At 48.0% G+C, this 70,974-nt stretch overlaps 1 protein-coding gene and 1 long non-coding RNA gene across 4 annotated transcripts; both read left to right on the top strand.

Annotated features, from left to right (window-relative positions):
• The first annotated feature begins 20,484 nt into the window (after positions 1 to 20,484).
• LOC119088209 lies at positions 20,485 to 35,089 on the top strand. Its single transcript, XR_005091827.1, has 3 exons — positions 20,485 to 20,669; positions 32,742 to 32,863; positions 33,942 to 35,089. It is a non-coding gene; the product is annotated as an uncharacterized LOC119088209 (long non-coding RNA).
• A 1,831-nt stretch (positions 35,090 to 36,920) lies between these two features.
• On the top strand, positions 36,921 to 56,045 carry Csf1 (colony stimulating factor 1). Of its 3 annotated transcripts, none has more exons than XM_028879418.2 (9): positions 36,921 to 37,649; positions 40,939 to 41,061; positions 42,221 to 42,283; positions 43,757 to 43,927; positions 47,099 to 47,246; positions 49,272 to 49,402; positions 50,020 to 50,072; positions 50,385 to 50,443; positions 53,959 to 56,045. In XM_028879418.2, exons 1-8 carry the CDS (start codon positions 37,611 to 37,613, stop codon positions 50,428 to 50,430), a joined length of 774 nt encoding a protein of 257 aa, XP_028735251.1. In that variant the 5' UTR covers positions 36,921 to 37,610; the 3' UTR covers positions 50,431 to 50,443; positions 53,959 to 56,045. The 3 variants fall into 3 exon arrangements, with proteins under 3 accessions (XP_028735251.1, XP_028735250.1, XP_028735249.1); XM_028879417.2 differs by lacking the exon at positions 53,959 to 56,045 and adding an exon at positions 51,268 to 51,885 and having other exon boundaries at positions 36,937 to 37,649; positions 48,387 to 49,402; XM_028879416.2 differs by having other exon boundaries at positions 36,938 to 37,649; positions 48,387 to 49,402.
• Positions 56,046 to 70,974: the final 14,929 nt, after the last annotated feature.

Here is a 70,974-nt window from a genome sequence, read left to right as displayed (position 1 = left end):
CAGGGTCTGAACAGATGGGAAGGCTAAGGACAGGACACAGTTGAACAAATAATTAGAGCTTTGGAAAATGGAACTGGGGAATTTTCCCAGAGCATAGCACAAGAGGTTAAAAATAATTATGAAACTAATCACATGAGTTACATATAGGCTCCGTTCTCCTAAATTCTGTCTCCAGAGCCTTTATATTAATACTGGCTAAAAGAAAGCCACCCTTGACTGATCTACAGTGAACAATCTTCACAGCTCACCCTCAGGCAACAGCTGATTGATTGAGTTCAATTACAGTCCTTCCCTGAGATTTCTGAGGTTAAGTACAAAAACAGGTTTTGGTCAACTTGACAAAAGCTAGAGTCATTTTCGAAGGAGAATCTCAATTAAGAAAATGCCCCCAGCAGATTGGCCTGTTGGAAAGAAAGCCTGTGGTGCGTTTCCTTGATCCATGATTAACGTGAGAGAGCCTAGCTCTGCCGCTGATGCCACTCCTGGGCTGGTGGCCCTGGACGCTGGAAACAAGCAAGCTGAGCAGGCCATGGGGAGCCAGCCAATAAGCAACACTCTTCTGTGGTTTGTGCTCCAGCTCCTGCCTCCGGGTTCCTGCCTTGGCTTCCTTTGATGATGGACTGTGATATGGAACCAGAAGCCAAAATAACCCCCTTTCTCCCCAAGTTTCTTTGGGTCATGATGTTTTATCACAGCAATAGAAACCCTGACTGAGACACTAACCCTGTGGAGAGGTGACTGAGTCGTAGCTCTGCACCCCCACCCCTACCCCCCATCCCCATTTCCTCCCATATGACAATACCATGGAATAGTGACTTGTAGAGAGAAAGAGTTGAGAGTGTTATCAGCCTGTAAGGCTCTTCTACACTTCTCTTCACAGGTTATATGTGACTCACTCCTAACCCCCCCCCCTTTAAAATTACAAAAATTCTGAATTACATTATTTTTCTTCTAGTAGAATGAATGAAATGCTGAAATTGATATTTTCTTTAACTATTTGCAGGTTTTCTTTGGAAAAGGAAAAAAAATTTTTTTTGGCTATTTGTCCACTGGGTTTTATGTGGGCTTTGCTTTGAATGTGCAGTATTTCCAAAGCCAGTTTCTAGCCTCCTGACCCCAATTCTCTTTCCCCCACTTGAACAACTAAAAGCTTCCATATCTTAACACACAGTTAAGCAAAGGACCTCAATATCACCAGCCCTGCCTTCTCAAGATCTAATCTCCTACTCCAAAGCAGCCACCTAACCCCATCACTGTCCACTGGCTGAGATCACAAATCCATTCACCGGTTTTAACAGCGAAGAAATGCCTCCCCAGCCCTTGACAGGGCAGCAGGCAACAGACTCTCATTAGCTGTAGAGTGCAAATTGGAACAACTTCTCTGGAGGAAATTTTGGAAATACATTTCAATAATATCAAAAACATTTTGCTCTCCCTGGATAAAGAAGAAGGAAAATCAAGGATGAGGACACTGCTTTTTTAAGCACTGATATAAAACAGGGCTTTGTGATGCACTCTTGGAATCTTAACACATGGGAGCCTGGAGCCAGAGGAGTGAGGGGTTCAGGCCAGCCTAAGCTGTACAGTGAAACCCTGATTCAAATAAATAAGTAGGTTGTTGTTTGTTTTTGCTCTTTTTCTCTTTGGGGGTCTGCCAAGTAAATCATACACAAAGGCTTGTTTTGTTTTGTTTTTGGAGACAGGATTTCTCTGTGTAGTTTTGGCACCTGTCCTGGATCTCACTCTGTAGACCAGGCTGGTCTCGAACTCACAGAGATCTGCCTGGCTCTGCCTCCCAAGTGCTGGGATTAAAGGCATGCACCACTACCCTTGCCCTGCTTGGAGGCTTATTCTTAATTATAAATGCCTGGCCTTAGCTTGGCTTGCTTCTTGCCAGCTTATCTTAAATTAGTCTGTCTATCTTTGGCCACCATTGCCCAGCCTTGTATTGTACTTTTTATGATAATATAGCCTCATACCTATACTCCAAAGGCTGTTTTTTCTTCCACAATGATATAGCCTCCACAGTTACTATAGTTTAGTATTTATCATCATACATATCACATAGTGGAGGATCTCACTATATTTCAAATCTACATAGAAAATAAGTAAACACTAAAATATTAATAGTGGATAGTATGATTTGCTAATTTAAGTATTTCTCATCTTTTTGTATTTTTGAAAATGAAATTGCCAGCTGCTGCTTAGCATTCTGGCATGTGGATCAGGAGGATGCACTCTAACTTATTTAATACCTAATTTAATCTTGTTCTTCACTATTTAGATAATTTGCCATTTTCCTCTGTTTTGAACAATGCTACAGTGAACATGTTGGAATCCAGATCTCTTGCCAACTGGACCCCGTAGGATTTTACAAACATGGACCAAAAAGGGTCCTACTTTCCCTTGGGATAGAGGGGAGACATTTCTAGAAACAGCTACAGTATGCGTCATAATGTAAGAGCCTAGAGGTGCTGACAGATGCATTTCAACCCAGGAAGGGAGCAGGCTTCCTGGAGGAGGAGTCATGTCAGTCAGTATCTGCCAGTATCAAGCAGAGCTGGGGAGAGGGAGCTCATCTGCTTGGCAACCACAGAAGGCTACGCAGGAGTGAGCTACTCCCATGGCTCTTGACAGCTATGAAAACAGGGCTTTGCATAGAGCCAGAGAGTCTGGGTTCCCAGTCTCTGACTGGCTTAGGAACATGACAGCTCCTCCATCGGGAGGGCAAGAACTTCAAATCCCTGCCCTCTTCCTCATCTCCCCCACCACCCTGGGAGAAGGGCAGAGGGGCTATTCCCCCAACTGTCCTGGCCAGTACTGCAAGGCACACCCACAGGCTCCTATTCCTCAGGCTTTCAATGGCTGCTGCCAAACTCTGCTCCTGGAGTCAAAGGAATGTTGAGCAATCTTTGGAATTTTTTTTTTTTTTTCTGCAGAGAAACAAGTACTTTGGAATTCCAAATTCCATTCAGGCCTCCTGAGCAGGCACATTGTCTGCAGGAGTCTGCAAAGCCCCAGTCTTCCTCAGCAAGCCTGGAGAGTACTGGGGGACTTTTCCCTGTTTATATTCTTTTCCTGCTGGCAGGGCTGTAAGACACCATTGCAATGAGGTCATGGGGCCCTGCCCTTCTGCATCCACGGGTGGCTGAGCTGCCAGAACCTTGCTGTCCTGTCCCAGTGGCTCAATGTATTCAAGGGTATGCTGGGGGATGGGCAGGGTCAGGAGGGTTGAAGAACAGTCCTCAGATTGCTGAAGCCTCAGCCTAGGCTGCACGCTCAGGACATCCCATCCCCATACCTGCCCCTTACTTGTGGCCCTGTGTGGCCTAGGGGCTCCAGGTCACACTGTCCAGTTTCTTGGGTACTGCATAAGGGGAATCTACTTGGTATCTGGGAAATTTTAGAATTAACCAATGCCTTGCAAGTAGTTCTCAGCTCAAATGCACCTCCTGAGAAAAGCCCTTTTTGATGCCCCTCCACTAAGACAAGTTCTCCTGATAGTGCCCTTGTCCTCCTTCTAAGCATTGCTTTGTTATTACTAACTCTCTGTGAACTTGCTTAATGTGTTTTCCTCTTTGAGCCTTACTTTCAGACGGTGTCAGCTTCCACAGTTCCTATTCACTTACAGCCGGGTAGGCAGAAGATCAATGAGTCAATGTTTAACACAGTCAGTGTAAGAATCATAAGCTGGGGCTGGAGAGATGACTCGGTAGTTAAGAGCCTATGCTGCTCTTCCAAAGGACCTAAGTTTATTCTAAGCATCTATGTCAGGTGGTTCAAAAATGCCTGTAACCCCAGTTCCAGCGTATCTGACACCTTGGCTCATGCACATGCACACGCACATGCACACGCGCGTGTGTGTGCACACACACACGCACAGAGTAGTAAAAATGAATCTTAAAAAATATAGTGCTGTCAGGTATATAAAATGCAGGTTTCTGATCCACTCTGATCCTATTGTAAGTCCCTAGCAAAAGTGACCTACCTCAAGGAAAGTGAGCTTTGTACACACACTGGTCGTATGGCCCCTTTGGTCCTCTAGTTTGGGTTTCTTTGTTATGCTGGCTCTGGATAGGCCCTGATCTCAACTGTACAGCATCCCATTGATCTTAGGTTTGAGCAAAACTTTGAAAGTTTCAAAGCCCATTTTATCAATTATTCTGTCTATACTTCAAGGCAAAAAGTACTATTTCCACAGAAGAAACTACTGTCTCGAAGAAGTGGACCCCAGGCACATGGTTTCCGGGACCAGGGCAGGAGGGAAAGGTGGGAGATAGAAATCAGGTGGAAGGTGGAGTCTTGGGGAAGGAGGACAGTAAGGCAGAGTAGAGAGCCTGGCCAGGCCTCTGATACAAGAACATAGCCTCTTTAGAAAGGCACTGGAAACAAGACAGAATGTGTATGCTCCGAGGACTGGACCAGAAACTGTACTTCATAAGCTTTATGCTTGTATCGGATAGGCTGCTTTTCCTTTTATTTTTTTCCTCTGAGAAAGTGTGTGTGTGTGTGTGTGTGTGTGTGTGTGTGTGTGTGTAGGGGGAGGTATCAGGAATGTTGCAATTGGCCTCAGCTGTGCAGAGTGGACCTAGGGGATGGGTTTGTAGCTAGGTGTGCATCTGGCTCCCAGGTGGCAAAATCTTAAAGAGGAAGACACCAAGGGACAGAAGAGCCATTGTTCACTGCCTCCCCAAGCCTGGCCAAGTACCTGCTGAGATCACACCTTTTCTGGAGAAAAGCTGGGGGGTTTTGCCATTGGGAGAAATAGGTTGCCTAAGCCACTTCCTAGACTTGTGAGATTGCCTCATCCACACAGGGATCCTGGTGAATTCTAGGAGATGCATCAGACAACACAGAGATCAAATCAGGAAGCCCTGCCGTGTGTGGGAATGTGCTAAGAACTGTGAGAAAAGCAGGGAATGGGGGTTTCTGGGTTGAGGCAGACAAAGTAGGAACCGCACTGGCAAATGCCCAGTGTGTAGGGAAGAGGAGACTGAGTCACACTGGCATTGGGAAGCGTTACCCCATACCAAGGAGACTTAAGTGGAAGAGCGAGCGGCAGCAAAGGTGGGATGGGGAGTTGGGAGATTGTCCTGGAGATGAGCAGCCGGCATGTGGGCTGTCTTTCCAGATACCGAATAGGCTTTCAAGAAGGAAGTGGGGAGCCGCCAGAGGGTTGTAGTCGCCCTGGCTTCTATAATGAGAAAGGACTGAAGGCAATGGGAAATACTACGGGAAGCTTCTATGACAGCTTGGGTGAGGGGTGACAGGTTAGGCCTGCCTGGAGGAGTAACAGCAAGCAGTGAGAAGTGGTGGGGGGTCCTGGATAGTGGAAAAGAAGGCAGGATTTTTGTTTGTTTGTTTGTTTGTTTTGTTTTAAGACCGGGTTTCTCTATGTAGCCCTAGCTGTCCTGGAACTAGCTCTGTAGAGTAGGGTGGCCTTGAACTCAGAGATCGGCTTGCCTCTGCCTCCCAAGTGCTGGAGTTAAAGGCATGTGCCACCATGTCTGAAAGGCAAGATTTGCTGATGGTTTTGATGTGGGATGTGAGGGGAAAGAGGACTCTATGGCTTTTGGGTTTTACTGCTAGAAGGATGGAGACACTATTGGCTTAGATTATGTTGTCATTACAGCTACTGACCACCAACCTTAGGGCAGGTCCCCAGTCAACACCTCTGCCTTCTCATCTCATTCAATCCTCACAAGCCCAGGAGACAGGACTTGGTCCCCTCAATCCAGGGAGGACACTGATCTGAACTATGGCCACCAGTATATGAGTGTGGAGCTCAGATGCCCTGGGTGGGTTTGACCCATGAAGCAGATGTGCACATCTGAATTCAAGGGTCCAGACATTGGTTCCTTTGCATCACATGAGTGTGCCTGGATTTTCATTTTGCATTACCCTGCCCCAACACTGCACACACTGTCCTCCCCTACAATCAATCTATCGAAAGCTACAAAGTTTTCCCAAGACCCCTTGTCTCCCTCTGTGTACTGGGACATCTCTCAGCTTATTATTTGGATATTTGAAAATGAATAGGGGAGAATCAGCACCAAAATATTTGGAGCTTGCCTCAAAGATCTTGAGCAGATGGATGAGCCTGTCATCCATGACTCAGGGGTGACAGGTGGGAGAGAATGCAGGGAGGCCCAGCAGCTGTCCAGTTTCTCCTGGCCTTTGTATGAGCACAGCTGACTCTGGGACAGGTTTCTCCAATGGCAGCAAGCTGGAGCCGCCACCGCTGCCGCCGCCGAGTCCTCAAGATCACTTTTTCCCTTCTACGTCAGCAAATCCTACTTTGAAAGCACACAACTCTGAAACTGATCTAATTAAGATAGGGGTGCAATGCTTGGTGTGTGTGTGTGTGTGTGTGTGTGTGTGTGTGTGTGTGTGTGTGTGTGTAAGGTATATAGGAAAAGTAGACATCCATAAACACAGTATGGCTTCAGGGGCTGAGTATTATCCCTCCAACCCAAAGATGTCCTGAACTTCCTTGAAGAGTGGAAAAGAAGACTGCAACCTGTAGAAGCAGATCTCTGCCCAGCCAGAGCCTGTCCCTAAGCTCAATGTTTAGCACCAGGCTGCTAAGAACTGATGTAGCAACGAGCTCAAATTAGTGAACTGTTCCTAGCCAAATGTGCAGCACAGTTGGGGACACAGTCCTGTTCCCTGCTCCAGTCTAGGGTTTAAACACTTACAAGCACTACTCTGGGCTAGGTGCTCTCAACCACTACCTGCTTCGATTTTCATAACTGTCAGGTCCAGACAAAACTGAAGTGCAGAGAGGCTGGGCCTGTCTGGACTTCCCAGTGCTGCTGATAGGCCCCAGATTTGAGATGCAGGTGGAGCTATGGAGCTGTGGAGCCTGCCAGAGGCAGGTAGGTGTGGGGACAGGGATGGGGGTGGGGTGGGGTGGGGCAGTGGTGGTTTGACACACACTCCCTGCCTGACATACTGCTGGGTGTCCCCAGAGTTGCAGGGCGCCCCCTCCCTACTCCCTCTTAGCTCATGCTGCCTTCTCTACCTGTCTGAGGGCTGAGTCTGCTCAGACTGCAGAGAGCCAGCGCAGAGAGCAGGGGACATGCATCCACCGAGCCCCGTGGAGGCCAGAGATGGAGCCTGTGACAGGGAGGAGCTGTGGTACAGACAGCCTCTGTTGGTCTGGAAGACACAAGAGCAGTGTCCCGCGAAAACCCTGCTGTTTGCAAACAAGCCCCACAAGCTGCGGAAACAGCACATCTTTGTCTGTCCTGGCTGCGGCTCATGCGGCTTCTTTGCCGCCACCACACCCCCCCCATCCCCCCATCCCCCCATCCTAGCTAGGGTCCTTTTCTTCTTTGTCATTGTAGCCTTGGAACTGAGCGAAAAGGGTGGCCCGGTGAGCTGAAGCCCAGGCTTACAGCCTCTCAGGTCTGACTCTCCAAGGCAAAGGTCATGAGGCGAAGAAGATATGTCAGCTGGCAGGGACCTTGTCAAGCCTACTGGCCTGGGCCTCTGCTGCTAGGCCAGCAAATGCTCAGAGCACTCCAGCACCAAGGCCCCACGGCTGTGTCATGTCTGCCCAGAATCCCAGGTTCTCAGAAAATCTCAGTGATCGAGAACCTGAGTCCAGACAGATTAGGTGATTTGCCCAAAGTCACCAGCTGGTGACTAGCTAAACTAGTTCCCCATGTTCTTGGAAGAACCTTCCTTCTAATTCGGCTCTCAGCTTCTTTCTCTCCCTGTGAAGGAGAGAGAGACTGGGTTGGGGGTTGAAGCTAGGGCTTGCGCATGCTAGGCAAGCACTCTACCACGGAGGCGCATGCGCAGTCCTCTTCTTCCTTATGTGGGTCCCTCCCAGACCCCAGCCCACCCAGGCGAAGCCAGACAGGGCTGGGCTGAGCTCTCTCCACACATGTGGTGCTTATCACGCAAGCACTGCCTCGGAGGGTTTCGCAATAAGCCTTGTGTTCTGGTCACCCCAATGGGCTTGGAGCTACAAGAGAGCAGGGGGCCTCTCACGCTTTTCTCAAACTGCTGCCCACCACCTCACCCATGCCCAAAGTTGAGGCTCACCAAGTCCCCTGCTCAGTGCAGGACCTGACGCCTGAAGGACTTGAGGATGGCCCAGATGTTTTGCCTCTGAAGATAGAAAGGCAAGGAGATGTTTGTAGGACCCAGCTCAGGAACGGGACTTATAAAACAGGGAGGTGGCCAAATCACTCACACTGGTCTTGGAACAGGCTCTGTTCACAGAGCCAACTGAAACTCACAGAACTGAAGGCCAACCATGCTCCCTAGAGGCTGCGGGAGCATGGCCGGGAGCATGGCCCAGTCTAGAGCTGGCAGGGGAAGGACCAGGCCAGAGAGGTAATGGGTGCCCCAGATTGGTTGCTGGCTTTCAGAAAGGCGACTCGGGCTTTCCCAGGATGCCCTTCTAGAATCAAGTTACCCCTCCGCCCCTCCATTCAGCAGCCACTTAATCAGTCCAGTCACTGCATCGTATCCAGCTTCCCATAAGCCCAGTGAGGTTTGAGGAGCCTGGTGTGGAGCAAGGGAGGCAGACCCTGGAAATGAAAATCAGAGTCTGCCTTCAGAATGCCTGTAAAATAGGAGAGGGAAGACAAGCACACACAGATCAGACCGTAGCTGAGAACGAGTGCATGGCAAGCCACCGCTGATCCGACACAATGGCAAGGGAGGCGGGCAGTTGTTCACTGGACTAAACATCAGACGTGGAGTGTGTATTTCCTGTCTTTCCTGCAACCATCCCCCACCCCACACAGAGTCCAGTGGAGACCCGGATCACAGCCAGCAGCAGCCACCAGGGAATAACCGCCTAATAAATCAGGAGTCTGAAGCTGCTGCAGCATGCAGGGACAGTCCTGGATTTACAGCTCTTAGAGGACACACTACTTTCAGGGATTCACTCTGCTCTGGGGACACTCACACTGCTGACATCAGCGCCAGGACACCAGCGACATTAGGCTGTAAGTGACTTGACAGGCTAATAACTCTCAGTGGCTGCTAGCATCCTGGTTTCAGGGAAGATGGTACACGGGCGGGAAAGGACAGTGTGGGCTGGCTAAGGGAGACGGTGTCGTGCTGCAGGAGCAGAAAGGATTCGGGCTGCTGCCCAGTGACATTTTCCAAAGCAGATTCCTTGGTTCTCACTTCTGAACCTTCACACTTTCCTAACGGCTGGAACTCCCCCGCCTCCTCTCATCAGAAGCCCCACCCTTATTTTGAAACCAGATTCTAAAGAACCGGTTGCAGGTCTTGCTGTTTGACTCAGCCTAGTGGACTCTGCCTGAAGATGGGCAGTGTGGGCGGCCCAATGGTCAGTCTGCACTAGCAGCATCTGACTCTCTGGTCTATTCTTATGTTCATAAAAGCTTTTACAGCCGGGCGGTGGTGGCGCACGCCTTTAATCCCAGCACTCGGGAGGCAGAGGCAGGCGGATCTCTGTGAGTTCGAGGCCAGCCTGGGCTACCAAGTGAGCTCCAGGAAAGGCGCAAAGCTACACAGAGAAACCCTGTCTCGAAAAAACCAAAAAAAAAAAAAAAAAAAAAAAAAAAAAAAAAGCTTTTACACCCTGCTGAGTACCCACACTGGACTCATTTCTATGATACATCATCAGGAGATGGGGTGGTGGAGTGGTTAGTTCTTTGCCACCACGCCTTCCCCACCATGGTGGACTGCTTCCCTACAGAGCCACAATAAAACCTTCCTCTCTTAAGTGGCTTCTTTCAGGGATTTTATCACTGCCATAAGAAAAGTAACTAATCACACACGGAATCACCTGGGAAGAGAGTCTCACTGAGGGATTGTTGGCCCATGGGCAGTCTGGGAGATGGTCCTGATTGTTTTCGTTGCTGTAAGAAGACCCAGTATCTTAGGGTTCCTATTGCTGTGGTTAGAAACACTATGACTTGGAGACAGGAGCTGAAGCAAAAGCCATAGACAAGTGCTGATTTCTGGCTTGCTCCCCATGCTTGCCCAGGCTGCTTTCTATAAGACCCTGGACGCGTCCCCGGTGGTGGCACCACTCTTGGTGAGCTGGGCCCTTCAACACCGATCCATTAATCAGGAAATGCCCCATAGACTTGCCTATAGGCAATCTGATTGAGGCATTTTCTCAACTGAGAAAATATCAAGCTAGAGGTTCTTCTAGCTTGTGTCAAATTGACAAAATAACAAACAAACAAACAAACAAAAACAAACAACCAGGACACCCAGGGTCCCTGAAGTAGGGACCTCATTGCCTGGTTTGGAGTCCTAGACTATGTAGAGTAGAGAAAGCTAGCTGAGCACTAAGCATGCACGCACCCACTTCTCTCTGCTCTTGGAGGTGGATGTGATGTGACGAGTTGCTTCAAGTTCGTGCACTGACTTTCCCTAGACAGTACACTGCAGTCTGGAACTGTGCACTCAAGCCAGCTCCTTCTCCCTTGTGTTGCTCTTCATCGGGGGGTGTTATCCCAGCCACAGAAAGGAAGTGCTCAGCCTCGGGCCTCACTGCTCCACTCCAAAGCTTCATCAGGAAGGGCAGCCACACACCTGCCAGGGTGAACTGAACCTCACCAGATGGCCTCCAGTCAAGTCCCAGGAGCACAGGCATCTTCTTCACATGTTTAGCTTGATTTTGATATCTTTTTGTTGAGACAAGCTGTAGTCGTAATTTCTGAAAACAGAAACCAGCAAAGCAACTAATATATGGATCATCTCATGTAGTTACTGCCCCACCCTCTGCCTTGTGACAAGAATAGCTTTAATAATGCTCCTTAACAAAAAAAAAAGTACTCCATCTTCTTCAAGAACCCAGACTTCAGAAGAATTGGGACAAGTGAAGAAAATAAAGTAAAAGAGGGAATTTCAGAAAGAGGAAATTGCTTCAGTCAAATGTGGAAGGCTCAAAGAGTGTAAGCCAACGTAAGGCACATATGACATGTCTTGTCACATGCCACAACTCTTGTCTCTTTCCCACGGCAGACTTTACTAATTGACTGTAGTACCTTTCCCCGCTCACTCAGGATGTAGGTTCCTCAATGCAGCCATTCCAGATCAATTAAAGCTAATGGTGGGGAAAAGTCATCTTGCCCCTCTGTCTAGTCTTGAGAAGGCATAAGAAAATGGATCAGGCTGGAGCAAATTTGTGCTTTGGAGGAAGGAAAAGAAAAGGCCAACTGAGAATGGGCCACAGGACCCACTTCCATCATTTTCACTTCAAGAGTGTTAAGTCCAGAGGGAAAAAAGTCTTTGCCCAAGGTCCATGGAGGTCAATGGCAGTGGTGTTGGATTCAAGCCTCCCATCCTTTAGGCAATAGGTCGAGGCCAGACATTGAGAAGCTGCAGTTTACAAATGCTTCTGTGTGACATGAGGCGGGCCACACAGGGGCGAGGCTTCACATCAGGTCTTTCAAGCTCTCTGAGTTCACTTTGCACACTAAGACTCTCTCCATCTTGCCCAGATTCCCCTGCTTCATTGATTGGAAGCCTGTGGGGGTGCTGAGTGGGGATATCAAAGAGGGGCACACCCAAGTTCATAGGGACATTGGGGAAGATATAACAGATTTCCTCCCACTTTCTCCAGGACCTAAACCAAGGGAGTAAAGCCCAATGATGGATCCTTTCTCCCCTAGCATCTGGGTACAGGATGCCACTATGAGTTTTTGGGGATGACAATGTCATGATTTAAAAAATGGTATTTATAAAACGTAAGTATGAAAGACTGGTATATCCTGAGTCCTGTCAGTAGAAAATATCTCCTTGTAGAACATCTTCGAATACATATGGAACTATGTGGAATGGGGATCTTCTTAGCCTGAGAGCCCCAGGATAGATTACCTACAAATGACAAGGACACTTGAAGGGGACCTTCTCCATGACTGAACTGAGATGAAGAAAAGGAGGAGGTTTTACCCAAAATCCAAAAAGTCAAAGGCCATGAGGCTCCTGGGGAGTGGGCAGGAACACAGACAAGGAGGTAGACACAGCTGCAAGCACCCCTGTGAGGCTTCTCGGGTCCCTGCTGGGGCGGACTCATGGCTTCTTTGGTCTTTGTTTTCCTAGAGTGGTAAAATGAAGCGGAGAACTAGGGGAGCTGTGGCCCTTTTGGAAGACAGGCCCTGGGGCTCACGGGAGGAGGAGTGGGAGGCAAACTCTGCAGAAGATCAGAGAATGGCAAGAGGGCACAGAGGGACAGCGAGATGGCTCGGGCGGCCAGGACATTTGCTGCCAAGCCTGACAACGTGGGTTCAATCTGCAGAACCCATTTGGTGGAAGGAGAAAAGGAACTCCCACAGGTTGTTCTCTGACCTACACACACAGACACACACACACACACACTGAATTAATGTAATACAAATATTTTGAAAACAGAGTACAGAGAATAATGCAGTCTTTAAGAGCTGTCTCAGGATAAGGGATCATCCCTTAGCTGACAAGGGGCCGAACTGAGCTGTAGACAGGCCAGACACTCCCACTGAATCCCTACCCTACCAAGACAGGAGCCTTATCCATATCTTCCTCAGTACATAGTTCTATGTTCTGGAGACTAGACAGATAAGCTGTGGCCTAACCCACATGGAATGGACTTTCCCCAAGTCAGAAACCAGTCTGGTAGAACATGATGGGGGTGGGGCAGAAAAAGAGGACCTGGTCACAGAGGGTCCAAAGAGTGAGAATAGTGGGGGTGAGCCCAAGAAATGAGCTAATCTTCCTCTTTGGGCTACTGCTGACATCCTTTTTTCCAACCCCAGTAGTGACTTCTCAGAGCTCCCCTTTGTGAGGCAGCTGACTGTTGCTCAACCTTTGCTTCTTAAACATTGCCCCCTGGTTTCCGGCCTTCATACCTACATGGTTCTCCTTCCACCTCCATGACACCAGTTCCTCTTCAGTTTTTTGTTTATTCACTTCTCTTCCTACAGCAAACCATGCATCAGTGTCTAACACATTCTCTCTCTCTCTTTCTTTCTTTCTTTCTTTCTTTCTTTCTTTCTTTTCTTTCTTTCTTTCTTTCTTTTTTGTTTTCTTTCTTTCTTTTAGTTTTTTGAGAAAGAGTTTCTTTGTGTAGCCTTGGCTGTCCTGGAACTAGCTCTACAGACCAGGCTTTCCACAAACTCATAGAATTGCCTGATTGTCTAACATGTTCTCATTGGTCATTTCTTGGACATCCCGTGCTCTCCAAGAACATTCTCACTCCTCACAGAGTTGTGATTACTTGCTTATGGTGGTTTCGTTTCCAAACTTAACTCCTTTGGCCCTGATCAATCCTTAATTCTAGGACACTCCCACCCCTTACAACAGTCTGCCAAGTGGGTATCCTAGACACCTTACTTAATCCCCAAATGTAACAAACACCTTGCTGAGCAGTCTTCATGGAAGGAGGTCGAGCCATGCTGGGAGGCCACACACATTGATAGGCCTGGAGACCAAGCTGCTCTGGTGGCTGATTTCTTACTTCCACTCTTGACATCATGCTGCCAGAGGCTACCAGGCTCCTCTGACTGTTCTGCCTCTTTCCTGTGGTTTTGCATGATTCAGACAACAGCAGAAAGGGGCTGAGCTATTGACGCTGGACCTGGAAGACTGAGACACTCCACTTGAAGACACATAGGTATAAAGTCTATCCATCATTTCTTTCTTTTCTTTTCTAGGCAAGAACTTTAATGCACTGGACACTGCTACTGACAGAATCAAAAGACTGGGAGAATGTACACAAAACTATCACTCTATGTTAAAAATTTTCTCATGTTGGCAACAGTATGCATTCTCAGGCAGAATTCTCAGTGGCTGTTAGAATATATCTACTGTGTGAGGACCCACTGGGAATTTGGTGAACATGTTTATGTCAGTGTAGGGCCTTTTCCCCTGAGAATCCTCAGAAGGAAAAATGATATATCAAAAGCAAAGGGGCGAGGCTGGAAACTGTTCAGGAAAGACTCCCTGGGTTCCTGCTCAGGGTTCAAAACTTCAGGGGAACAACAGGCTGCTTTCTGTCACTTTATTTGTCAATATTCACCTGCATGGCAGCCTCCACAGCAGGGATCTTGGGGGCACTGTCCTTGTGGACGCTTCATATTGGCCTGATGATTTACTGGGCCTCCCTGTTGCAGGTTCCACTGACTGGTGGAGCCAATAGTACATGTCGTGGTCTGTGTTCACACAGTCATCCGTGTACTCTGCATCCAGCTAATATGGCCACCATCACTCCTGTCTGTGCCTCTTCATCTTCTCGGAGTACTGGCAGAGCTCACTGGTAATTCCATATTGCTCTGGTCATGTTCTCCCTCGTTTGGCTTCAACTCCATCTGTTCCCCTTCAGACTGTTTGGTCTTCACTTATGAATGCCGGGGTCCTACTGCTGTCATGAAAAGGCTGCTCAGATCTTTTGAGGTATGAAGACTGTAGTGAGAATCCTTCCAAGCCATACGATGACCCAAGAACGCCCAACCTTATCGTCAGAGCACTGGGGAAGAACTTCCTGAGAGAAGTACCATGGGAAAACAAAATGGACTCTCACGGCCTTTCTGTAGGTATTCTGGAGGCTTCACAGCCAAGCCTCTGCAGGATGATAATGTTGCCAGTAACTCGCATTCACTGAATGAAAATATCAAAATGTGCTAGCTCTCCATTTTGACATTCCTGCTACTATCTCTGATGGAGAAAGTCTAAGTGGGCACTCATGGACACACAATATGCCAATCTCAGACAGTGGGCAAACAGTGGTCTGTTTTTTTAAAGCATCCATTTCTTAGGGCTACTTTATGCTAGAACTCACAAGAAGGCAAGAGGAGCCCTTTGAGGATGGATGGGGAAAAGGATCAGACTCTCATTCATTCCTGCAATATGAATTGCACTCCTCGTCTTTGTCAGGAACGATTTTAGGGGTTCAGGATGCAAAGGAGAAGGCAGACAAGGTACTATTCAAAGAGTACCAGGCATTGGCCAGATCAGTAGAAGATGACTAGTTCTCCAAGAAGGAAGTACAGGATTGAAGGGTAACAAAGGATTAAGGCCTAAAGGTCTATCCTGAGCTAAGAACAAAAAGAGAGGAAAAGATTGTTCCAGGCAAAGAAATTGCATGTGGGGAGACCCAAGGCCAGAACACACTGGGAACTCTTGTGGAATGGCAAGAAGTTGGTATGGCTGTACAGGGGAACGGTAGCTCATAAACATGAGGTGAGAGAAGGTTGGGCCGTGCAAGACATCAGGGGCCCATAACAGTTTGAGATTTGGGAATCCAAACCAGTAAGAGTCATGAGAAAATAAGAATTTAAATAATTCATGCATAATAGCCATTATGCGATCATCACACAACAAGCATCAGAAGGAACACTGTGGCAGGTAGAAGGTTGGGGTGACCTTGGTGGGATGATTACAAGGCTGGACCTTCTGAGGCCTTCTGTGGTCATCACATGACCTGGAGGATTTGCACTACAGTTCTTTGCAATTCATGTTAGGACTATACAGGAGGCTTTAGGAGCAAAGGAGACTAATGGAGTCAAGAACTCTGTTCACTCGTATAACCCAGTGGCGTGGTGGAAAATGGTCTGTAGGAAGTTCACTTATGGCTCTAACTGTGGAGAGCTACCTGTAAGGTCTCAGAGAAAGATTTCAAGTCACACAGAGTTTCCAGATCAAACAAGGATACTCAGTTAAATTTGAATTTTAGATAAACAACCAGTGAGAGCTCCTAAACAGTACATGGGGGTATACTCATGGTTTTAAAACCACTCATTGCTAATCTGAAACTCAAATTTAGCTAAACATTCTAAGTGTTTGTCATCCAAGACTGACAGCCCCACAGGCAATTGACTCCACAGCTCTGAAGGTCAGGAAAGAGGAGTACACAGGACAAGGTCAGCATGGAGGGCACTTGGAGTATCAGATATATGGGGGCAGCTGCCAGTCAATATTTGGAAGATACCTAATATTTGCCACAGTAAACATCTCATTGACTCCAGTGTTTAGTGTGTGAAAGATGAGGAAAACATCACCAAAGCTAAGGTAAGAGAAAGGAGTGACTCACCATGGGGGAGGGGGAGAATCACACATCCAAGAATTAAAGCATTCTCCACATAGAGAAGGTCATTGATGGCACTGGAGACGACAGACAGCTCACTTACATCGTGTTGGAAAGAAAACATCACAGCTAGCTATAAGGCCAATGGTGGGTTTTGAGATGTTTTTCTAAGAAAGAGGGCGTGGTGATAGGAGGAATAGGTTGGATCAAAGGAGGGCCTGATTGGATATTAGAGCTGTAAACTGGTAAATGTTAGTGGGGAGAGAGGAAGTTGTTAGAAAGTAAGGGAAATAGGGGGAAGGTCCCAAGAAACAAGAGTTAGCTACAGAAGAAAAATGGTTAAGGTCAGACAGGGCACACAGCTTCCATTAAAAAGGGTTCAGCAGGCCGGGCGTGGTGGCGCCCGCCTTTAATCCCAGCACTCGGGAGGCAGAGCCAGGCGGATCTCTGTGAGTTCGAGGCCAGCCTGGGCTACCAAGTGAGCTCCAGGAAAGGCGCAAAGCTACACAGAGAAACCCTGTCTCGAAAAAACCAAAAAAAAAAAAAAAAAAAAAAAAAAAAGGGTTCAGCAGGTTGGTTTATGGGACAATTGGAGGAGTTTCTGTCTGCAGACCCCGACTTTATTTTATTCTATCATTTGTTTTGTGGCACTGGGGATCGAATACAGATCTTTGAGCATTCCACACAAGTGCTCTGCCACTAAGCTACATTCCCACCTTTAGTTTTTTAGAAACTGGTCTCTATACATAGCCCAGGCTTGCCTGATGGTGGCATGCATCAATAAATGGGCAAGGATGGCCCATTTTATTGTTGAAAGAAGAGTCTATCACCTGCTGAGAATTCAGATGCTGAAGGCTTAAGAACAAGAAATACGATTTGCAAAGGCAATTGTTCAAGGAGTAGAACAGATGTCTCCAAGGAAAGCATAATGGACTTTCCTGAGACTCAGATCGAAGAGAGCATGATGGCCCAGACAACCTTCTCCATCAGAGAAATGGTAGCCACCACTCCACGGAAGAGAAGAGCTGTGTATCCATGTTTGGGATTGTGTCAGAGGGTGAAACAAAGAACCTGTGTTGTAGAGGAGGTTCTGAGCTACAAGAGAGGAAGTTGAATTGGGGGGGCGGGTCTTCAGACAGTGAGGAAGAAGAGGGTGAGAGCTCAGATAAAGGCAATGAGACTGAATCAGGAAGCTGAGGATCTAGAAGGATGTCCGAGATGAGTCACTTCAGAGCTGAGGTACTTCTGGGTAGTGAGGAGGTCTAGAAAGTGTAATGAGAAAGAGTAGCCAGGATGCAGTGGGACAGAGATGGAGACACCAAGTATCTAAAAGGCTAGGATGTGGGCTGGGCCACTGAGGTCATCCACGATGACAGCGGGGCCTCCCTGTGTCCTCCACACAATCCCTCCTCTCCTGACATCACCACCCTGTTGTTCAGTGTAAGAGCTGCCATGGTGGTGGGTGGAAGAGAAGAGGAGGTGGTGGCTAAACCTGGATGAGGTCTATGAGACCTTTTGACGGGCTAAAAAGATGTCATTTGCGTAAGTTTTGAGTTCCTTTGAACACTCATAGGCAGGAGGCATCCATAGCTTATTATCAAGATGCACTAGAACCAAGGATGGCTTCTAAAACTCTTTCCTCACCTCACTGTGCTGTCAGAGTCTAAGAACTACTACCCTAGAAACAACTCAGAATGCTGTGTCTCTCTTCTCCACCTTGGCACCTGCCCTTCTGTGCCCCTTTAGCTGCTCAGATTGGACAATGCAGTCTCACTTCCCATATCTAGCTACCACTAATTTTGCTTCTGTCTTTCTAGTCTCTCATCTATTTCCTGACATTATGATTCTTTCCTAACTGACTTCTCTGCTAATCCCCCACTGGTCTCTTTGTCACTCCCAAGAGGCAGAGGCAAAGGAGATAACTCCACTAATGAATCATTCCCCAAATAGAACTACCACACCACTATCAGTTTAATCTTCCTCAAATTCTGGTCTGCTTCAGCAAGTCCATTTTACAACTTCTCAGAGGAGCACTGAGTCTACGGACCAAAGAGCAGACCCTTGGCATGATATGAAGACTTCCCTTGACCTGAAGAGGGGCCTTCCTTGCCCCCATCTTCCGGTCCTTCTTCTAGGCACTATGTACCAGGTCCTGTAGTAGGCCATATTCCCAATGGCTCTGGGCCTTTGCCCTGCTGTCCCTTCACCCTGGGGTGCCCTTGTCCTATTGTTCTTTGGGACCTGGATACCCTAACAGGGCCTGCCTGCAATTGTACTTTCTCTTGCCTTTTTTGATCCTTACTATTCAGAATTAATCCAACAAAGCAAATATGCTGCCAGCATCTTTTGTATGTATTACAGTAAGATGTTTCAAAGTCATCATGTTAAACTTATTCTGAAAACGTGTTCAATTGTGTAAGACACCAAGGATACAATAGAGACCAGATGTTCCCTCTAGATACTCTAGTTCTGACTGGGATATGGAGACAGGGTGAAGGAAGGCTGAAAGGTAACAACAAAGCTTTGTAGAGTATGCAGTGGTTGAGTGAAAGACAGACACACAGACAGGGCTTCAAGAAGACTTCTTGGAAGGTAGAACACAAGCCAAGGCTGGAAGGAGGAGCCATCCGATTTTCAGGCACTTTCACCATAGACTGGAGTTACTGGTTTCAATGTCTCTCTCCCCAACTACAACCTAAGTTCTTTGAGCTTAGGGACATGTTTTACTTATCACTTAGTCCCCATATTAGAGGAGTGTCAGAGCCACAGGTCAGCTGCTCAGGTCTCTAGGTTCTTCCCAACAGCTAAAAGAGAATTGAACACCCAAGGACCAGGAAAGTAAAGACTCAGAAAAGGTAAAAACAAATGTTTGTTGAAGCTGAAATCCAAGAGTAGAAAGCATCCTGTTAGGAAGGTTGGACTCTCCAGAACTGGTAGACAGGTGTACTCAAGGCTGCTCTTTTGTAGGACCCCCGGCTTGCTGTGGGATGGTCTGTATGTCAAATTGCTCTGATTGATCAATAAATAATTGGCCAGTGGCTAGGCAAGAAGTATAGGTGGGACTAACAGAGAGGAGGAAAGAAAGAACAGGAAGGCGGAAGGAGTCACTGCCAGCTGTCGCCAGGACAAGCAGCGTGGGAAGATGCCAGTAAGCCATGAGCCACGTGGCAAGGTATAGATTTATGGAAATGGATTAATTTAAGATATAAGAACAGTTAGCAAGAAGCCTGCCACGGCCATACAGTTTGTAAGCAATACAAGTCTCTGTGTTTACTTGGTCAGGTCTGAGCGGCTGTGGGACTGGTGGGTGACAAAGATTTGTCCTGACTGTGGGCCAGGCGGGAAAACTCTAGCTACACTTGCTCCCCCTCTTAATGGCCCTTTTGATCTTTCTCAATTCTCTCCTCCCCTCTCCCATTACTTCACCTCCTTTGCCTAGATCATCCTTGGCTCAGGGAGATTATAAAGGAAGTGAGGTGGCACCCCATCTTCAAAGTGGAGGTGTTATCACTCTTCATAGTCTAGCTGCTATGTGGGAATGCTATCTTATCTTTCCTTCTAACTTCTTCCCTGACTGTCTACCCCATGCTAACTCCTCACACTCACACCCCATCCCTGAGGCTGACATGCCATAGAAGCACATTATGTCATTGTTAGAAAGAGCCTGGGAGCTACTGAATGGCAGAAGCTGTGAAGTCCTCATTCTGTTGCTCTTCCCCCATTCAGTACCTTGTTCTGAAGCCTGGCAGAGACAACATTTGCTGAAATAAATTAAGAGACTGCTCCTGAGAAGTAGCAGGTGCTCTGAGACCCATGAGTCAACAGCTGGCCTGGGACATGTCTCAGACCAGACACATACTCAAGATTCATGTGGCTCCTGTCTAGACCCCAGCCAACAGCCAGTTGACGTTTACTCCACTAGGGTCCCTGAGGCCACTGCTTAACCAAGTCTTCCCAGCCTAACTTTGGTGTCATTCCTTCTGGTGCAGGGCCAGCAGAAGAAAGAGAACACTTCGAGCAAGCAGAGGCAGCGTGAGGAACTGTGTGACTGTGGGAGTGACTCATGGGACAGACAGCAGGAGGTCCCGCTGAGATGCACGAGCAGAGTCTGAGCAAAAGCCTCCTCCCTGTCCGGAAACAGAGACCCTCGAGACTTAGGGGACCATAGGTTCAACAGTATGGGAGTGAGTGTCAGCAGTTGAGTGACTACCGTAAAAGGGGCAGTTCTCTAAGTGTGGCCTCCAAGACAGCAGCTTCTGAGGCAATGTGAGGAGAAAAATCTGCTCCAGGGTGTGTGTGTGTGTGTGTGTGTGTGTGTGTGTGTGTGTGTGTGTGTGTGTGTGTTTGGGGAGGGAGAGTCAGTATGTGAAAGGTATAGGCATTATAGTAAAAGCTGGAATGTGTCCTAAATTCCAAGACTGAGGAAAATCCCACCAAGGCTCCATTCTTCCTATCAGGAAGTGGGGAATTCCCAGAAGCTTGAGGAGCAAGCACATTGAGAAGATTCCAAGGGGAGAGTTTCATAGCAAGGGCCCTCCCCTCCTGAGGCAAGTCCCTGCTTTTCCCCTGGAAGTTGAACTTGACTGTTGGGATGCAGACTGCCCTTTGAAGGTCCAGTGCATAGTTCAAGCTTCTCAGTTCTCAGCGGTGAGTCCCAGCAACGGTGAGTCTCAGCTCCCACAAACCAGGTTTTGCTTCCTGGCTCTTCAGGGTCTTCCATCTCCCCAGCAATTTCCTCCTCTGGCTAGTTTCCTTTCACCTCCCTCACCTAAACCAGGAAGAAGTCTGAAAGGGGGGCCAGGGCCCTAGTTTGCTTTCTCAGGACTGGGTGTGTCCCCAGAGTGGCAGGAAGAGTCAGGAACAGCTGGTCCATGCTCTCTCTGCTGCTGCCGCCATGGACTCTGTCTTGGGACTAGTCTCCAAACTGTTCAAGCCCAAGCATGCTCCTCTGTACTCTGGGGATGTCCCTTCACAGCTGGTATCATCCAGGCTCTGCCAGCTTGCCATAGATGTTATTACTTATGTACTCAAACATCCCAAAGCACTCTGTTTGGAAAGACTGAAGATGTGGTGGTGAAAAAACTCCCTGCCCTCATAGAGCCTCCACCTTGATGGGGAAAACAGGAAACAAACAAGGAAGGAAGTGAGTATGTGATATATAATGAACATAATTTTCTGTCATGCAGAGAGAGTGTAACAAGGTAGGGTGCCAGGAATGAAACAGCCCTATCTTAGCAGGTTCAGGGGAAACTTAGAGGAGGTGACTTAAACAGAGACCTAAAAATGGCAATGGAGAGTGAAGGACACCACTTGGGGAGAACTTTCCCAACAGAAGGATGCTCTCAGACAAAAGTGCTGTGAGCTTGAAAGGAGCAAGAGCGAGTATAGGAAGGAGCTTGGGGAGATGAGGTCAGAGATCCCATGAGGCCTTGTTTAGCTCTCCAGAGTGCCTGTGTTTTAGTCTAAGTATCAGTCTTGAGCAGGGAAGTAACATAATCTGTTTCACACTTTTGAAAGATATCTCTGTATGGAGAATTCCCTGCCAAAGTGGAGTCAGAAGAACAGTTAGGAGGCTGTGGTTATTACTCATCATCACCAATGGCCATCATTCCAAACTCTAACATCCAAGAGCCTGGCACAAACCCCTGGCCTACATCCTCACCTCTCTTCTTCCAACCCAATCACAGACTACTCCCCTATGTGTCTAGGCTTGGTCTTTGTCCTCCAGAAAGCTGTCCTGGGGCCTGCCCTAGGGAGGGATTTCACAGTAGAGCTATGAAGCCCATGATGCTACATGTCCACTTCTCAAGAAATATGACACTGTTCTGTAATGGTCAGGGCTCCTGTGAAGGTACAAAATGCAAACTCTTGTCAAGGTGGGGGCCCAAGGACCCCTCTGAATGGTCCTCCCCTTCCATTCTTCCTCCTTTCTGAAGTGTTGGCATTATGACTCTCACACTCTGCCCCAGGTACCCTCTCCTCCCTCACTGATGTCTCTGCCATGCTTCCTCCCCCCTCCCACACAGCACACACACCCTATCAGCTAAGATGCTCTAGACAGCAGTGGACTAGGCATCCACTCAGAGCACTCCTTGGACACCTGCTCAGTGAAGGTGAGTAGACCAAAAACTTGCAGAGGGAAGATGGATTCTAGTGTAGGAGACAGAAAAGCATGTCAGAAAACTTTATGATCTGGTGTTTTGGAGTTACAAATGAATACAGGTTAAGGGAGAAAGGACCAACTCTAGCCAGGAACCTGAATTATTGTAACTCTAGATGCTCCTCAGCCTCAGCCCCCAGTGTCCACTGACCCACTGCACTCCCCCGGCTACCAATCTCTCAGATGTCACTAGGAATTTAGTGAGTTTACAACTTAACTCTTCTTGCTCTCTCTTCTTCTTCATCTTTTCTAGTACTGGTTTTGTTGTTGTTGTTTTGTTTTGTTTTGTTTTTGTGGGGGTAGTACCAGAGAATCAATATAGGGCCTTATCCATGCTAAGTAAATGCTCTACCACTGAACTGTATTCTCCCCTCATTAATCTCTAGTCTACAGTGTCGTCCATGATGGTGAGCTCTATATGGCCCTGGCTGTTCTCACTTTACCAGGCACCCGTGGTAACCGGTATCACTCATAAACACCCCTGTAAAGTGTTTTACACCTCTGCTCTTCCTGGTCAGGCCCATATCTCCATCATAATGACCATGGATGGCCAGGGTCTCTTCACTAATGAACCTCTGATAGTTCTCCGGTCGCAAACATGATCATTCAGGGAAAGTTGAGTAGCAAGAGGCAGGATGCAGTGTGCTGGGAAGAGCTGGGCACATCGATATGGGGAGGTTCTCTCCTCAGAGACCTGGACATTTGTCCTGGACTGGCCCTCAGGCAGCTTAAAAGGATACTTCCAATTTGTGCTCACCTTCTCTGTAAAGGGCCTGCTTATCAAAAACCAGGAAGCTATGCTTTGTCCCTCCTCACCACCCACCTCAGCAACCACCAGTCCTCTTCACTGGGAAGAGGGTCTTTCCTCTTTGTCTTGGCTCCCCCCACATCACTGGATTAAGCCACCATTGCCTCCTCATACATCTTCTCATTTGCCTTCTGAAGCACTTCCCAGGCCTCTTCCCATCGGTGCTCTACACTCCAGTTACTCTAGAATTTTCAAGATGTAAACGTATTCATTTCCAGTCACTGCTACCAGCTCTATATTGGCTTCTTGTGACTCTTAGGATAGCTTACTAACTACAAAGGACCCACCGGGTGACCCAGTCTCTCACCACCCAGCTTACGCCTTCACTCCAGACTGTAACAGTTCTAGGAACCGAATGCAGTTCCTAGAATGCTTTGTCTTCCTACTTTCTGTTTCCTCCAGTCCACGCCATTGCTGCCTCCTCCCACCCTAGTTCCCTTGCCTACCCAACCTCCACTCATGCCACAGCAGCTCAGCAGAGGTATTCCTTCCTCTGTCGTCTTCTTTGATCTCTCTTGGGTAGGGAAGGGATTCCTTCCACTACGGCGTCCTGAGTCACCCTGAGATACTCACTCCCTTGCAGTGTGTGCGTTGTCAGTTCCTCAGGCCTGGCAGCTCTGAGAACATTGGCCTCGCATGAATTAACCAGGAATTCCAGAGCATGATGGAGGGCTGGCACACACAAGCTCAATGGCAGCCCCCTTCCCTAGAAATAAAGCCTCAGATTTATGATCCTCCTGCGTCAACCTCCTCAGTACTGAGATGACAGGCATATTTTATTATGTCTGACCAATAAATATTTTCCCAATAGATGGATGAGTAATGTAAGAGCAGAGAAGGAGTGTGAATCCTGGGTGCATCTGGAAAGGAAGAGGCATTCCAGAGCAGAAAGCATTGCAGGGGACCTGCATGAAAGGGGACCTGATAAAGGCTCAAGCATGGGGATGGCCATGTGTCACATTCAGAGTGCAAGAGGCCAGCCTATTGGGGCAAAAGCCATAAGGGGAGTGAAGGGTGACAAGGACAGATGTTAAAGGCAAGCTAAGGTGTTAGAGTTTTATCACAGAGGCATTGCAGAGCATCGCAGCCAGGGTGTGGCACAAGAATAGCCATGTTTAAGGACACAGTTTACAGCAGCCTACAGTCTGACTTGTGTGAGGAGAGAGGAGGAACTTGGAGAGTATCCCTGCTCTGGGGGTCAGCAGAGAGCCTGTTTGAACTCCTTCAGCCAGAAGCCCTTTCTCCTGGCCACTGCAGTGGTGGGAGGAAGGCGTGTGCCTCTTGACACTTGCTTCTCCACTGGGCAGAGGTAGATTGCCCTTCCTGATGACTCACCCTGGAAGGGTCAGCTCCCAGCAGAATGTCATTGTTGACAGGAAGAGGGGTCAGACTTTCCCTTCTCCAGCCAGCTTTCTGGGTACCAAGACAGCAGCTCAGGACAACACAGTGTGTGGACTGGAGAACACACCCACACCATGCCACCCGCTTACATGCTTGGACCCACAGTGCCACGTGTCCGCTGGCCTGACACAGTTGACGGTGACTCAGGCAGCCGTAGAAACTCTCAGAAAGTATGATGCAAGGGCCCTGAAGGAGAGAGGCAGCGCCTCTTCTCCTCCGTTCTCAGACAAGGGAACGAGGCAGGCACAGCAGGCAGCAACGGTTCTCAGACCCTATTTAGAAGAGAGCCAGAACCAATAGTGAGACTTAACGGGGACAGCATCTGGTGAGGCTTCTTCAGAAGTGAGAAATGCAGAAAAGGAAAAGGGACCTATCCTCCAGAAGAGTAGGGACCAGGCCCAGGGCAAAAAAGCTGTCACTCTTATGTGGGAGCTGCAGGAATTACCCTAATTACCCTGACAGGCTGGCTACAGCTCCAACAGTCCTTGGAGTTCATAATTTGTTCTCTGTAGAAGAGCAATGTCACATGGGTGGCCTTCCTGGGCTGGGCCATCCTAGAAGTCTGTCCGAGCAGAAAAGGTAAACCCATGAGAAAAGGCTACAGACCTGAGGCACAAGGAAGAAAGGGGGCTTGGAGCATTTGCAGGGCTCAGCATCCACATGCCCACATGCGTCTCCTCAATCAAGGAAAGGTTAGGAAATGCTGAAACAAGGGACAACAGAAGAAATCTCTTCCGTGTGTGTGTGTGTGTGTGTGTGTGTGTGTGTGTGTGTGTGTGTGATTCAACCTGCCCTGCACAGGAGGCAGCAGGATCCAGGCTTTCCTCACCTGTGGAAGCCAGGAAGGGAAGGCTTTGGCTTAAGGTGGTAGTTAGCTGGCCTTTAGCAAGCCGAGGACTTAAAGAGAGAGATGAGGCATGGAAATGATTCCATATCTGCTGATGGCTGACACACTGAGAAAAAGAAAGATCCTGGGAGAAGGGCTGAGCGTCAAGAGGAAGGAAGAAGCATTTCCTCCCATAGCCTCCTCCGTGGATGCTGATGCCCAAGATCCCAAGGAACTGGCATGCCTTCCTGTCTGCTGCTCTTCCTCCTTGCTTGCCCCTTCTCCCGTGCATTCCTCCCGGCCTTTCGAGAACCACCACGGCTGCTGGTGGAGAGCTGAGCTGAGGGCACAAATGAGAAGCAGACTAGCTTGTTCCCTGCCGGGAATCCTCTTTTGGCCATGGCCTCAGAGCTGGCTTCTTCTGGTCTTAGCTTACATGTCACGCCCTCCAAGAGGCCTCGGACTTCTCCTTTGATTTAGCTGGCCCTGGTGTCACCATGGTTTTGTTTCCACGGGGCACTCGCTGCTACCTGGTATTGTTCTCTATCTGTCCTGTCAAACCTGAGAATTGTGAGCAGAAAGACCAAATCCACGACTGTTCAATTGAAGCAAGCTGTTTTGGGGTGTACCCGGGACTAGCCAGTCCAGAAAGAAAAGTCCCTGCTTGTCCTGTGAAGGTTAGGGTTTCTGTTTGTAGTTAAAGAGTAAGTTCCTGTTTGTCCTGTGTTAAGTCCTTGCAAGTTAAGCCTTCTATTTGTAATTAAGAATAAATTCCTGTCTCTTAGATCTCATGTAATCTGCAAAACATGTTTTTCAACCTCCACTAAACTTGCGACCCCCTTCACATGACGGATATCCTGACCCTTGTTCCTTCCCTTTCATTGTAGTTTTCTAACAATGTCTACCAGCCAACTCGTTTGCCCCTGTGAATACTTTATCTCTCCTATAAAAGGGACCTGAAGAAGCGGGCAGGGGCTGCTCTCTAACCCGACCTAAGGAGAGGCAGCCAGACTAGTCAGTCCCAGATGCACCCCAAAATACAGATTGCTTCAACTGGGCAGTCATGGTTTGGTCTTTCTCCTCACAGCTCTCGGGTTTAACACTTTCCTCTTTTTGTTTTGCTTGTGTCTTCATGCAGAATGGACACTCCTAGAGAGCAGGGACCTTGTCCATGTTGTACGCAGTTGTCTTCCCGGCACACAGAGCAATGCTTGGTTCCAAGCAGGCGCTCACATGTTTAGTTTATTTGTGAGTAATAACTGCTAGCATTTGTTGAGTGCTCGCTCACCACATGCCAAGCCCTTTTTTCATGTGTGACCTCAAGAGTCAGCAAACTGCGGGGTTCAAGGCCAATATTGCTCTCTGAAAGTTTTCACAAATAAATCTTAATGGAACACACCCGTTCATGCATGTGCTGTCTGCAGCTGCCTTTGTGATACAATGATAAAACTGAGTTGTTGCTACACGGGCAGTATGGCCAACAAGCTAAAGATGTTTACGGCCTGGCACCTTCCAGAGAAGGCTTACTGGCCCTGTGTTAACTCAGGTAACCCCATCAGCACCACTGCGGCCAGGCTGTTACTGATGCCATCTTACAAAAGTTGGCCGAAGCACAGAGTGTGGCACAGGATACAGAGCTATTAAGTGCACAGGCTGGGTTTGAACCTGGACAGTTTTGATCTATGCTCCTTGCTAGCTACAACGTTTCATGACTTTTCTAGGAATGAAGAGGGAAAAGGGGAATTAAGCTTATCCTAGAATTCTGGAAGTAGCATATAAAAAGGAGGAAATGGAGAATTAAAAACGTATGGCAACAGAGTTCTTAGGACTCCAAGACATCCGAATTTTTTTTATCGTCCCGGGTTTTTGTTGTTATTTAGGTATTTTATGTTTGCTTATTCTTTCATAGACAGGGCTTTGTTATGTAACCCAGGCTGGCCTCAAGCTCCCATCCCCCTGCCTCAGTCTCCTAGTGATAGAATGACCAGTGTGTTCCACATGAGTTTGGGCCACTGACTTGTTTTATTGGGAGTTTTGTTTGTTTGTTTGTTTAACGAGTACTAGGGATTGAACCCTAGGATTCACACATGTTATTCATGTGCTCTACCATTAAGTTGCATCCCTCAGCTGTTGGATTATTGTCTTTGAGGCTTGACCCTCCCTTGACACCCATACCTCTGAGAGTTTGTCTGCTGGAGCGAAAGCCCCACCCCTAAACATAAACAGAAGTGCCCTCTTCCTTCACTGTGAAGATGAAGGGCCAAATATCCTCCACTTAGGACTTGGAATGCCAATGCTTTCCTTAAATCTTCAACTCCTGGTCTGGCCTGCCTACATAAAAAACAAGGTTTGAGTGGTCTCTGATGTGCAGTTTATGTACTATTTTTAAAGCTGTTTTTGTAGCTACACACACACACACACACACACACACACACACACACACACACACACAGGCTTCTAGAAGCCTCACTGTTTGAACATGTTTGAGAACTTCTCATTCCTCCGATGTTGAAATGTGGAGGCAGTTCAACTCTGTGGTTAAAGAAACCCAGAATTAGAGAATCAGTGGATAAATTGCAGTCTTAGAAACACAGCCCCACACAGAAAACCTCCCAGAACTGCTCAAAGTTTCTCATGGCCTTAAGAAATGCAAGGAAAAGGGCTGGGAGAGGATGAGGCGAACTGGAGGGGGAGCCGAGCCTGGGGTGGCCATCTAGGAGGAGAGTTCTGGAAGGCACAGGAGAGCAGGAAGCAGGGGGAAGCACCTTCCCTGGTTTCTGCCTTTGAAGTCTGCTTTAAGATTTACCAAGCACTTTCACATTTTGTGGAACATTTCCTCATGACAAGGTCCTGAGAGGAGAATGATTTCTAGCCCTATCACCGACGTCACACAGTTGGGGGAAAGTCACACAGTTAGGGGCAGCAGACAGGGGATTGACTTCCCTCCTTTTGGACAGATTCCTTGATCCTTTGAAGCAATCTCTGAGGACGCTCTCAGAGGCCTGATCCAGGGACACCAGGTGGGAGCTTAGCTATTTCGATTCCTTTTGTCCATTTCATTGTCTGCTATATCTGAGTGCCCAAAACCTGGCCCAGAGTAGGTCCAGGCACATATGCCATCTCCTGCTCTAGAAGTGGCCCTCACCTTGTGGAGGTGATAGAGCAGGTGCAGACCCAAGCTAAAATAAGCTGAACCATAAGGAGGGCCAAGGAGAAGCTACAGAATGCCTCAGGGCTCCAACAAAGACATTGCCATAGGGGTTGGAGAAATGGAATATTCATGGAGGAAATGGCAGCTGAGAGTCTTCCGCTGGGTCGCCTCCACATGTGGGGAAGGAGGCATGGGAGCAACTGCCTGGCCAGCCTCTGTCACCTTGGTGTTTCCGCCAGCCGTCTGTCTTATGCTCAGCCACGTAGAACCTCTTCCCGCTGCCCCTCGTCTCTGTTGCTCACTCTTCCTGCCTTTTTCTTTTTCCTTGGTTTACCCAGCTCTAGAAACTTCCATTGCAAACTGTCCCTTATCCATGCCCCCTTAATGATGGAGTGCAGTAATTAACTGCTTGCTTGCCTGATTGCCTGCAGCCCCACAGGACTGTGACCTTCTTGACAGTAGACTGGCTATCATTATATTTGGGACATTCCAGCAATTAACCTTGAATAAACTTCAGCCAAGACATAGTAAACATTTAGTGAGGCTATAGCCAATGGGCAAATAGCCAACTTATGTGAGGCCTAAGGATATTGTAATAGAAGAAAAGGCTGCGGCTGAAGGTTGGGACCACCCTAAAAGTGCCAACATTGGTGAGTGTGTGGAGCTGCCAGCAGCACTAGCAAGGTGTGGTTGGTAGTGCTGACTAAGAGGGTGACTCTGCCACATGAGGGCTATCAGGGAGCAAAGGCAGACTAAGAAAGAGGGAGGATGATGGTTCCCTCTGATGATCTAGAGATCTGGTATACAAACAGATCTCTAGAGCCTTTGGAGGAGCCTGGGTATGCTACCCAGGTTCAACTTGGACACTGGGTCACAGATAGTGTGAGTTTTTAGCATGTAGATTTGGTATTCTGCCAGAATTTGTGATTTCAAACAAATGGTAGGGGGCCTGTGACAAGCATGTGACCCTACAGCCAGCCTGGGACAGGCCACAGTGAGATGGCCAGAACTCTATTTTGAAGCCAGAGAAGAGGAAAAGTCATCTCCAACATTTGGAAATGACTTGAGTTCTTGGACTCCGTTCATTCATGTACTTGACAAAACTTCATTAAGCAACAACCAAGTGAGTGAGTTATACGGGAGACAAAAAGCTGCCTTGGGGGATGGAGAGATGGCTCAGTAAAGCTGAAAGTGTCATTCCCCAGTCATTCCTCACCATATTGTTTGAGCAAGAATCTAAGGACAGTGTCGTATTCTCAAAAAATATTTGCTGAATGAATGGCTGGATCTGATCCTGCCCATGGCTTCCCAGCAGTCTGCATGTAAAGTCAAATGTCACATAGATGGTCTCTAGGGGCAATTAACAGTGTTGCTATGGCCTCTTACTCACTTTCTCTGGTCTCACTCATCAGCTCCAGTTATTCCAGGGTGCTCGCAGGACTTAGAGCCACCACCCTGCCACCATCCCCTCTGACTTCTGTGCATGCTGCTGTCTCTCTTGGGAATGCTTGCTTCCTACTTCCATACTGAGATCACATTTACTCTCCATGTACCTGCAGGATCTCCTCCTCATATAAAGCATTTCTCTCTCCCTCTCTCCACTCAAGCAACTCTCACTTTGTGAGAACAATGTATTACAAGGTGGCTTCCTCCACTACGAGCTCTCTAGAAATTAGGATGGGTCTGGATTTTTCCCCAATGTGTAGGGCCTTGCAATGGTTACTCAAGAAATACTTGTTAAGTGAATGTTGTGGATAACACAGGGAGACTGAACACCAGCAGTTCCAAAAGCTCACTTTGACAGTCACAGTTCTCTCTTGCAATAAGGGGTGTTGCCCTTTAGGGCCACAAAGTGTCCAAGTTGACATGAGTCTACAATAGAAAAGCACTCCAACTCAGCTCCGGGAAGGTCTCCTCTTTGAAGTTGGAGTTTTATGTTTTAACTTTAAAAACTAGCAAATGATCTATAATTTTATTTTTAAAACTCTAGGAAGTACAGGAATATGATTTCTATTGTTGTGTTCTAAAAATACATTTTCTAATCTTCCATTTTCTTCACAATAAACTATCTTTGGCATGACACTCTCCTTGCAAAAATGAAAACACAATTTAATGAACTGATACTTCATAAGCTTTAAGGGAAGCAGATATCTGACCTAAGCTAGGGTGAAGGGAAGCGGGCAGTCCCTCAAGAGGCCATTCCAGCTCCAGTGAAGGCCCAGAGCCAGGCAGGGCTTGGGGCCTCAAAACTACTGGAGTTTTTCAAGAAATTTGGCACCAGAGGCCAGGTGTCAACCATCCTCAGTCAATCAGGAAACATTTACTGAGTGATTGCATCATGGAGAGCTGTGGCAGAGAGGGCTACAAGACATGTGCACCGCTGTTTGTTTTGGTGGTGCACTCTTTTGGACCACACCATTGCCATGATTTCAAGGAAAGCCTGTAGCCAGCAATCATTGGGGCCCCAGTCTACAAGAAGGGCTCTGCTATACATTGTTTTGACTTTCTATCATGCTCTGAGACAAGTCGTACAGTTCCTACCTAATGAATGAGCAAATTGAAACACAAAAGGGTTTCACACATTATCCCTGGTCTCACAGCTAGGAAACAGCAGGTCTGGGATCTTAGGCTCTGATTTCAGAGAACACTGGCACATGGCTTCTGAGGTTAAAGAGCATTTTGGGGTAAATTTCCAATTTGATCTAATCACTAATTATATGAGACTCAGATTATGATGATCCTCATTTTACACATTAAAAATAAAACCAAACCAAACCTGAGGCTTGGAAGGTCCAACCCATCAAATGTCCCTAAGAGTAAGTGGATAAAGTTAAGGTTTAAGCTAAAGCCAAATCCTCAATCCCTGTTGCTACATTATAGAAGAGACTAGATTTGTCCACCCTGGGTCTCTCAGCTACTTCTAGCATAGGCTGCTATGATGGATCCTGGAAGAAATTTAATTCCAAGAATATAGCTCTTACCTAACAGTCCCATCCCAAAGGCCTACGGACTATGCAGTGGCTTCTGCCTGGACTTTGCCTCAGGCTTCTGTCCTGGGAGGAGGAGGAGAGGAGGCTGCTCGGGGTGAATGGCCTGTTGGTCTAGTGGCCAGTAGCCCAAAGCTGAATGCCAGCATGGAAGGGACAAGGAGTGAGAGCTGTTTGGGGTTCCAGCAATCAGGAGGCTTTTTGATGAATGGACAAAATGGTGGTTATGGTTTTGTGGGTCCAGTGTGGTTAGGGAAAAGGAGAAGGTTCTCAAGAAACAGAGCATTCTGCCCCTGTCAGCAACTCTACACCAATGAGTGGGGATATAAGCCATCCCCACTTCTCTTGACTGCAGGAGTAAGCCCATATCCCAGGCTCTGGGTCCCCAGATTAGGGGATATGTTGTCCCCACATGAGATCCAGAAGTGGCATTCCTGACTACACCCTGCCTTGGTCATATGTTAGTCTATTCCCTGGTGGGGCCACTCTAGAATCCTCCTTTAGGGGAGCCCAGGGTGGCCGTGCTTGGACTGCAATGTTGTACCCTTGTAGCCTCATCAGCCCGTGAGTAGTGACAGTTCTGCCTTACTGGACTTACTATAGTCCCAGAGATATTGGGACACTGTACAGATAACTCAACTGAGCCTCACAGCAGCTTCATAAGGAAGGTGCTGTCGGTAAAGGGGAAATCAGGACAGAGAAAGGACGTGCACATTCGGGGTCATACAGAGCTAGCATAGGGTGAGATTTTAACCCAGGCATGCTGACTGCAGAGCTAATGGTCTCCCCTGCCAAATTCTGCATCCGAGGAATGTTAGGACATTTCCTTTTCATCCGGGGAGAGATGCCCAGCACCAGCAAACAGAAAGAATTTTTTTCAGCTGGCTGAAGGCCCAAGGGCTGACTGGCCAGGGAAACCAGAGATGAGCAGGTTAGAATGGGGATCTCCTAGCCCTCATATGGGGCAATCCTAAGAAGGTGTCTTCTGTCTCTCACTTCCCCAGTCCCACTCAGCCCACCTTCACATGGGGAATCCTCTTCTTGATTCTCCTACTTAACAATGAGCAAACCAGCCTAGGAGAACCAAGGCAAGGAAATCATATAAACAGATAAAAAGGGAGATGTGTGCCCCTGGCTGTCTCTGGACTTGAACTCTTCCAGGTCTCAGTCTCTGCTCTGCTGCAGGTTTCTGGTTACTCTGGATAACTGTGGACACTGGGATGCTTTTTCCAGCATCATTGCCTCTTGTGAAATTGCCCCCTTGACACGTCTGTCTCTAGTAGCCTGTAAGCAGGAAGGGCATATAATTCACCTGGTCACAGACAAGCACAGGCCAGCACTCGGCAGGCACTCAGAAATGTTTATTGCATTAGTAGACAAGCTCCTTATGTCCTCATTCCAGGTAATTCTCCGCTTCGTTTGCTCTGAAGCCACCCAAGGCCAGGAATATGAAGCAAGCTTGTTGCATGGCCTCGACACCAGAAAACACGCCTTCCTCTGGGTGATTCTCTTTTTCCAAAGAAGGTTAGAAACTTTCAAGAAGGTTCTTCTGTTGGGGTTTCTGACTTTACGCTATGAGGAGGGCACTGGATAAACCCAAATTGGACTGTTAGATAAACTGTGTCTTAATTTTTGGGTTTAGATTTATCAGCTCTTAGGAGTTCTGGAGACAAATCCAGGCAGGGGCAGGAACCTGCAGCCTCGGGGAAACAGCCGGGTTGATGAATAGACAGAACTCCTAGAGGGTGCCCTCCTGGGGCAAGGCTCCTGCAGCATGAGCTGGAAGCCAGCACAGCCTTCCACAATGACAGCTGATTTTCTCCCAGTGGGGAGGGGTGAGCTAGGCAAACATCTGTAGCTTCCCCAAATATTTACTACTGACTCTTGGTAGTTTTCAAATTCAAAATCTACACTGTAGCCCTAAGCACCAGAAAGTTGGAAGCTACCATTCCCATTTAAGTGATGGAGAAACTTGGTCCCAAGGGTCCCTCCATTATAGCTGCTCTGCCCCCCTTCCAGCTAACCTCTTATGAAAATGGGAGGTGCCATTTAAAGGGCAGCTGGCAGCACTGTGGTCCATATGGGAACTTCCACTTTCCTCACCTGGTTAACCTGGTGGGAAGGGGGTTGTCTAACACACTCTGACCTTCATGCAGTACTTTGCCGAGAACACTGAGACACAGAACAGCACTGTACAACCCCAGGTTCTAATACCTACTCTGGTCCACTTCCATGGACCCATTTGTGTAGAAAGGAGGAGGGAGAAAGGATGGAAAAAAGAAGAGAAGTACAGAGATGGGGGGGGCACCCTGTATGACAGAAGTCAATTCGCTAGAAAGATTTCCAGGGGAAATTGCCCGACAAATAGTTTTAGAACAATCTACAAACGAGGTTTCCTCCCATTTCCTGCCATCCATCTCCATTTCTCTTTTCAATCAGCCTCCCTTCCCTTGGCTCATTTCTCTAGCAAGGAGGGTCTCTCCCAAACTCCCTCTGTCCTCCCCTGAGTCATCTGAGTACTGCCTCCTTAGTGATGCTGCATTTTGGAAATTACGGAACCCCAAATCTCAGATAGTGCCAAATTCCTCTCTCTCTCCCCCAGGACCTGGCTCCGGACATGACTCTACCAGTAGTCAGCAGGGAAGACGGCAGATGGTCTGATCAACCGCATGGAGCTTAGAGTCTTCTCATTCCAGACTTCACCCGCAACGTCCCCATCCCAGACTACAATAATTCTTGTGTGACTCTGGAAGAGGTAGCTTAGCTTGTCTGGGTCTCCATCTAAAACATCACAGTGATTTAAAAAAAAAAAATGGTTTCAAATTTGTGATTCTATCATTTCCCTTGCATGGATGGGCTCACATTGGCCTGTGTGGATCCACCGGACACATTCCTAAGGGTTTGACCCAGGCAATCAGGCAGAGGAGGAGGTACTAGAACCAGTAGTCCCTTTGGTGGTCAGAGGAGACTACTTGGAGCAGCCACTTCAAACACATCATCCATTAGCTCTTCCACACGTGACTTCCTTGTGCATGGAGGTAAAGCTTGTCTGGCCACCAGAAGCACAATGTCTTATTTTAAAGCAACACAAATAAGGTAGATACAAGTCCTACTGTGGATGGGTAGTTAGAGATGGTCTTGTCTTGTTCATCCCTCTACACCTCCACATGAACAGAGATCGTATCATTGCCTTTGGGCAAAGGAGCAAAAAAGAACAGAAAGGAGATGAGACTTGCCTACAGTTACACAGCAAGTGAGTGGTAGAGGTGAGAGAAAATTCTGGCATTGAGATTTCCAAGTCCACAACACCATTGTTGTGTCATTGCTAGAGAATAAAAGGAGAATAAAAAAAAATAAAATGGGAGATGGTGAGATGGTCAGTGGTTAAAGATGTCTGCTGCCAAGGCTGATGACCTTAATTCAATCCCTGGGACCTGCACACTGGAAAGAGAGCCAACTTCCACTAGTTGTCCTCTGACTTCTACACAAGTGCTATCACACACACACACACACACACACACACACACACACACACACACGAGGCACTGTCTCTTTCAGTTGTCTAATAATTTGATGAAAGGGAAATCAATGGCTCTATTTTATAGGCATTGAAGCCAAAAGATGTACAGCCACACAGCAAGGACTGGACAGAGCTGTCAAGAGCAAATAGAGTTTAAGTGGTGGGGTCAGGTTCAAACCCTAGTATTTGAAGGGTTTCAGTAGAGTGGGGAGGGGGATTCCATGCCTTGTGCTAATATGATGGATGGCTGAGCTTGTCATTGTACTGATGAAGAAGATGCATGCACTCTTCCAGAACCAGCTTAGTTCTAACTCCAAACTCCATGAGCCTGAGGCAGAACCTAGTTCATAAAGGAGGACAGAACCAGTAAAATTTGACCCTCTTCTCAACAACTCTGCAGGCTTATCATGCTTACACGACTTCCTCTAGCTTCTTGTCTTAAGAAATGCAGTTAAGTCTTTTTTTTTGGGGGGGGGGGCTGGAGGTGTTGGTTTCAGGACAGGCTTTCTCCATGTAGTTTTGGTGCCTGTCCTGGATCTAACTCTGTAGACCAGGCTGGCCTCGAACTCACAGAAATTCACCTGGCTCTGCCTCCCAAGTGCTGGGATTAAAGGCGTGCGCCACCACTGCCCAGCCAGAAATGTGGTTAAATCTTTATTGTTCTAGAACACTCAAAAGAACATTTCCCCAAGCCTTGACCATGTCTCCTATGGCTGAGTGCTGTCTCTGCATTCCTCCAGGAGGCCCTGAGTACTAGTCACTACCCCAGCCCTTCAGCTTCCAATGGCTCACAAACCCATGAGAATGAGTAGGGGCCATACCGTCATGTTCATTGTTACACCCCCAGGGTCCAGCACGTGGCCTGGCCTGTAGTAGCAGTGAACATTTGTCAGATGACTTATCCTTCATTCCATCTGCCCAGTTAACTGAATTCCTATTATGTGCTATGGCTGTCAGTTCAGAGGTAAGTGAAAAGGGGTGCCACCTAGAGGAAGTCTCAGTCTCAGGGTGCAGGCTAAATGTAACCACCAGTATCACCTGAAATACTGCAGTGGTTCTCAACCTTCCTAATACAAATCTCATTCTTCTTTACTAGTTCCTCATGTTGTGGTGACCCCAAACCATAAATTATTCCGTTGCTACTTCATAATGTAATTTTGCTACTGTTATGAATCTTAATGTAAATATCTGATATGCAAGATATCTGATATGTGACCTCCAAGGGGATATTGAGCCACAGGTTGAGAAGCACTGGTTTAAAGTGATGTAGAGAATGAATGAATGCCAACTTATGGGGAAGGAATGGGTTGAGTGCAGTGGGAACACAGGAAAAAGAACTATCCATCAGCCTGGGGCATCTCAGAAGGCTTTGCAAAAGGAGGGTGAGATGTGATTACAACTTTAAAAAAACAAGGCATTCACCTTAAGATTGATGGGGGAAAGAAGTCTTCATGTCAGAGGAACCAGCCTGAGAAAAAACCATGTGAGAGTAAAATTATTCCTCGGAGCTAGAGACATATGTGGCCAAGTGACCAAAGATGACTCTTTGAGACCAGGCCACTCCAGAGATGGGGGGAGATACGGAGGGACTGAAAGACATTGAGTCACAATGAACAGAAGAAGGAAAAAGATCCTGATGTTGGCAGTATAATTAATAGATTCCTCCTGATTCACTTAGATTCATTCTCATGTACAGACAAAATGTGATTGTCTCCATAATGCATTTCTAAAAGCTTGGAGGGAAATCTAGGGCCCAGGTACACTAGCCTTTCCACCTCAGCTGGGTTTGGCAGTCCAGGAACAGGGGACCAGCTTGCCTTTGCATCATTCATGGGTCAAGCACCTGAAGTGCCTCCTGGCACAGAGTATAGAACCACTCAGCTAGCTGTCACAGAACAGGCCCCTCCTCTCCTGGCTAGGTAGCTGGATTGCCAGGCTGTACCCTGCTTCCCACTTCTCCCCACAACCAGGGGGCAGGAAGTTTAGCAGATTCCTTGAAGCGTGCGTAGGAAGGAGCAAGCCAACCTGCAAACCTGCTGCCTTGGGCTCCGTGAGGATGTTGAATGAAGCTGCAGCAGAGAGGCCCCAGTCTTCCATGGTTGGGTCATATCCCCCTTCAGGTCATTCTCAATGCACCCTGTCCATTTCCTGCTCAGATTTAAGGATTTTCGGGACTGCAGGGAAAGTCCCTAGGGACCAGCATTAGAAAGAAGGCAATCACATGAGATTGACATGAGTGGAGAGCACAGGAGAAAAGGCTGTGTCTTGTCCAGACCTCGAGAAGGGAGGGGGAGGGCGGTGGAGCCCTGGTTACTTTGCTGAAGACTGCGGAGCTAGCGCAGCCACAGCGCGACTGGGAAGAGAGCTAGCTAGCGGGGACGACCAGGCGGCCCGCTTGGGGGAAGGGAGGCGACGGCTCAGTGGGCCTCCAGGGTGTATGTGTCAGTGCTTGTGAGTGTGAGCGTGTGTTTGTGTGTGTGTGTGTCTGGCGGAGGGCCAGGGTGATTTCCCATAAACCACATGCCCCGCCAGCCCGCCCGCGCTTAAAAGGCTGTGCCGAGAGCTGGCCAGCGAAGCTCGGCCAGAGGAAAGTGAAAGTTCGCCTCGGTGCCCTCCGTGTTGCCGCTGCTTTCTGCATCCCGGGACAGCGGCGTGGCCCTCGGCCGGGGCGCAGGCTCTCCAGCCAGCAGTGAGTGAGGGAGCGAGCGAACTAGGGCGGCCAACACGCCGGGCCAGGACCCAGCTGCCCGTATGACCGCGCGGGGCGCCGCGGGGCGCTGCCCTTCATCGGTAAGCTGCGACCGCGCTGCGGGGCCCGGGCGGGCTAGGGCGGGAGCTCTGCAACAGCAGGCAGCTCGGCGGCGCGGCCCCTCGAGCGAGCGAGCGAGCGGACAGCCCCTGCACGCCAGCAGCTCAGGCGTCTGGGCCCTGGGCTCCGGCTTCCTAACAGCTTCTGCGCTAGGGTTGAGGCCCGCTGTAGTTGAGCAGCTACTCCTGGGGCTACAGCGCTTTGCAGGGTAAAGGGAAGGCTGCTCACCCCCATTGAACGGAGGAGAAGATTGAGCCACCCACAGGCAGGAGAGAGAGGTTCGCAGCAATTGGCACAGGCCCAGTGTCTGCCAGGATGATCAACCGGTTTCCAGGTACCGAGTGACAGAGACCCGAGTGTGGCATCATCCCCAGTAGGCATCTTCCTTTGACTGTTGCACATGTTTCTAGGCCCTAGTTGGGAGTGGGCCTTCTGGGTAGGGAAAATTTAGGGTCACTCAGCTTTAGAATGTCAGGACCTGTGCTGAGCAACCTGTTGTCAGAAGAAAAGCGAAGGGCATGCTGCTACTTGCTCCAGCCTATGGGCAGGAGCTGTTAGGGACTTGGGTGGCTGTTTGAGGGGAATGGGACCCCAGGGATGGCCTGAAGCTAACCCCGAATCTTCTTTTCTTGGAGAATTTGGTTCAATGGGGATGGGCTATTCTGGGCTCAGCGGCTACCCGAGGAGAGCAGAATGGGAGTTCACAGCTGCAGAGCTGCTGCTGGGCTGCGAGTAGTTTCCCCCAAAGTGGCAGCAGATGATGCCGTGGCTCCTAGAGAGTGCAGGGTGGCACTTTCAATGAACAGCAAGTGGGTTTGCTTCTGAGGAGAATGACAGGAAAAGTCTAGAGAGCAGGAGCAGAACATTTGAGGGGCAGGAGAGAGTTACAGGTGTTTGAGAGAGAAAAGTAGATCCAGAGGGAGGGAGGGCCCAGCTGAGGGAGGTGATGGGGTTAGGAGGAGAAGGAAAGAAGAGTTATAACAGAATCAACAAGCAAAAAGAAAGGCTAACAAGTTGGGAAAACAAGAGGAAAGAAGGTCAGAATCAGACAAGGTCAGTCGGAGGGTCCAATCATACCAGGTTTCTGCTTACTGATTGGGAAATGGAACGTGATGTCTTGAAGCATTCTGAGACTGCAGCGGTTTCCTTCCAGGGCTGCTCCCATAGTCAGAGGCTGAGGCAGTGGGTGGGAAGAAGAAGCAAGCCAGGAAGAGCCTGTCCAGCCAGATGTAAGCTACAGCATTAACCCTTTGTAGCACTAGGGTTACAGATCAAGGAGAGGTCCCCTTTGGTCATCTTTGAAGTTAGCCTCTCATCTGGTAGCTGTGCATTATTTCTGTGAATGCTTGAAATGCCACCAAAAGCCAGGTATCCCTGAGGTAATGTCTTCACCTTGCTATCTTCAAACATCAATGCCTTGAAGTGCCAGGATTGAGGTCTTCCTGAACGTCTCCATGCCCAGGTCCTTTCCGGCATACCATACACACCATTAGCTGGCAGCTGAGCGACAACCAGCTTGGGCCAGTTACCTTGTGCACAGTCATTTCCTTTACCAGGTCCTAAGTGTGAAGTTCTAAAGATCTGGGATGCTATTCAGGGCTAACTTTCCAATCGCCCAACAGTACCCAGCACAGTATCATCCATGGCTGTCTGCACCTTCTTCCACACTCTCCCTCTGAGGTCAGGCCAGGACCCTGTGCACCTCTGTCTGTCACCCTTTGAGGCCTCACTGAAGTCCCTCTTCCCTCCTCACTGTCTGGCCAATGCTGCTTTCCCTCCCTGGTGTGAACTGAGGAGGCTTTGGGCTTTGAGATGTAAACCAGTGTTGTTGTGGACTGTTTCATAGCCTCCCTGTGTTTTTTTACAATGTGCTCCTATTTGCAGCATTTGTCTCATCATCTGGACTATTGGGGCAGAGCCCAGATCTAGGAAGGTGCCAGGCATCACTCCACTCTGCCAGCATTTCCCTGAATTGGGGGACAGCAGCTGCCAGGATGATCAGGAGCTCCTGGGAGGCAGTCTTAGACCAGGGAAGGGAAGCCCAAGAGCCCCCTGCCTCAGACTGGCATCTCTTCGGATGCCCTATTGGAGCTGTAGGGATGAAAGGATCTTGGGGAGGAGAAAGGAAGGACCAAGTCAGGTGTCAGGAGCCAACCCTGTGGCTCTAGGAATGAGCCCCTGCTGGGCCAGGTGGGTGTGGACAAAAAGGAGAGAGCTTTGTGGTGGCTAGGGTTTGTTGACTAGATGAACTGCCTGGTGGGTCTCAGACAGGCAGATGTCAGCAGTCAAGCACACCACTGTCTCTGATTCGTCAGTTGGACTCTTCTCGAAATGGAAGTCCAAGGCTCCAGGAGGTCTCCACTTGGGTTGAGTTCCCAGTGAAATGGAGTTTGGCCCCAGTGTTTCCCTGTCGAGCCAGACCTGTGGACCCAGGTGGGAAGGAAGGCAGGACCCAGGGACAATGTTTCTGTTTGTAGTCTGAATATTAGTGTTTGACCACAAACTTGAAGCCAGCATACAAGGGATTTGTCTCAGCGTTAAAGCTGAAAGGACAGAAAACCCTACCCTCCAGGAGTTTCCCAGTCATTTAACTTACACAGATTGGCACAGCACTAGTATTATTAGTATCATTAGACATTCTCTGTAGGCTGGAGAGATGGCTCGGCATTTAAGAGCACTGGCTACTCTTGCAGTGGACCCAGGTTCAATTCCCAGCACTCACATGGTGGCTCACAACCATTCATACCCCCAGTTCCAGGGGATTCCAAGAAGCACGCATATGGTAGGCATACATGCATGCATGTAAAACATTCAAAAACACAGAACAGAACTAAATAAGCCTTTCTAAATTGTTTTTTAAAAAATAGTTCTGTGAGCTGGACAGTGGTGGCGCATGCCTTTAATCCCAGCAGAGGCAGAGGCAGGTGGATCTCTGTGAGTTTGAAGCCAGCCTGGCCTACAGAGTGAGTTCTAGAACAGGCAAAGCTACACAGAGAAACCCTGTCTCGACACCTGCCCCCCCCCAAGGTTCTGTGTTGTTGGGCTGGCCTGGGCTAACCTGGGAAGACTTCTTGGGAAAGATGGCGTTTGGTTTATTATCAAGGGAAGAGCAAGGTGGCGCCCTGGCTGATGAGAAATCTAAGTTGGAGAGTGCTGCACCCTGAGGTGTGAGGTATTACGAGAATAGGGCTTTGTTTCCTGTCCTTTGTGGGACATGGGGGTAGCTGAGGAGAAGAAGCACTGGAGAGACATGACTCCCTTCTGTCACAGACATGGCTGGGCCCCCGGCTGCTGCTGGTCTGTCTCCTGGTGAGCAGGAGCATTGCCAAGGAGGTGTCGGAACACTGTAGCCACATGATTGGGAATGGACACCTGCAGGTCCTGCAGCAGCTGGTGAGTATGAGACCTTTCCTTCTCCTCACTGAGGAAACTGAGGTAGCAGCCGGAAGGCAGAGTCAAAGAGAAGGTTTGCAGGAAATAAAGCTATCTGGATCATCGCTATCCTGATACTTCTCTCACTGATCTTCTCAAGGTGGGGACCTTGGGTTTCCCACTAACCCTGAAGCCTTGTCTGGGTCCCCTATAGGCAGTGGGTAGGGTGGGCTTCCGATTGGTTGCCTGAGTTAATGGTAGTCCAGGAATGTCCACTGTGGATTCTAAAAAGCTCCGTAACCCTGCTCTGACTCAGAGAATGCCTCCTTTGGGAAGTCAGCCCGGTCTCCCTGCTGGGTCCAGATGGTTTATCCAGCTCCTGGATAGCCAGATCCCCTGACAGCCTGGCACTAGCGCCCCACCCAAATTTAGATGGGAGGCTCCAGCCTAACTCCCAGTCTTCTACCTTCACTTCCTGACCCTTGCCCCTGGGGTTGGGGTGCCCTGCTCATCTGGGCCATGAAAAAACCCAGCTCTGATTCTAATAGGGTCAACCGAACCACCAACAATTCTAAATGCCATCCATCCAGTCAGGATCCAGTTGTTGTCATGGCCTCTGCCCCTCTCAGTAAAGAATTTATCAACAGGGTGTGGCACCAATGGATAAGGCCAGCTCAGAGCCCTGAACTTGGCCCTGGAGCTGAAGTTTCCAACCTCCCTCCTCAATACCACTCTTTTTTAGATGCAGCTTCCATGGCAGGCCAAGGTGCATGAGTGCCATGGTGTTCTCCGAGATTTAGAACTTGCTCCAGGGAGAGGCTGAGGCTAGAGATCCAGACTCCCCAGAGCTTGCCTGGACTCCACTTGAGCTCTTTTCATGATAGGGTATTGACCCCCTCCCAGAAAAGATTCCATCCTATATTTTCCTAAAGATAATTCCTCCTTATAGCAGCCTGGATGTGTGATTTCACAGATCAAAGTATAAGGGGTTTTGTTTGTTTGTTTTAATCCCTCTGGACATTTGGAAGACACAGCTGTCCCCTAGCTGTGGCTGTCTTTCCAGCATTGTCTTAGGGAGGTAGATAAAATTAAAACCTCATTCACCCCAAACCAGGGTCCCATTCTGAAGCTGAGCTGACCTACAGGTACCATGTAATCACTGGTCTGTTCTGTCTCACAGATCGACAGCCAAATGGAAACCTCATGCCAGATTTCCTTTGAATTTGTAGACCAGGAACAGGTGGTAAGTAGCAAGTGTTTGCAAGGTCCAGGTGTGTAGTGAGTACTCACTGCCTGCCCCAGGGTGGTCGCATGGGGCAGCATGAAGGCAGCAGAAAACCTAGAGCAGGACAGGATCAGCGTGTGAGGGGCCCTGGGCACTCAAGTGCCAAGTACCAGTGGGCAGGGGCCAGAGTTTAAGTCCTTTGCTGATTCCTTCCTTTGACCTGATATCTATCAGGCGCTTGCTAAATGTTAGGCACATTCCCCAGTTAATTTAACAGTATCACTCTGAGGTCCACAAATATTTCTTATCACCCACATAGAGATTAAGGAGCATATCACTTAATCATAGTTAAGTGATAGAGGACTAATTTGAACCCAGGAATGTTATACCATGTTTTGTTTTAAAGAAGATCACTCCTCCATCCACTAACCACAGACAGGAAGGCAGTCTAGCCTAGCTTCCTACTTGACACCTGACCAACCAGCCACCTAGTGCAGCTAAAGCTGGCAGCACCTTAGGGTGCTGTCCTCCATCCTCCCCATCAGCCTTCAGGGGCTTCCTTCCCGGACTTCCCTGAGTCTAGGGCACTCTTCGTCTTACCACTAGGGGGAGCTCTCTGAAACCCCAAAGCCTTCACTTCTGTCAGGAACTCCGTGGCTCCAAGAGAGAGAGCCAGGGCAGTCTAGATCCAAATCTCCAGTCCCTACCCCCACCATATTCTCACCTCCCTTCTCTGCTTCATTCTGCTTCCCAGCTTTTGCGTAAGTTCTTCGTGATGTCTGCCATACCTTTCCATGCCCCCCACTGTCCCCTGGGCCACACCTTTCTGGAGATCTGTGTGCCTCAAGAAGAACAACCAGTCTGTCCAGAATTGCTTCCATCTCTGAGCTCGCATGCACTAGACCCATGCACCTCTGTGGAAATGCCATGGCCTGCATCGCCACAGGGCCTCAGTCATTCACTCTCTTACTCCTGCACTTGAACAATGACATCTATTTACTGGATCAGGCACTAGAGATACAGAGATAAACGGAGTTTCTGTCTTTGAACCAACTACTGTATCCTTGGAGGATACAGCCCCTTCAAGTCCTTAGTATCTCTATATTCTGGAGGACTTGAGGGGGCTGTATGGCAAAGGACTTTTGTGAAAGTAAGCTGAAAGGAAAAGAGAAAAGGCTGAGGGCCAGAGAGGCTAAAACTCACCCTTCCTGTGTGTATCCATCCTGACCAAAGCCTCATTTAAGAGACCCAAAGCTCTCTAATCAGAACCCACCTTTCTTTCCTCTAGCCCAAGTCTCAGTTACGGTTGGTTTAAAGAAAGAATACAAGACAAGCCAAGGTTATCCTCACACCAGGAGGTGTGTCCCTCCTCACAAGCGCAGGATGGCAGACCGCAGCCCTCCATCTGCCTAGGGTGGTGGTCCTCTCATAGAAAGCATGGGTTCCCAGGCCACTTCAGCCAGGCCCTAAGCCCTGTTTCCTGTATTCCAGGATGATCACGTTTGCTACCTTAAGAAGGCTTTTTTTCTGGTGAAAGAAATAATTGAGGACACCATGCGCTTTAAAGACAACACCCCCAATGCCAATGCCACCGAGCGGCTCCAGGAACTCTCTCTGAGACTGAAGAGCTGCTTCACCATGGATTATGAAGAGCAGAACAAGGTAGGATGCTTCTGGGGCTAGAGCGCCAGGGGAGAGGCAGAGGGAGGCTGTGGAGGTCACACCCTGCCCTCATATGCTTGCCTTGCCTGACTCTCGCTCATTACTCTCTCACCCATTCATTTCTTTATTCCATCCACCTTCGCCAAGCACTCATTAGACAGAAGGCACAGTGCTGGACTCTGATGAAATCCTTGGAGCAAGAAATTCCTGGTCCCCACTCTTACAAAGCTTATAGTCAAGTGAGGTAGGCAGCTGTTGAATGATGGATGGCATCTGTGAATATAACCAGAAGGACTGTTCATCCATTTAGCAAAACCTTATCGAGTGACCACTGTGTATCAAGTGCTCTTCTGGACAACAGGAAGTAGCTGTGATCAAAGAAGGCAAAGATCCCCACAATCATGAAGACACAGGGGAGGGGAGGGGAGGGGAGGGGACTGCGACAGTTGAAATACAAGCATGTGAATGGATGGTGGTGATAGCGGCACTGGAGAAGAGGAGAGCAGGGGAGGGGAAAGCTGAGTAGATGGCTGAGAGGAACAGGAACCTGAGCCAGAGTGCAGAGGGAATGCTGACTTAACAAGGATGCAGAGGGGAAGAGAGAAGGCAGGGGCTAGACAGACAACTTCGGAGCTCCAGCACAAGTAAGAGCAGTAAGAGCCACGGCTGGTGGGTGATCAGAAGCCCTAGGGTGATCAGAAAGGTTTGTATTCAGGGATTCAAAGGGACTCAGCATGGCCCAGGCATGGGATGTGGAGTCTCTGCCTCCGAGAGGAAAGTCAGGAAGCATATCATTCAGGGTGTCAAAGATGTGGGCTTTTAGTCTTAAATCTCAAAGAAGCCACCATAAACTAGTGAATGATACAATGTCACTTATGACGTCAGACTGTTCTGGTGATGGGCTGGAGAGTAGGCTATGGAGAGCAAGAATGGAGATCAGGAGAGCAGCAGGAGGCTCAACCAAGCTAGCAATGGCAGGGGCTTGATTCAGAGTGGGGCAGGAAAACGGAAGGTGACTGGATGCTATCCCCCCAGACAGATAGGACTCGGTGCTTTCCAGGATAGAAAGGGAGAGAGTGAGTCAGGACGTGTTCATCTGGAGCCCCTGGAGAGTTCATTGATGTCAAAATAAGGATGACCACAGGCAGAGGAGCTCAGTTTAGTGTGGGGCACATCAGACGGACAGCTACAGGAGGTTATGATTGTGACTGCTGGATACATAGATGCTGTTTGTGGAGCCACAGAACTGTACAACTGAGAAGAGGTCCAGGACCCTGGATGAGGAGCGCCTGAAGTAGGAGGAAAACAGAGGGCAGCACCTCAGGGTTTCCAGACAGAAGGAGCCAGCACTTCATCAAATGAGGCTGAGAAGACAAATACATTGAGGGATGTAAAGTGCCCATTGGTCCGTTTGATTTGGCAACATGGCGACTGCTGTTGGAGGCAGATCAGGGAGAAAAGAAAGAGAGGAAATAGAGACCACATGGTGGAGGAACTTGCCCCCAAAGGGAACAGAAAACCAGATTATCTGGACTGGCTGTTTGGTTGAGGAAGGGGTGGTCCTTTACTATGCAGCATTAAATCTATGCTTTCCCAACATTAAAGTGCCAGTAAATCACCCGAAGAGTTTGTTTAAAATGCAGAGTCCCAGCATACACCCTAGAGACTCTACTTCCCTGGGCCCACGGGCCTGGGAATCTGCATTGTGAGAAGCTGCCCCAGCAGTGGTTGAAATAGAGGGCCTCAGGCTCTCTTGGATTGGTGACTATTCACCCAGTGCATGCGGAGGGTGCCTCAGCTCAGGGACCCAAGTCCAGCCTCACCACTCAGAAGAGGATTCTGAGCTCCCAACCCAGCAGGCACCTCCATTTTGAGAAAGCTGGGGTGTCAGGGTTCCAGGTGAGAATGCCTGGCTTCTTTTACAACATGTAAGGTCAGGTTTGAGACCAAGAGCTTTATAAAGACACATGCAGGACTGAGCCAGCTGGCCTGCCATACCAGCTCCTGGGAGAGGCTGGGGTATTGTCCTGACATCACAGACAAGAAGATGAGTCCAAACAAAGCAGTGCCTCGCTGCTGAGTGGAGAAGCTGAGGCCGAGTCTTTTCATTCATTTGTCTAGTAACTGTTTATTACAAGCCTGCTATAGGCAGGCTGGGAAGACACAGTGACGTAATCAAGGACTTTATAGTAGCCTTGGAAAACCTATTGTTCTTCCCTGAATAGCCGGCTCAGAAAGTTTAAGGGAAAACTTGGCATTCCGGAAATAGGCTGTAGATGATACTGTCATCACATATAGCACAGCTTGCTGTGAACGGTGGGGTGAGCCCAGAGCAGAACCCTGAGGCACTGCAGTATTTAGAAGGAACAGTCTGGCACAGGGCCTGAAGGAGCAGCCGGTGAGGTGGGACGAACCCAATAGGGTGTGGCTTCTCAGAGCTGCAGTGCGTGTGAGCATCTGGACACACTGCAGAAGAGAAAAACCACTCAGCAGGCAGACCAGGGCATCCTTGGCACTTCCTCCAAAACGTGGCACCAGCCAAGGAGCTCCTCTCCTCTGGCTTCCCCAGGTCTGTTCTCTATACCGCAACAAGATGATTTTTCTAAAATTCAAGTCTTATACCATGATCCACCTTCTGAGCAAATTTTCAGTTTCCTATTGGCTCAATAGACAAAACTACAAGTTCCTGGCAGGGTCAACAAGTCCCTGGCCTTGGCAGGACTCTCTGCAACTGCATCTCTTGCCAATTTCCTCCTAGGTGGCGGTACTGAAGCCACTCCAGCCTTCTCTCAGTCTTTCGGCATTTCGTGCTTTCCTGCCCCAGGACCCTTGCACGCTCTATCCTCCCTAACCCCAGCCCCTTCTCTTCCCTTGCTCACTTTAGCTGTCCCTGTGGCAATCTTCTCCCTGGGCTCTCATTTAGCGCTCTTTTGTAACTCACCTTCGGATGGATGGCTCAGGACACTCCTGTAACAATGTGTTCAGTGCTAGTTTCTGCTGCACTCAGTGCCCAGCTTGGCCGGGAACCACTTCTCTTTTGTTTGTTGCATGATGCCCAGGTAAATGACCATACCCGTGGCACTTGATTGTGTGTTAGATGGATCTAACAGAGGTAATAGTGAGAGGAGGCCCATGCTCAGGCTTACCAAAGGGGCTCTGCTCTTCTTTTAGGCCTGTGTCCGAACTTTCCGTGAGACTCCTCTCCAGCTGCTGGAGAAAATCAAGAATGTCTTTAATGAAACAAAAAATCTCCTTGAAAAGGACTGGAATACTTTTAGCAAGAACTGCAACAACAGCTTTGCTAAGTGCTCCAGCCCAGGTAAGCATAGGGGCCAGCTACAGGGAGGGTGAGATAAGGGGCTAGGGAATCCCAGAGGCAGCCTGGCTGCTAACTGTGTCTCTGTGTGTTTTATGTACTTATGTGGCTTCATGTACCGCAGGGCCCCGGGCACATGTCTTTGCTGACATGTGTGTGCATGTACACTGACTTATGCCTGCATGTACTGTCTCACTGCCTCACTTGATGTGGCAGCATCAAGAAGGCTCGTGCTGGTGGCTGTGATGGTAGTGAGAGGGAAAGGGGACCTTTCTCAGAAAGCCATGTAGGCATGGTGGCTTCCCCCTCGGCTCCGCAGACTGGCTGGATAAATGGGGATTCCATGGAAAGAGCAGGTGCTCCATCTGGCAGTCAGGGTCCTTGCTCCAGGAGCCCTGCTGCAAAACACCAGGACACCCTGGCTCCAGAAGTCCCCAGGATGCCTTGGATGTCCCCTCAAGGGATAAGGCTGAATTTGAAGTCTGAACATCGTTCAAACTCTCTCTACCTGTGCACTCTGCGTGTCCTCATCTCTGCGTCCTGTGCCACATGTGTCCTCCATTCAGCCTCACTCCCCAAAGCAGGGGCTGAGGTCCTGCAACGGGACAATACTCAAGTCCGGTCTTAGTGCTTCAATCCCAAAGTCCCAAACTTTGACTGCTTCCCGGCCCCAGCCTTCTGCCTGTGGCTGTGACTGTGGTGGTCGGCTCCTGGCTGTGCATGAAGCCAGTGTCTTGGGGGCTTCCAAGTGTCCTGGGTTAATCCAGGAGCTATTGCTCAGTCCCCTGGCCTGGCTGCTGCTTACCCTTGGCTTGGCTCCCAGACAGCTAGAGCGCCAGTACACTGTCCTGTGGTCTTCCTCGAGCCCTCTTCTGTTTGTCTGTACCTTGCTTTTGGCTCCCTGCCCATGATACCCTGCTCCCTCCTTGTCCATATCGCTCCCTCCTGCCTGAGTTCTGTGTCGTGATCATTTATTGCTGTCTTGCCCTCTCTCCAGCCCCAGGGCTGGGTTAGAAAAAGAGGGTCCCCTTCCCATGCCCCAGGGCCATACCCCCTCTTGCCCCTCTGGGGGAGCTGTGCTAGAGGCTGGTGACTCTATCTCCTCCCCATCTTTCTCTCTCCCCTTCTCTGTGGTTCTTTCAGATGTGGTGACCAAGCCTGATTGCAACTGCCTGTACCCTAAAGCCACCCCTAGCAGTGACCTGGCCTCTACCTCCCCTCACCAGCCCCCTGTCCCCTCCATGGCCCCTCTGGCTGGCTTGCCTTGGGATGATTCTCAGAGGAGAGAGGGCAATTCCCTCTTGCCCAGTGAGCAGCCCCTTCGCACAGAGGACCCAGCCAGTGCCAAGCAGCGACCACCCAGAAGCACCTGCCAGAGCCTCGAGTCACCAGAGACCCCGGACCATGAGGACGGACTCACTGAGGGTTCAGAGCCTCATCCTTCTGCAGAGGCTCCTATCCCAGGTGTGGAAGACATCCTCGACTCTTCACCGGGCACTAACTGGGTCCTAGAAGAAGCTTCTGGAGAGGCTAGTGAGGGTTTTTTGACCCAGGAAGCAAAGCTTTCTCCCTCCAAGCCTGTAGAAGACAGCATCCAGGCAGAGACAGACAGATCCAGCGACCTTTCAGCATCTTCTCTACTCCATAAATCAACAGAGGACCAAGAGCCAGCAGAAACAGGCACCCCATTGCCAGAGGTGAACACTATGAGACCTACTGGCCAGACGCAGAATCACACTCCTGAGAAGACAGACAGTTCATCTATGCCACCTGGAGACCACCAGGAGCCAGGATCTCCCCACATTTCGACACTGGCTCCCCAGGGCCTCAGCAACCCAGCCACCCCCTTTGCTCAGGCACTGATTCCCAGAAGCCACTCTTGGGGCATTGTGCAGCCCCTTGGGGAGTTTGAGGGCAAGAGAAGTACCAGGGATCGAAGGAGCCCCACAGAGCTGGAAGGACGACCAGCAAGTGAGAGGGCAGCCAGGCCTGTGGCCCATTTTAACTCCATTCCTTTGACTGACACAGGCCATGAGACGCTGCCTAGGGGATCCTCTGACCCCCAGATCTCTGGGTTTGTCTTCCATCTGCTGGTGCCGGGCATCATCCTGGTCTTGCTGGCTGTTGGGGGCCTCCTGTTCTACAGGTGGAAGCGGAGGGTAAGGAGAACCCCAGGAGAGGGGGGCATCCTATGGGGCAGGTTCCAACAGGCTCTACAGTTGCTGGGGGGTGGGAATGACAACCCAAATGGTAGACAGTGGTAATGAAATGTTGCTTCAAGAATCAGGAGGTGCCAGATGTAGTGATGGCGCATGCCTTTAACCCCAGCAATCCAGAGGCAGAGGCAGGAACATCTCTGTGAGTTTAAGGCCAGCCTGATCTACATAGCAAGTTCTAGGCCAGCCAGAGCTATATAGAGAGATCTTGTCTCAAAAACAAATGAACAAACACATAAGTAAATAATAAAATCAAGAGGTCTCCAGCCTCAAGATCATTGAGAGGGGACGAGAACAGAAAGATGTAGAAAAGAGAACTCCTGAACAACCAAGTAGGAGAGGGAAGGAAGAGGAAGGGAATGTAGTTCTGGGAGCTTGGGGGCCCACAGGTTGTTTTCCTCATGGGAGGGGACAGGAGAAGGAACACTCATCCTCAAGAGGCCCAGGAGTCTCCCTCAGCTGTGCATGCATTGGAGTAGCTAGAGGAATTCTTGCAACTCTCTCAGTAATGCTTGGGGGCATGCCAGCACCTCAATGAGATATCTCTTTCTTGTCACCAGAGCCATCGAGAGTCTCAGACATTGGATTCTTCTGTGGGGCGACCAGAGGGCAGGTGAGAAGTTGGAGTGAGGCTGTGGGAGGCACTGGATATCTGTCTTGGGACCTGTTTCCCCTCTAGATTGGAGGAGGGGCTTCTCTCCCTTGCCCTAATGAACAAGAGCTGCAGAGCAGGGTGGGTACCAACAAAGAAGGGCCTCTCTTCTTTCCACGACAGCTGGGCTTCCTCCTGATTTCTTCATAGAGCTGGGCAGTTCTAAATCTCATGGAGATGGAACCCATGTGCAGGGTTTGGGACAAGCTAGGAAGTCCCCTCAGTCCCATGCTCCTGCCAAAGTCTTATGTCAGCCCTGTGTTCTGCCTGCAGCCCCCTGACCCAGGATGAGGACAGACAGGTGGAACTGCCAGTATAGAAAGGATTCCAAGGTAAGGCTCTGATTTTGACGTCTCTATTCCTTAAAAAGAACCATCTCCAGTCACCCTCCCCCTGTTGCAGAAGCCACCAACTCCCAGGAGGCCCACACATTTGACTTCCTCTCCTCTATCCCACTCCCATTTTCATTCATTCTAGCTAGGCCCCTCCCTTCCAGGCCTCAGGTCTCCCCTTGCTCCTGCACCCCCTCCCCCACGGAGACTAGTTACTGCACCCTCTGCTTTATGTTTCTATCTTGCTGTTGACACATTCAATCCCAAAGCAACCACATTCCTCCTCCTCTAATGAGGCTTTTACAAGGTCTTTACCACCCTGGGGAATTTTCATTAGCCTCTGCATGGCCGCCAGCCCCTTTAAACACAAGTACTCCCAGCTTGGTGCTGAGCCCTGAACTTCTCAGCATCCACTTCTTGCCAGACTGTGTCTCATCTCGTCTTGCTCCCCAGCTAAGGTTATTGCTGCCTTCCTGTTTTAGAATCATGGTGCCATAGAGATTTAGTCTTGGGAGAGCTGTCAAGAGGTCATTTGGCCTAGTGTCCCAGCCTAAAAGGGCCCACTCTGCATCCCCAACAGGGAGTCAGCCAGCTCCTGGTCACACATTCCCAGTTCCAGGCAAGTTCCCTGCATGCCGTCAGTTCCCCCTGTACACCCAGGATTCCTTCCTTATGCAGGCAATGCTGCCTTCCCTTCTCCCCTTGCCCAGCCAGCCCGTTCATCCCATGAGGCCTGATATTTAAGGTTCATGTCCCCTTTAAGAATTCTCTGTGTTAAGTGTGGCCAAGCCCTTCAAACATTCATTATATGATATGGTTTTCAGACCCCTCACCATCCTGGACACACTCGTTTGTCAATGTCCCTCTGAAAATGTGGCGCCCAGCCCTGGACACAGTACTCCAGATGTTGTCTGCCCAGCTCAGAGTACAGTGGGACTGTTGCCTTCCTTGATCTGGACAGTACTCTTCTACTCGTGCAGATTAAGATCACATTAGTTTTAACAGCTGCATCATATATTGTCATATGTTGAGCTTGTGGTCTATTAAAAACCCCAGTTCTATTTCCCGTCAGCCTCTATCCAGCAGACCTTCACCATTCCATACTCGGACAACTTAACCTTTTTAGCCAAAGTGTAGTTTATGCTCACCTTTGTCAAAACTACTTATTGCTCATGCCCTGAGCCTACTGAGAGTGTTTAACTCTAATTTGGTCACTTTATAACTCCTGGTTGTGTCCCCTGCATATTGATGAGTGTCATTTGTTGTCCACGCCCACAATGTTGATGAAGATGTGACCCATATTCTTCCTCTCTAAACCCTGCCCACACCAGCCTATCGGGAAGCTTTCCTTCCTGAAGTCTCCACATCCCTCTAGTTGTTCTTTTAATTCATACCCCTTCTGCTCTTTTGTATATGGCTAATACTATATCAATTTGCACACATTTGGATGTTGTTTTTATGTATTTTAAAATCATATTTCATGCGTGTATATATACATTTTGGCACTACTAAGATTGTAAGCCCCTAGAGGGCAGGAACTATCTTCCACTTTTTCTGTACTTCATTTATCATCCTGGACTCAAGTACAGACAGGGACTCTCTATTCTTGCCAAAAATTCAGTAAATGCTGCCTGGCTGGTGATTCAGACCTGAATCACCAACTAACCCTGGCTAGATTTCTCTAACTGACCAGCCTTCTGGCTGACCAATTAACCAGCTCGTTGGCTGACTTGACTACTCAACCAACTAGCTGGTAACTGTTAACTGACTAGTTCTTCATTGGTGAGCTGACTGGATAACTAGTTGGCAGAATGCTTAGTTGATTTGCTGACTGATTGGATGACAAACTAGTTGTGTGACCCATTCAAATTCCCAGTTACACCCATTGCCACACGTAAGCAAACTGCCCATGCATAGGAGGATGAGTCTGGACCCCTGGATGAATCTGACAGATGCTCAGAACCAGGGAAATGGATTTGGATAAAGGCAAGCAGCAACCCATATCTAGAATCCTGGGGTCCCACTTGGCAGTATGGTGGATAGAGATGGGCGAAATGAACTAGCTGGCTCATTGGAACGGCTCAGAGAAGGACCCAGAGCCCCTCAGAACTGAATCAGAGAGTAAAGGTTGCTGGGGACTTTGGGGCTCAGTGCTGTGCCACCTTATCAAGGGCTACCAGTTCTCTTCCTCCTGCCATCTGTATGGACTTGCCCTCTGCCCTGAGCTCTCTGTGTTCCGGTTGTCCTTTTCCTGACTCCTAACTCTCAGACCTGCTCAAGATTTCAAATTTCCTACTTCAGGATTTCAAGATTTTGCTCAATGGGTCCAGGTCTATTGGTCCCTAAAGCCAGGCTCCAGGAGCCTGTGGGAACTGAGTGCCTGGGTCCAGACTGAGCGGTACTCTGAGGAGATGAGTGGAACACACGGAAGTGGAGACTGAGGGAGGGACACGGAGCTGCAGAAAACTCAGGCCCTCAGCCCCAGGGAGCTGGGAGCTGGGTCACAGGCTAGGGCATGCCCTCTATGGCCTTCTTCCCTAATGGGCCTGGCAGAGCCTGTGGCCTGGCTGTACCAGCATGGCTCATGTCCAGTTTATAGTTCCCCCTTGTTTCCTCTCCAGAGCATGGGAATGGGCTGGGAGCCAGAGGCTGTAGGTCTCATCTTCCTTCCTTACCCAACAGAGGCTTGACCAGTGGGGGTATGGACATTGGGGGGAGGCACCACATAGGGTCCAAAGTCAAACTGCTGGATGGAGTCCAGGGGATTTCTGCTGTGGAACAAAGCGTTCTGAGGATGCTGGGCAAGGGGACAAAGATGGGGGCGGGGTAGGGAGAGGGCAGGGCCTTGGCTCCCATGGATGATAAGAGGCAAGTCCCTTATCCCATCTGGGAGGAGGCTGGGCTACTCAGGATGAGCATGCCTGTTGACAGGGTGAGCCCTCCCTTTTCCTAGCATTTGCCTCTAGCCTCTGTCCCACAAGCCCAAGTTCTTTCTGTTCATTTGCCTTTGCCCAAATATCTTCTGTGCAGACCCCCTCTGAGGAATGGTGTGGAGATGGATATGAAAAATTCTTTGTTGGAGTTGGCAGAAATCACCCTTAGTTCAACTGGTCTAAGACTAGTGAGATGATGGCCTTACCTGAAGAGGGGCCTAGTAGGAACACTCAAGACCTTATCCCCTGTTCCCATATGCTTAAGCAATAAGCCCTCACTCTACCTCTTGGCCTAGACCTCCTCCAGTCCTGTTCCCTCATTTTGTGGTTACTGGTCCCCCAGGAGGAGAGGTAGGAGGTGAGGCCAGTCTGGCCAGAGGCTTGGACTACTGCCAGGCAAAGCTGCCTGGTTTCTCTGTGGTGTCTGGGGTGGCCTAGAAGGCCAGGGAAAGGACCAGAGGAAGTCTTGCCTGAAGCCGGCCAAGAGCCCACAGGAATGTCAAACCTCCCCAAGCATGTCCTCAGCGACCCTCCCCACACTCGCAATTGCTGACCAGCCTTCTTCTCTTCTCTTCTCTACAGCTGGGCACACAGGACTATCTCTTTATGGAAGGAGACATTATGGGAATGTCCACCACCACCCTCTCCTGCCATCTTCCTGGAAACGTGGCCTGCTACTACCAGAGCTCCTGCCTACCAAGACTGGATAAGAGCAGCCTTGATGGGGTCTTTCTATTTTAACCCTAGACTCTCAACTAACTGAGAGGGGGCTGGAGGACGCCCCTAAACTGTCACTATTTATTGTGGGCCCTGGAGGCTCTCTGCACTCGAGGAAGGCCAGCGAGCTAGCTCAGGACCCTTCCCCTCAGGAGCTGCACCCTCCTCTCAAAGCCAGAAGTTGGCAAGGGACCTGCCTGCCTGTATGGCACATGAGAGACCAGGGCACACAAGAAGGAGCAGAAGAGCCTGTGCCCAGAAGACCCACTGGTGCCAAGGAATCCAACAAGGACAGGCAGGGACCTGTTTCCCAAGAGGGAAGCCTGAGATTCACAGGGCGGGACAGCATCTGCCCGATTTCCCGTAAAGGCATAAAGGCATGCAGCCTAAGGGACGGGAAGAGGAGGCCTTTGGCGGCTTGTGCTGACAGCTTAAAGGGGTCTACACCCTCAACTTGCCTAAGTGCCCTCAGCTGATAGCCAGGAAGGAGGGGGAGACCAGCCCTGCCTCAGGACCTGTCTGACCTGGCTCATGATGCCAAGAGGAGGACCAAGCTCTAGCCTCGTCTCCTCCTACCCACAGCCCCTGCCAGAGTTCTTTTGCCCAGCAGAGGCACCCCTCATGAAGGAAGCCATTGCACTGTGAATATTGAACCTGCCTGCTGAACAGCCTGTCCCATCCATCCCCATGAGTGACCATCCGTCCGAATGTTCTCCCACCCCCTTCATCCTCTCCTCAGCTTCCTGCACTGAGCTGGCCTCACTATCGACTGAGGGAGCGCCGAAGCCCCGACCTTCCCCTGCCTAGGCCTTTGATTGCCCAGGGTGGAGCCGTGGGAGAACTGCCTGGGCTACCAGCCAGAGCTGGTCTTTGGGCTGTGTTCCTTGCCCAGGTTTCTGCATCTTGCACTTTGACATTCCCAGGAGGGAAGTGACTAGCGGAAGGGAGAAAGGAAGGGGAGGCAGAGGCAGAAGGGCCACAGGCAGAGCTCTGAATGGAAATGGGTCTTGAAAATATGCGTGTGCCCAAGGTGAAAGCTGACGTCCATACTCTAACCTGTCAGCCAGCCTCCGTCCCCATTGCTCCCAGCCTGGGGCTGGGCAGGTTGTCCTGTCACGAGCTCCTGGGACTGAGCTCCATGCTCCAGCCCCACCTCTTCTGGCCTTTTTTCTCCAGACCTGACCCAGGTAGGCAGGGACACCCTCCCAGTCTCACCCACCCCACCCTGCCCTCTCTAGCCAAGCAAGGCAGCTCCAGAGAGAAATCAGGAACCGGGCTGTCTACTTCCAGCTCTGTTGTGTGGCCCTCTTCCCGGGGCCAGGCCTTGTCGGTGGCGCTGAGGCCTGGCCACGGGTGGCAGGGCTCTCACTTGCCCTTGGTCTCTTTATGCTGCTGTGTCCCCCTTTCCTGCCCTCCTTGGCTACTGGGTCTGTAACCTTTCAGGCAAGGCGGGGAGGGGGGGGTCTGTAGGCCCCACCACCCTGTCCTGAGACAGCAGAGGGAAGGACACTGGAGACTTTCTTGTGGGGCTTACTTAGCCTTCTAGTTACAGACTATTTCCATGCTAGAAAATACATATTTTAAAATAGAAGGAAAAACACAGAAAAAAAAAAAGGCATTCTCCTACCCCTCTACCTTAAACATGTATTATTAAAAACAGAAGAGCAAATCCAACCCATTGCAAGAAGCTCTTTGTGGGCACCTGGCTGCATCAGAGCAGGAGGAGCTCCGAACCCACCTTTGGAGCCTCCGCCGCCGCCGCCACCGCACAGGAACCCCTTCTTTCCTCTAAGAAAGCCCGGAGAGAACATTGGCTCACAGACTGTGAGACTGCATTTTTTTATACTTGGAAGTGAATTATTTTATATAAGGTCATTTAAATATCTATTTAAAAAATAGGAAGCTGCTTTTATATTTAATAATAAAAGAAGTGCACAAGCTGCCACGTGTGAGTCATGGGAAAAGTTGCTTCTGGGGTGTGGGTGGCAACAGTAGGGGGAGGGTAGCAACTGCTGGGTGAACCTCCACTCTGAGATTTTTCCAGGGTGCACGGAGAAGGGCTTCTCCGGATTTCAGTCTTGTTACTAAAACCCTCTGTATTGTTGGTGTCCAAAGGCGTTCATCTGCATATCTGTTTAATAGGAAAAGGGCAGAAAGCAGCCAAACCTCAGGCCTGGCTACTACCCCCCACCCTGCCGCCTCAAGCCCAGCCCAGCCTGGGAAAATGACTGGTTGGGCTCTTTCCAAGGGCCCAAGGGGTCTGCGAGGAGGAATCTCCTGGACCACTGATCCTGCTGTCCAGGGGAGAGAGAATTGGCAGGTCCAGTGGGGTGCTGAGGTATGTAGATGCTGTAGGCTGGAAAGCGGACAAGCCTAGCACGGAGGGAACCTGCAGTTTATGAGCAAAGCCTCAGACCTGTTCTTACTAGAAGTGGAGGGAAACCCAAAGATGTGGACTTCCACGGAGAGAGGTCTGCAGGATAGACCAGAGCAAGCGAAGGTCCCGGTGGGCACAAACAGCCACCCGCTTGGCAAAACCGAGGCAACAGGGGCCTTCCTGTCTGTCGCTGGCAGTGTAAGAAAGTTTTAGAAGAGAGGTGCTCAACCCTACCTTAATGCAGAATCATCTGTTGTTTCCAAAATCCTGATATTCAAGCCCTGCCCTATATCAACACAACCAGAATCTCAGGGTGAGGCTCAGGCATCTGGTGCCAGAATTGTTAAAACACCTCTGATTTAAGTGTGGCCTGCTGGGCACATACTGGGTCATCAGGGCCTGGCTCTTCACCCGGTTAGGTGGCAGAGCTGGGGCTCTACTGGTGGAGATGAGTAGTCTTATGTTGTGTAACTAAAGATTTATGGCTGGAGGGCGGGACCAAGGAGAATGCTAGAGGGTAAGATGTCCTTCATTGTGGCTATTGCTGTTTCACAGGCAGGGTCAGGAACTCTGGCTTAGAGATCTGCCTAGCCGGGCCCAGCCAAACCTCTAAACCTCTATCCGGCCAGAGACAGGAAAGTGAATCAGAAGCAACCAGGAAGAAACCTGAGGTTAACCTCTTGCAGACTGTGGGCCTCAGCAAGGGGGTAGAGGGGACAATGGTGGGTGTCCCATGACCCCTTATGCAGGTTCTGAAGTCAGTGGCGGTGGGCAGTGACTGTGCAGGTCTGGAGGAAAGTCCCTATTTCCAGAGGGTGGCCCCTGTACCAGTGTAGCACATTTGTTCCTTGGTTTTCCTTTTCAGTTTCTTGGGGGTTGGGGGTGACCAGACTCTGCTGTCCTGGATGCTGGAACTGCTGAGGGAGCAGAGTAGCTCATGCCAGCTACTGAACATAGAGTGGCTGGCTCCCCCCCCCCCCCAGATGCCACAGAGCACACACAATCCCACAGGCTGACCCCCATGGCTCTGTCTGGAACTCAGACTCTCGGCTCCATGACTGGAAGTCAGAAGGGGTTATGGATGACACCACTGCAGGACACTAAGTTCCGAGGAGACAGCGCTGTAAGGCAAGAGTGGGCTCAGTGCCTTCTCCATGAAGAAGCAACACAGACAAGGGACCGTACATACAAAGCAAGGGCAAAATGTCACAATGCAAAGTTGCCAAGGGGAGTGAGTGCAAGAAGAAACCCTCATGCTTTGTCACCAACGTGGGAGCCATCTCCTCCAAAGACAGGAAAAGTCTGAAGACACAGCAAAGGCCACTGGGAAAGAGACGTGAAAACTGGATCTGGGCATGGGACACATGCCTGTAATCCCAGGGCTGGGGAGTCCCAGTCAGGAGGAGCACAAATTCAAGGCCAGCCTAGGCCATATTAGTGAGTTCAAAACATTGAAGAGAGAGGGGAGAAGGGAAATAGGAAAGAGAGGGAGAGAGAGAGAAGAGGAGAGAGAGAGAAGGGGAGAGGGGGGGATAAGAAGAAGGGAAAGAGGGACAGAGGAGAGAGATGGGGACCTATATCCCCCTACATGGGAAGGCTAAGGTTGTAAGTCAGTGGTAAAACACCTGCCTAGCATGCACAAGGCCCTGGGTTTGGTCTTCAGTATTGCAAAAAGAAAAGGTTTAAGGATCCCAATATATTCAAGGAGCTTCCTCCTTCAGCCTTCTTTTCTGTTCTGAGTCCAATTCTGAAATCAACGAACACCCCAGTCCATCTATTGGTGATGCTGCTGCAAAGAGCTGGAGAGATGTGGAAGAACTCTGCTCTGATGACAAGAAGCCTCCTGAACAGAAGGCTGCTGAGCCGAAGGAAAAACCACAGCACAGAATGCTGTAGACTAAAACCTGATGCTGCAGAAAAGAGCATCCTCAAGCATCCTTGCTGGAAATAGTAAGAAGAGGGAAGTGGGGTGAGATGAAGGGGTTAGTGATGAACAAGTTGCTTCTCTCAGTCTTTCTTGCGTGCAAGGCATTGAATCCATCTATACACAACTTATTCCTTTTAAGGGAAAATTGAAATATAAAGAAAGCCAAGATGTGGGTTAGTGAGACGGTTCAGTGGGTAAAGGCATTCTCTGCTAAAGCTGACAGACTGCATTGGATCCCTGGGAACCAACTCCGGCATGTTGTCCTCAGAAACCACCCCCCCCCACATCTCTCTCTCTCTGTCACACACACACACACACACACACACACACTGAAAATTTAAGTTTCTAAAAGAAGAGCTTTTAAAGGGCATGTATTTTTTAAAAGTCACTCCAGGAGACAGAGATTAATGAAGCAACCATACAGCTAAGTCTCTAGTTATCAAATATAAATGAGGCAGGAAGATATGGGTGCTAGGACTACTTACAATAAGGACCCTAAGCCAGGCTCTCGGGAAGATGAAGACGGAGACGGCTGTAGACAAAGGTTACATGCAGTGAGGAAGTGGTTTATTTTTCCTCCTTTTCCAAGGCTGCCAACAAGATGAACCAGAAAAGTACTTAGTAATTACCAGGTATGTGTGGCACACTCTATAGAAACACAATCTCATTCTCTAATACAGTCCTGCAAGCCAAATGCTAATATCCTCTTTGACAAATATAGAAACAAGGCTCAAGGAACCTTGATAACTCAGCTAACTCACCGCCGTGGTTAACTGGCAAAGCCAATACTCTTGTCACAACACTACACCCAAGTAGCCATTTCACAGGTGCTTCTTGTGCACATGGAAGGCTTGGAACAGCTTGGGGGTGAAGGGTCCCCAGGGCCTTAGCCTTGTCTTTCTGTTCCCCTCGGAAGAACTGTCTGGAACTGGCAGGAGGAACCTAGGGCAGAACCCTTCTGTCCTCGCCTTCCCGCCAAGCCTAAACTCAGCAGGAAAGGAAGAGGAGCCTCCTAGGCGGTGTGCCACTTCCTGGGAGAGCTCCTCTTGACCATCAGTCCCTCCTCCTGGTTTCCTCTGCAGCTCCTTACCCAGCACAGGCACCTCTCACACCCCTAGCTTTCCCTGTCCCAGGGAACATCTGGCACTGGTCACTCCAGCTTGCAGCAGGTTTGCCATCATCCTTGTTTTATCTGACTGGACCTTCTTGTATTAAGAGGCTAGAAATTGTTTTAATTTGCCCAGCCAGATCTCCAGAGAAGGTTGCCCAGGCCTGGACTAGGATCCTGCACTTGACATCTGTAGCTCAACGTGCTCTAGCGAGTCTGAGGAAATAAGCCCAAAGCTGTAGATTGCAGGACCTTGGGGTAGAAGCAGAGCTTATGGTATTTGGGGACCCTTAAAAGGCATCATTATCTCATTATCAAAATGTACTGGGGCCTCAAACCATTGGCTTTTCTGAGGTGAGTTCCACATCGACATGCAGGAAGTCCTCTCTGAAGAACTTTGGGCTTGAAGGCCCTTAGCTCAAGTCCTGTGTTATGCTTAGAGTATTTTATACAGCAGCAATAACAACAAACTTTGATTTCCTCCATCATATCAAGTGTCTGGTCTGGGAGCTGGTGGTAAATGTACCTGTTCCCTAAGACTCTTCCTTCCATTCCTGAACACCCACATGGTGGGATGAGAGAACCAACTCACAGAAGTTGTTCTGTGACCTCTGTATTAGCACTTCAGCAAATGAATACCTGTATGCACACATATAATATATGTGAGAGAGAGAGAGAGAGAGAGAGAGAGAGAGAGAGAGAGAGAGAGAACGTCTAGTTTTCAACAACAAAAAAGAGCCAAGACATGTAAAAATGTAACAGAGTATGCCTACACATAGAAGCAAAAGCAAACGGTTGAAACTGGCCCCAAGGAAGTCTGGGCATGGCCTTACTAAACAAAACTTTAAATCAGCACTTCAAAGGTGTTCAAAGACTAAAGGAAAACATGTCTAAATGACTAAAGGAAAACACGAGTAGTGTAAATATAAAATACATTATACAATTCTTATTTAACTTAAAAAGAAAATTTCCAGGCTCTGTACCACCACCAAAAAGCTGTGGGAGGTAGGGACATGGGGGGGGGGAGGCAGAGCTACATGGGAGCAAAGTTTTTATATGCTAGCAAAATGCAATGGGTATGAATTTGAGCTGAACTGGATTGTTGTAAAGTGCTAATAGTAACTGCCAGACAATCAGCTTGAGCTCATTTCTGGATCTATGGACTTCCTAAGACCTAACAGTAACCACTAGGTAAAACAACTCATAAATATAAAATGAATGAAATGACAAAGAAACCCAAGAGTGTGGCAGAGTAGTTTTTCAGTGCAAACCTTACTCTCTAGCACCCATAAAAGCTGAGGGGCCAGCCAGGTGTAGTGGTGCACACTTTAAATCCCAGCACTCGTGAGGCAGAGGCAGGTGAAGCTCTGAGTTCCAGGACAGCTAGGGACGGGCGGGGCTCAACCAGTAGGGAGAAGGAGGTGAGGTACATATCTTTGTCCTCCCCGCCACCTCCTCCATGCATACCCAGGTTCCTCCAGGTTCCCTAGTACTTTTGCAGACAGCATCATGTCTCCTCCTCACAGCAACCGTGTGGGCTTTATAACCATGTGAGGGCACTGGGCAACAGGGAGAGAGCTTAGTGGGTAAGAGTGCTCACTGTGTAAGCATGGGCACCAGGGGTTGGATCCCCAGCACACATGTAAAAAGCCTGGCATGTCTGGCCTTTGGCCTGAAACCCCAGCACTGTGGGAAGCTGGGCTTGCTGACCAGACAGTCTAGCTAAAACATATAAAGTCTAGTTTCAGGGAGAGACCCTGGATTAAGGGAATTAAGACAAGAACGACAGAGAAGGACTATCTTATTCAGGGATCTTTCCCACAGAGCATATCAGCACCTGGCCCCAGAGATGCTGACTTCCTTTTTGTTTCATCCTTTTTCTAACCTTCAATTATGGAAAACATCAAACCTACAGCAAAGTAAAGAGAGAGAAAAAAATAAACCTTCATGGACCTATGATTTGTCCTCAGTGTGTGGCCAGTCATGATGGAGCCTTTCCCACAAACAAGCTCCTATGTCTCGCCAATTATATTTTGAATCAGACCCTGAATACATCCACTCAAATGAAACTTTTGGTATTTGTCTTGAAAAGATATTCATCTAGAAAAGCGTACCCAACAATGCTCTTATCACTTTTAAAGAGATTAACAACACATTAATGTAATAACCAAATTTCTAAGTATTTTGACTTCTTGAAAACATTTTTTAAAGAATTTAAGTGTGAACCCAAATACTATTCATATCCACAACTGGCTGGAGCTTTTCAAACTTCTTTTCATTCACAAGTTTTATGCATTTCTTTGTCCCTGATAGTGTATTTGCTAAACAAAGTAAAACAAAAAATATATTCTATTTGTTTTGTAGAGTCTCCCAGAGTCTGCAGCTCCCTGATTTCACTAACATGCCTGTCTGTTACCTGCCTTTCCTATTATACTAATTGGAAGTTAGATTTAAGACTCAAGCATATTCATATTCATTTTTCACACCAGAACATTTCATAGATGCTGTTTCTCCTCTAGTCCGGGGTATATAAGGACTGGTTTCCCCCTACACACAATGTTTAAATCTTTCTAACTAGGAAATAGCTTAAATGTTTGATGCTGGAAGAATTGTTATAGAAGGCTGGTTCATCATTACATAGGAATTTTATGCATCATTACATAGGAATTTTATGCAGTCGTTACTGATCAGGGTTTTCAAAGAATATTTGAGTGACATGAGGGACAAAATGCTTACAATGTTAAGAAAAGAGTGGGAATCAACAATGCATAAGGGGCTGGTGAGAAGGCTCAGTTGTTAAAGGCACTTGCTGCAGCTGGTAACATGAGTTTGACCCCAGGAACCCATGTAAAAATGGAAGGAGAGAGCAAACTCCATAAACCTGGCTGGGACTTCCACATGTATATCACACACACACACACACACACACACACACACTAGTAAAAATACATAAGTGTACTGCATATTTACACATAGAAGTTGGGCATGATGGTTCACACCTATAATCCCACCACTTGGGGAACGAAGGTAAGAGGATTTACATTTGTTCCAAAATCCATCCTGGTGAGTTCCAGGTCAAGCAGGACCACAGAGTGAGAACCTGTCTTAGTTTTTTAAAAATGAACATAGAAAAAAGATTAGAAGGAACTACAAAATTTCAAGAAAAAAAAGTGTGTTAGTAGAGACAGTTACCAAGATTTAAAATTATGGGTGTTTTTTTAATTTATTCTTCCTTGTTTTCCAACTTATAATAATACTTTTATGGTCAGGCGGTGGTGGCGCATGCCTTTAATCCCAGCACTTGGGAGGCAAAGGCAGGTGGATCTTTGCGAGTTCGAGGCCAGCCTGGTCTACAGAGCGAGATCCAGGAAAGGCGCAAAGCTACACAGAGAAACCCTGTCTCGAAAAACATAATAATAATAATAATACATTTATATTACTTTCACAATCAATAAAGATATCTTGTAAATCTTCTATTTCTGTGAGCAAAGTTGTGAGTTCTCTGGAACTCTACAGGACCACAAAATGAAACCTTGATGTGAGATTTAAGCATACTAAGCAGTGACAGTAGAACAAATTGCTACTTTCTGGACAGTTGCTGGTTGCTCGATTCCTCTGAAAGGTCATTTTGTTCACAGAAAAGTGCTGGTCACAAGGGCCTAGCAGGAGTGGGGACAACTCATCAGAAAAACCAGAAGAGAACTAGGGAGATGTCTCGGGGCTAAAGTATTTACCTCACAAGTGTGAGGACTGGAGTTTGAATCACTAGAACCCACATAAATACTAGATCAGTGTGGACACCCACCTGAGATCCCACAGGAGGCTGCGAAATCATACTAGCCATATGGTCAAACTCTGGGTTCAACTGAGAAATCCTTCTTCAATGAATAAGGTAGAAAGCAATTGGAAAAGATTCTCAACGTCAACCTGGGGCCTCCACATACATGCATGCACACCTTCATGCTCAGATGCCTTCACATATGCAAATATGCACACACACACACACATACAGAGAGAGAGAGAGAAGAGGAGAGGAGAGGAGAGGAGAGGAGAGGAGAGGAGAGGAGAGGAGAGGAGAGGAGAGGAGAGGAGAGGAGAGGAGAGGAGAAAAACATAAAATAAGTAAGAAAGGACAAAAGGCAGACCCAATGGCACAAGAGTATGGCCTAAGGACTTGACTCTTCCGAAAGCTCCGTCTTGCTGCCCCAGATTCTCCTTCAAAAACCTATCAAGAGGCATCACACACAGTCACTGAGACATCAGCCTTCCAGCAGCAAGGACTCTGGGGCAATTAGGAACTGCTCCACCAGAATAGCAGCCTACCACAGGAGCATGCTGAAAGGCCCCTCTACCGCAGCAATTCTCAACTTGTGGATCATGACCCCTTTGGGGATCAACCAACCCTTCCACAGGGGTCACCTAAGACCATCGGAAAACACAGATGTTTACATCACATTCCTAACAGTAGCAAACGTACAGTTCTGAAGTAGCAATGAAAGTAGTGTTATGGTCGGGGGTCAGCACAACACAAGGAACTGTATTAAATGGTCTCAGCCTTCGGAAGATGGAGAACCACTGCTCTATCAGGACAGCAGGCTCAGCCTTCTGGTTTGACCTGGACAGGGGAAGCTTGAGATTTCCTTTCTGATTTCAACCTTTATCTCCTTCCTGGTCTAGGTTAACCTAGATCTATACCCTACATACAGGGTGAACCAATTATTGATCAAGGAAAAATTCAGTTTTAATGTCGTAAATAATCTTTCCTGGGACCACTTTCCTCCAAATCCGAGAATCCTTGGAACTATACTCAGGAAAGAGACTTTTGTTTCCCTACTCAAAAGCATCTTCAAACATATGTCACCACTTACCATTCCAGAGCAGCAACAAAGTCTCATTCACAAATTCCATTCAAGCAACTCAGCCTGTAAGGGAGCTTCAGATGCCTCAGGACTACCCTTCTATCAGCCAGTTTCCACCTTGGAAGGTTCTTTAAAGGGATGCTTTATTTTAAAATTTTATGGTTTTGTCTCTAAAGTTAACATTAGGTGATTACAGTTATATTAAATAGGAACATAAAAAATATCAATTATGCCGGGTGGTGGTGGCACACACCTTTAATCCCAGCACTCGGGAGGCAGAGCCAGGTGGATCTCTGTGAGTTCGAGGCCAGCCTGGGCTACCAAGTGAGTTCCAGGAAAGGCGCAAAGCTACACAGAGAAACCCTGTCTCGAAAAACCAAACATATATATATATATATATATATATATATATATATATATATATATCTCAATTAAAACATTAATCTTTTTCTTTCTTTTGTTCAGTCCTGAGGCTCAAACCTGGGGCCTTGTATGTGTTACATAAGCCTTCTTTTACTATTCCTAGCCTAGTAGAAGAAAATCTTAACTCCATCATTCAGAAGGAATTAATGTCAACTGTTGTCTTTCTTTACTGTATTAGTATGTTAGTGTTTTTTACATAGTTAATACCATAATGTATGTACAATTTTACTTAGTGTTAGTTATAATTATGAGCAGTTTTCAAATCTTTCCAGTTTTTTATAGCTGTCTTTCTGTTCTTATCTGCGTATGCTTCTCTAGACTAATAAGCTAATCCATGATTACATACTGGACTTCTATGTAGGAGATGTGACCATGACTGCTTCTATCCATTAGTATAAAACAGACATGGGCAAAGTTTTCAGAAAAAAAAAAAAACCATGTATATTTGAGGAGTGGAAGAGAGATGATGGCTAATTTTGAGGACCATATCTTTTGAATCAAAATCTGGACTTTAAGTCATTTAACATCATGTCATACCTGCTTCCTCCCCCTTGTTTAAATGGGAGGGCGTGTGGATGATCCTATGTAAGCAGTTGCTGTTTATATTACCCAGAGAACACAAAGACATTTCAAAGTTGTTGCTTGTTTATCAAAATATTTGCATTTCTTGTACAATTTGAGAACAGAGGGCAAAACATTTGAAATTTGAACTGTTCTTGGACATACAGAATAAAAGATTACCCTTACAGCAGAGAAGAGTATAGAGGGGAGGAAGGAGGAAGGAGGAAGGAGGAAGGAAGGAAGGAAGGAAGGAAGGAAGGAAGGAAGGAAGGAAGGAAGGAAGGAAGGAAGGAAGGAAGCAGAGGAGGAGAAGCAGGAGGTGGAGGCAGCAGTGGAGAAAGAGGAAAGGAAGAAGAGAAGGAGGAGGCTAACTTCTAGCCAATGGACAGGAAAAATACAAAGAGGAGGATAAGTGGGGTTTACAATTTTCCCTAAAAATCATAACCTTTAATTTCCAAGTTCAAATATCAAGGTGAAGGAACTTCACCTGAACCCCAGCACTCCCTAGACCACACTGTGCACAGGGGCTGCCCAAGACCCAGCACACATGGTACAGAGAAGACATTCAGTGACTGCCTTGGAGAAGGAGAACACAACTTTCAGATCAATTATTTCCCTCTTTATTTTTTTTAACCAGGAACCAAACTCTGAACAGAGCCTTTTATTCCAGTAAAAACATTCTCCAGTAACTTCTCAACATAATGTAACATGATATGGCAGTATTAGCAGAGGTCAACTAGAACATAGTTTAAACAGCGTTTGACTTTTGGGCTAAAATGATAGCCCTGTCTTCCCAACAACTATTCTCATCATCTTTCACGTGGCCTGACAAGGAACAATTTTCTCAGGAAAACAACAAAAAACCTATTTTCTTAAGTAAAGCGGCATGTTTTAAAGAGAAGAGCAAGGAGGGGGTGGAACTGAAGTCCAGCTCTAGTTCCAGCCTGGTGTTAAAGACTGCTGACCGCAGTCACGCAGCCGGGGCTCTCGGCAGGCGTTGTGGTGAGCGCCAGGAGACACTTTTGGGGGCACATGGTGGCAACTGGCAGCCAAGGACAATTTAAGGGCTGAGAATGAAGATGCCAGCCATTGTACTACTTCATACCAGGAGATGTTAAGGACACCTATGAACGTAGCAGGCAGTTTCCCATGGGTCCTGCCTCCCATCGAATTACACTCCCATTTCTGCGATGATTCTCTCTCTTGACCTTCCTCAGGGTCTCTCCACTTGCTCATGCCTCTCCATGGCCTACTAAATCATGGCTCAGGAAGCATTCCTGATACCCCTGGCTGAAGCTGGTCTCATCTGTCACTTTTGTTACTCCCCAGGAATCTTATGTCATTTATCGTTTTTTTTTTTTTTTCATGTGCCTTGAAACTATTTAGATGCAAGTCTTATTTTTTCTCATACCTAATTTCTACAATACTTATAAAACCATTTCCCATGTATTGTATCACTCGATCCTCATAATATCCTGTGAAACACTTCTTCTTATGATTGACATAAAGGAACTTGAACCTAGAGAGTTTAACTGGACCAGTATAACAATAAGCCAGGAATTTTATGACAAATCTCCTAACTTAACAGTCAGTTCCTTGAAGACATGAACTCTGCCTTCCTTGTCTTCAATCCTAGTAAACCTAATGCAGCACCTAATTTAGAACAGATGTTCAAAAATGTTGGCTCAATGAACATGCTTGCATGAACTTGCACAATGCTTCAGTTCCCCTTCTGCAGACAGCCTCTTTTATTGAAAGAGTTAATGGCATCACTTCTCTGAATTCCCTTCTGACATCTGCCTACGGTGTATGACATCTTCCTACATTGTGATTGCTGGAGCACCTATTCCATTCTATGCCCTTATTCACTATGGCTGCTATAACAAAGTATCACAAAATTCGTGGCTTAACATGCTATAGTTCTGGGAGCCAGAAGTCTGACTGGGAAAAATCAAGGTGTCTAGGGATAGTTACTCTAGAGAGGCTGTGGGAAAATGTTTCCTTGTCTGTTATTTCTAGAAGCCTACAGAATCCTTTGTTGTGAGGCCTCTTCCACCATCTCCAACCTGCACCATTCCAATTGCTTTGTCTTTAATAACATCATTTTCTCTCTGTGGTCAAATATCCCTCTGATAAAGTCCCTTGAGGTCACATTTAGTGTCCACAGGGTATGATATCATTCCCAGGTTTCAGGGACTAGGACCTAGACTTTTTTATGGCAGTCAGTCTACCACAGTGATAATACACATGGAATTTCCCTTTCTGTGTGTATCTGCCTGTGTCTCCAGTACTGTCCCCTAACTATACCTACGTCCCATCTCTTATTGTGGTTCCTCAATACAGGGGGCATGCCCCACATTATTATGACATAAGAAGCAAGAGTGATGCTCCACAGGTAGAAACGCTTGTCATATAAGCCTACTGACTATCCCAGGAACTTACATAAAAATGGAAGAGAGAATCAACTACACAAAGTTGTCCTCTGACCTCTACACATGAGCCGTAACACACACGCACCCCCACACTTCATGTATACACACACACACTAATAATAATAATAATAATAATAATAATAATAATAAAGTTCCAGGGGATCTGGTGCCCTCTTCTGGCTTCTTCAGGCACTAGGTACACACAGAATGTGCATATATACATGCAGTCAAAACATACACACAAAATAAAAAATTTTAAGTTATTATATGAACAAAGAACTCTATACCCATGGACTGCTATTGTGTCTGCATCGGGGACTGTAACATTCCATGTAGCACAACATTCCAAATAACTCTGAATCTGACTTCCAAAAGAGATCTTAAAATAAATGGCAGTCTTTAATGAGACTCTCTTGGGAACATGGAGGAGGAAGTTACCCAGAACATTATACAGCAGAGATTCCTAAAAATGCCCAGGAGACACTTCTCACTCCCCTCCGGCCCCTTCACTCAGTCTGTATATTTGCTAGCCCATACACCACCCAGACAGCCAAGTTTCTAGCTGTTCCCAGGAAAAATGCAAGCACATCAGGGTTTAATTTTGACACCACCCACTCTCAGCCAATGGGCAAGCCTGGGAAGGGGACAAAAAGCACTAGCCACTTCCTAAATTCTTGAATGTGTTTCTGAACCTACCTCCCACACAGTGGGGTCCACGAGGTGCCATGGTCCACTACCCAGTGGTCTCATGACTCTATTAAGAACAGTCCTGCTTCACTAGAACCAATTCAAGAGGAAGTGTTCCTGCCAGGGCCTATGTCAGACTTCTGGCAAAGGGAGACACTGGCCAGGCAGCCCATGTGATACTTGCAGGCTCAGGATGCACCCCAGCATCTCCAGTATGAATGTCTTAAAGGCCCTCCTTTTCCCTTCTCCCAAGTTTAGAGTGTGAATAAAACCTCAACTGTTTCAGGAATGCTAGGTTATAAATTCCTGACAGGTAGTTGGCAGGCAGTAGTGCACCACCTTTAATCCCAGCACTCAGGAGGCAGAGGTAGACAGATCTCCAAGAGTTCAAGGCCAGCCTGGTCTAAAGAGCCAGTTCCAGGACAGCCAGAGCTACACAGAGAGACCCTGTCTTGAAAAGGCAAAGTGAACAAACAAACAAAAAATCCCAAAAGATCTGACATACTCCTTTCTGAATCTCCAAGATATGTTTCTGGGCACTCTACTGGGTATGTAATAATTACAAGAGCTCACAGGTAATGGGAGTTCCAAGCATCCAGTCCTCCCAGAAACATGATAAAATGGGTATAGTGTTGATCCAAGTTGTTCTGGAGGGAAACTGAGTCATAGCAAGACTAACTGACTTGCTTGACATTATACAGCTAATAAGTGATAGAGTAAGAATCCAAATCTAAGCATTTAGGAACATACATGGGCAATATATCTTATCCTTCCAAGCATCTGGAGTATGAGTGATATGGTGGTTCGAATGATTATGACCCCCATAGGCCCATATACTTGAATGCTTCTACTTGGTGGAACTATTTGGGAAGGATTGGGAGGTGTGGCCTTGTTGGAGGAGGTGTGTCACTGGGGGTATACTTTGATGTTTAAAAAGTCTACCCTATTCCAAGTTGGCTCTCTGCCTCCTACTTGCAGATAAGGATATAAGCTCTCAGTTACTACTTTAGCACCATGCCTGCCTGCCTGCTGCCATGATCCCCAGCATACGGTCATGGACTCAGCCTCTGAAACTGTAAGTCCCAATAAACTCTTCTACAAGTTGCCTTGGTTGTGGCATCTAAAATTAAAAATAGCAATAGAAGAGTAACTGAGATAGTAGAGCAAATAAATCACAGCTGCTCTTCAACTTACCATGTTCTCACTAGGATCTTCAGACATCCTAGCCCCTATGAAGATGGCTCCAGGGTCACACCTACACAGAATTCCCCAGCACTGGATGGTTATTCTGGTGTCCATCACTTCCAATGCCTGCTACTCCTGATACTCTCAGGGTACTTCCTTAGCTGGTTGCTCCCTAGCTCTACCCCTAAGGCTCAAGCCTCACCAAGGGTTTTCTTAAACTTTCAGTCTAGAAAATGGTTATGAGCCAATGTAACATAATTTTTTTATCTTGCAAAATAAGTTATGGACAGTGTATTCTCCCAAATATTGATATATCCCAAGGGTGACCTCTTTTGGCTTTGTTACAGGAAGATGACATTTCAGCTCAACATCTCCTATAGAAGCTTTACTAAGTTGACATTCAAATTCCCTCAGATTAAAAAGTCCCCATACTGTCATTCTGAATGGCCCAACATGTTTTGAAAATAAATTTTACTTAAAAATTCCTCTATTACTTGGAGCTTTTGCTGTTTCCAATTCTTTACTGTTCTGCATGACATAAAATAGATTGATGCATTATTGGCTTAATTTTTGGTTTATTTACTTCCTTGTAGATAAGTTTCTTAAAGTTAGATAAGTCCAAAAGATAGGACATTCTTATGGCTTTTTGTTTAGAAGGTTCCACAACATCTGCCAATGTGAGGTTTATCATTTTTATTTTGCTGTCTACTGGCTTGATAGTTCTAAAATCACACCCAAATGGTAGGGGTTTTTTTTCCTTTTTTTTTTTTTACATTTGTTTATTTACTTGCATGTGCAGGGGGGTGAATATGTGAATATCAGAGGATAACTTTCAGGAGTCTGTTTTTTCCTTCCACCATGTAGGTCCCAGAGAAGAAATTCAAGTTGTCAGGCTTGGTGGCAGGAGTCTTCATATGTTAAGCCATGTTACTGGCTTCTCAATGGTGTTTTAATATGAATTATTTTCAAACTATATGCTTTCATGTAATCAGTCTTTCCCTTTATTAGAGAATAAATTATTTGCCTCTTTTGGCAATTTATGGAGTGGAATATAGACATAGGTTGCTTATATATATATCAATATATATCCTTTTTTAGAATAACTTTCTAGCAATTATATATTTCACATAGTTCATATTTTTATAGCTTTTGTTGACTGTATCATCTGTAAATTCCATAATAATCTACATATATTGTATTTGTTTTTAATATATGTTATACAGTTCTTTGAAAATTTCATACATACACACCATATTCATTTTTAAATTGTTCATTTTAAAATATTGTGAATCCTTCAAACATGAGATGTTCATGTTATATTT

The sequence above is a fragment of the Peromyscus leucopus genome, chromosome 6 (assembly GCF_004664715.2).
Source record: "Peromyscus leucopus breed LL Stock chromosome 6, UCI_PerLeu_2.1, whole genome shotgun sequence".
In the NCBI taxonomy this organism is placed as follows: Eukaryota; Metazoa; Chordata; class Mammalia; order Rodentia; family Cricetidae; genus Peromyscus; species Peromyscus leucopus.
Note: the sequence above shows the minus strand (reverse complement) of the source record. Positions and strands in the feature narration are given on the sequence as shown.

Bases quoted from the DNA above. Each gene is read 5' to 3' on its own strand.
- Csf1 (XM_028879416.2), top strand. From the start codon at position 37,611: ATGACCGCGCGGGGCGCCGCGGGGCGCTGCCCTTCATCG. The intron at 37,650-40,938 runs GTAAGCTGCGAC...CTTCTGTCACAG, and splicing joins CGGGGCGCTGCCCTTCATCG to ACATGGCTGGGCCCCCGGCT. The intron at 50,073-50,384 runs GTGAGAAGTTGG...TTCTGCCTGCAG, and splicing joins GTGGGGCGACCAGAGGGCAG to CCCCCTGACCCAGGATGAGG.